At 51.3% G+C, this 56,136-nt stretch overlaps 1 protein-coding gene and 3 long non-coding RNA genes across 5 annotated transcripts in view; 2 read left to right on the top strand and 2 right to left on the bottom strand.

Annotated features, from left to right (window-relative positions):
• Positions 1-3,662: 3,662 nt before the first annotated feature.
• Positions 3,663-25,121, top strand: LOC132029072 (uncharacterized). The gene is made up of 3 exons (XR_009407686.1): positions 3,663-4,264; positions 22,845-22,921; positions 23,624-25,121. It is a non-coding gene; the product is annotated as an uncharacterized LOC132029072 (long non-coding RNA).
• On the bottom strand, positions 7,817-33,022 carry LOC132029071 (uncharacterized). The gene is made up of 6 exons (XR_009407685.1): positions 32,718-33,022; positions 22,947-23,058; positions 18,755-18,887; positions 17,695-17,904; positions 17,008-17,509; positions 7,817-8,612 (listed from the first exon to the last, which is right to left on the bottom strand). It is a non-coding gene; the product is annotated as an uncharacterized LOC132029071 (long non-coding RNA).
• On the top strand, positions 27,323-28,850 carry LOC132029070 (uncharacterized). The gene is made up of 3 exons (XR_009407684.1): positions 27,323-27,408; positions 27,771-27,863; positions 28,377-28,850. It is a non-coding gene; the product is annotated as an uncharacterized LOC132029070 (long non-coding RNA).
• Positions 33,023-36,639: 3,617 nt separating the features above from the next.
• Positions 36,640-56,136, bottom strand: part of BLM (BLM RecQ like helicase) — a 91,049-nt gene continuing 71,552 nt past the window's right edge. The window contains exons 17-22 of one of the 2 annotated variants that reach the window (XM_059371531.1): positions 54,717-54,864; positions 46,254-46,453; positions 45,536-45,728; positions 42,265-42,387; positions 40,001-40,202; positions 36,640-37,018 (exon numbers count right to left, since the gene is read on the bottom strand). In XM_059371531.1, the coding sequence (XP_059227514.1) occupies positions 36,841-37,018; positions 40,001-40,202; positions 42,265-42,387; positions 45,536-45,728; positions 46,254-46,453; positions 54,717-54,864 (1,044 nt within the window). In that variant the 3' untranslated portion in view covers positions 36,640-36,840. Of the gene's footprint in view, positions 37,019-40,000; positions 40,203-42,264; positions 42,388-45,535; positions 45,729-46,253; positions 46,454-54,716; positions 54,865-56,136 lie in introns of those variants that run through there. The other variant, XM_059371532.1, reaches the window with a different exon arrangement.

The raw sequence follows: 56,136 nt of genomic DNA, 5'->3' as shown, positions 1-56,136 counted from the left end.
CCGGCCCGCCGCGCACGCCGCCCATGCCGCCCGCGCCCCGGCCGGCGTTCGGAGCCCGAGCCGCGCGGACCCAGAGCGCCGGGCCCCGAGCCCAGGCCCTGCGGCCTTCTGGGGCGCCCGCTTCCTCCGGCGCCCGGTAGGGGCAGGTAAAAAGTGGGGCTGGAGATCCCAAAGCCTTGGCGGCCGCCGGGCACGTCCCCACACCCCCACCTCCCGGGCCCAGCTGCCCGCGCCCCCGCTCCCGGCTCTGCGCGCCCCTTGCTCCCGGGGCAGGCGGAGGCAGAGACCCGAACTCGGAACCCTTGGCTCGGGCTGCCAAGGGCTTGAGGAGGTACTCCGAGCTCAGTGTCGGTTGCATTGCAGGGGAGCCGGCCCTCTCTTTCCCGAACCCCCACGACTGTCCCATTCCTGAGCCAGAAATTTGGGCATGACCCAGTTAAGTGTCCCGGGGTGACCGACCTGGGGTAGCTCCCCCTGAGGTCGGACCTCAGCGAGCGGGGCACACCTTCCCAGGGCCTACAGTTAGAAGAGTCACGACTGTTTGCATCTATATAGACAGGTGGATAAGCTGAAAGAGCAGCCCACGCCTTTTCCTTTTTTTTTTTTTTTTTTTAAAAAGCACCAACCGCGGACCCGGCACGGGGACAGTCCCTTTAGGTTGCCTCCTTCTTAAATACATTATTTAATTCACATAATCCTTCCAAGCCGACATTATTAATCCCATTTTACAGATAAGGAAACTGAGGAGCACAAAGTTAAATAATTTGCCCAAGGCCCCCCACCTAGCAGGCCTCAGAGCTGGAGAGATCTGGGGTTTTGGCAGAACCTGATCCAAGCTACTTGCCATATACCAACGAGCTCCTCTCCCTCCCTGGGTCCCTGCCCTAGAAAACGTCTGTGCTACTTGGCTGAGGCCACCACTGCTTGAGCTGAGAAAGAAAAGAGGGGAAATGTGGCCAAGAGCTCCCGGGGCTCGGTTATTCCAAGGTCGTAGAGCAGTCTCTGCCCATCCTTTCCTGCGCGCTGTGAGACTACCTTGTGCACAGTCCTATCCTTGGCGTCCTTAAATGGAGGCGGCGGGGGGGGGGGGGGGGGGGGGGTTGATGACAAAACCCGAACACCGCCCAGCGCTCACCAGGAGCCAGGAGCTATTCTCGGCTCTTTTCCACGTGTTAACTTATTTCTCCCTCCCCACAAACCCCGCCAGGTGGGTACAAATACATTCTCCTTTGACACGTTTTATGTAGCACTGTTTACATTTTACAGAAGAGGAAACCGAGGCCCAGAGAGGTCAAGTATTCTCCCTAAGGTCACTAGGTGGCAAGTCAGCTGGTAAGCCCAGTTCAGAGCCCCGTGGCCCTATTTCACACCCCACCACCTTAGACAAGTTACTCCATTCTGAGAGCCTCCCCTGGCTCCTCAGTCAAGTGGAGATGGTCCTCATGGAATGCGACGAGGTACCACTGGGACACCCCTTCAGATGCTGCAGAAACTGGAAACTCTGGTTAGGATGCAGGGGTCCCGAAAGTCGGGCTGGGAGCTAAGTCTGGTTTGTTCCCGCTTGGGGTGGGAACTTCCCTCATGAGAAGCTGAGACTCCTAGGGGCCACCCTGGGGTAGCCCCATTTGGGAGAACAATGCCTGTGCAGTCAGACTGAGGCAGGAAGTGAGTCATGGTTCTTCCTCAGTCTATGAGCAAGAGAACCCCATTGAGAGGAAATTGGGACAGGGCTAGCCCCACCTTAGGCTTGGAGTCCCCCACATGTCCTCTGGCCTAGACGTAAGGCCCTCGCAGAAAGAGAGAGAGAGACTGGCGGCCTCCAGGTGCCCCACCCTTCCTGGAGGCTGGCCCCGGGGGTGCCACCGTGGGTCTCAGGAGGGGGAGGGCTGTCTCAGAGGGCTGCCACCCCGGAGGGGCCGGCCTCTCCCATCCCGTCTTTGGCAGGAAGTGCGATTCCTTCAGCTGTGTGGCTCAGAGGTGCCTCATTTGTGGGGAGGAGGGAGAGGACCGAGCGAGTGAGCAGCTGTCCTTGCTTTGGCCAGACCATCTTTACCTCTGTCCCTCTCCCACTGGGGAGTTTCACGTACAATCAATCATATTTTACAACAGGCCTCTTGGCAATACAACAGGCCTCTCAGCGGAAAATGAATATGGAAGCCAATCCCCTTGAGACGAGCCTCCCTCCGGAGAGAATCCCACCTGGCCACAGCTGGTGACAGTTCTCTCCCCCAAACAAGGCCTAGGGCCATGTATTGTTCTCTGGATCCCGCCCAAGCATTTCCCTGAGGCCTTAACTCCTGAAGGAGCGAAGCTGCCCCCTGAAGCCGGGTCCCCCCCTGACCGAGGGCCTTCAGAGCCCAGGGCTCTCCTGAGCGGGTTATCAGTTTTACACAGCAGCGGGCAAGATGGTAGCAGCACGTGACAGAAGCCCCGAGCAGGAAGGCCTGGGAGGGGCGGGTAAGAGCGGGGCCTGCCGGGTAAGGCCTGAGGGATGAAGGGGCTGTGAAAGGGGGTTCCCACCTTCCCAGCAAGGCTCAGGGAGGAAGGCTGCAGCCAGCCAGGCTTCTCTTGACCTTCAAATTGGGGGGCAAGGCTCCTGAGGGCAACCACCGTCCTGTGGCTCCGTCCACCCGGGTGCTCCCATGTCCCCTGAGTGCTCCGGGGGGGTCCATTTCTCCCCAAATCTCCTCCCTGCTTTCGGGCACCTCAGAGCCCTCCACAGCAGCGCCCACACCTGGTTTTAATCAAACCCGTCCGTGCATGCACAGAAGGGCCTCTGACAAAATCTAACGGGTACGCTCTCTGAGACGGTGGGATTTGGAGAGCTTTTTAAAGTTTTCTTCCTTTTTGCTTACCTGCGTTTTCTGGAATGTCCACAGTAACTTTTCTAATAAAATAATTAAACCTTGAAGTCATGCAAAATTGAATAAAGCACGCCCATACTTCACCAGCTAGCGCCTGAACACCCGGGGTCCATCCTGAGCGCCTCGCCGCCCGCTGGGGGCTACAGCCAGGCTCCTCCTATCTGGTCTCAGGGCAGGGCCTCGCCAGTTCTGGCTAAACCACTTTGGGAAAACCTCCTTTATATGACAGTCAAACAGGGTGTCTGTGGGTGTGGGGAGGAGCCAGAAATGATTGGGAGCTGACATCTGGTCACGCTGGGACAGGATCGCAGCATTGCCAGCTCTCCTCATTTTACCAGTTATTGGGGTGGGTCTGTGCTCACCTTTGCCTTACGGCTCTGCCACGTCCCCAAATCACTTACCGGTTTAATGGCTTCCCTCTGCCCACTTTGTGTCTTCTTCCTTGTCCTCAGTGCCCAGCCAGTGTTACCCATAGCTGGGCGCCTGACAGGTGCTTTGGGTGCAGTCTCGCCTGGCAGACATTCATTGAGCACCTGCTGTATGCGGGAGCCCTAAGCACGGAGTCCCTTAGAGCTTGTTCTCAGGAAGCCAGCGACTGCCTCTGCTGGGGTTGGAAGGACCTGCCTGTGAGGACACCAGTGTCCCTGGAAATCTGCACCCTCCCACGGCCTCGCGGCTCCAACAAACCCCCGCCCTTCCTTCTCCCTCTTGATTCAGAAAAGTAAGACAGTCCATTTTCATCTTTTTTTTTAAGTTTTTTTTTTTTGAAAGATTTTATTTATTTGATGGAGAGAGAGCACAAGCAGGAAGAGCCGGAGAGGGAGAAGCAGGCTCCCCGGTGAGCAAGGAGCGCCATGCAGGGCTCGATCCCAGGACCCTGGGATCATGACTCAAGCCGAATGCCCGGCACTTCACCAACTGAGCCACATAGGTGCTCCGAAAACAGTCCATGTTCATGACTCTTGTTGAGTTTTCCAATCAGTTTCTCAGGATCCAGAATAAGGTTTCTCAGCATCAGCACTATTGACCCCTCGGGCCACTGGATCATTCTTTTTTTTGTGGAGACTGTCCTGTGTATTGTAGGATATTTAGCACTATCGCTGGTCTCTAATCACTTCATCCCAGGGGCACCACCACCCGACTGTGACAACCATTAAAAAAAAATTCCCCAGACATTGCCTAATATCCCCTGGGGGTGGGGGCCAGAGTCGCACCCAGCAGAGAGCCACTGGTCCAGAGTTCGGTAAGGGAATGGCGCAGGAGGCAGCAGGAATTGTCTGCGGGAACCATGCACCCAGACACCTGGCAGTGAGGGAGAAAACTGCTAAGCCCCATGGCAAACAGCCCTCTGTGTCTCTACAGCATCTCCTCAGTAACACTCAGGATAACGCCGAACCCAGGTAAGGAACAATCCCAGGGATCGCACTGAGACAGCTTTGCCTTAAATGTGTATTTAGAAAGCAGATTGGTAGCTGCTTGGGGAAGAGGGGCCAGGAGGGGCGGGAGGACGCGTTTGGGAGTGACAGACAGCCTTCGTGATCTCAGTGGGGCGGAGGGTTTCACGGGTGTGCACGGATGTCAAAACGGATCAGGTGGAACCCTTTAAACCCGAGCGGTTCAGAGTGCGTCAATCATATCTCGATTGATCTGTTTTTAAAATGTGCTTGTTTAAACTCATAGTGCTTGGAAGGTATTATTTGGAAAATTTACGAACATGTGCTAGCCTATTTCTTGACTGACTGATGCATGGGGGTCCTTAAGATCAGTGTGGTACTTGAGAAGAAAACAGAAGAGAAGATGATCGTGGGCCTCACGGCTGGCCTCAGAAAGGAGGGAAAGCGGGCATGAAGCCAGGAGCGCCCGGCCCCCCTCCGGGGAAGCGCTGGAGTTCTGCCCTTGTACGATGCTATCAAAGCAATGTGTTTGGAACCCTATTATCAGGGGCTTGGGGAAACGAGATGACAAATGTGGTGCTGGCTGCCAGGAAGGAAATACATGATTCTGGACCTTACAGGCTCTTCCACTAACTTTAATCCCTAAAACAAACATCTCTGGGGAGAAAGTCAGTTAATACTGGAGGAGGGCGGGCGCTCTTGCTCCACGGCGCGGTACACCCTGGGAGCAGAGAACCTTCACGGGGGCCACCTGCCCATTAAAGGCCCCAGCACTAGTGCCTGGGGCAGGGGGTGCACTTGGCCGAGCAGGGTGCTGGAGAGACCCAGGAGGGAGAGCCATTGCCAACAATGAGGGGCTTCAAGAGCTTTTCCGCTGGTGGAGACCTCCAACCAAGGTTCTTGAGACTCGAGTGAGGCCGGGGAGCACAGAGAGAACTCGGGGTGAGGCTAAGGTATTGGGACCATGAAACCCTGTTTGGGGAGGGTTGCTTGTACACCTCATGCATCTGTTCCATGGACCTTGACTGAGCACCTTGTGGGCACAGGACCTCCTCCAGTGCTCCTGTGGTAAGGGAGGCAGATAGCAGATGGATAAGCCAGGTTACAAGAGAAGTTCAGATCACCATGAAGTACAGCATAAATAATAAAGAGGGTAATGTAGTGCTTGGGGGAGGGTGACAGCTGCTGTCCCTAGCGTAGTCAGGGAAGGCTTCTTGGAAGAGGTGATACTGGAACTGAAGCTAAGAAGGAGGCAGTGATGTGGAGATCTGGAGAGAGGACGTCCCAGGCCAAGGAAACCAGGAGGTCACAGGTCTGGGCATGAGCTCGTGTGCTTGGAAAGCAGACACTTCTTGGTGCGGTGGGAGCAGCCAGAGCGGAAGAGATGGGATGGGTCAGAGTTAGGCCATGGCAGGCCAGTCAGGCCATGGCAGGCCAGTCAGGCCATGGCAGGCCAGTCAGGGTGTTGAACCGAATTCTCAGAGCACGGGACAGTTTTTGGAAAATGTTACTAATTAGACTTTTTGCAAAGTTCACTGACTATGGTGGGGAGAAGATATGTAGGGAGGAAGGGGGGAGCCCTACAAAAGCCCTACGCCGGAGGCATCATTAGTGACCCTCCCATGTTCCCTGTAGGTAGGGAACTGCCTTGGGGAAGCTGAGTACGTTCATCACTTGGTCAGAGGGTCTGTAGGCTGGGAAAGATGGGGTGTCACTCATCACCTTGAGAAGCCACACCCCTGCAGGCTCAGCGTTGGCCAGGGTTGCCAGGCTGAGGGTTCCATGACCCCAATGCTCAGGTGCACTCAGGTACGTCTTCTAAAATTACACCTATGCGGGCATCCAAGCAAGTGACCAGGCAGCAAGGGTTGCCCTGACTGAATGCCTGGAAGTCCTAGGGCACTCGTTTGCTGATTCCGTGACGGGGCTAAGCGCCTTCTGCTGATTGCTTCATTTACGGCTCAGAACACGAGGCAGGCTCTGGGAGCAGCCCCGTTTTACAGATTCAGAAACTGAGGTCCAGACGGCTTGCTGGGAGTCACAGTCAGAAAGAGGGAGACCCTCACTATGAAGCTGGGGACCCATCATGGAAAGCCCATATGCTTAAACCACTCAGCTCTCTGCTCTAGAAGAGGCTGAACCACGACTGCATCACAAGCCAGTTCCCGCGGGTGACGTGGCACAGGCTGTTGGGCTGAGGTTCACGTTTGACTCTTCCCTGGACAAGGCCCGCTGGCCCGTATCCTCCCAGAAGTCTGTGTTGCCGTTTCTGAAATGTGTGTCCCGTGGTGCCGCCGCCTCGCCCCCACACACACCTCGTGAGAGGCCTTCCAGGTGTGCTGCTGGTTGTCCGTCCAGATCCCGCTCTGCAGGCCCCCGGGGCAGATCACATCACCTCCTGGGGCCCCAGTTCCCTCCTCTGTAAAACGGGATAAAGATCTATCCCGCGCATCAGGTGATGCCTGAGAAGTTCTCAGCCGGCACCTGGCTTGAATCGATCGCCTCTGCGATTAAGTGGCTTCCTCCTTCCTTCCGAAGCAGGAATGCTTTCCCAATGCTTCCACACCGGGCTAAAACCAGGCTTTCCGGCACGAAATTTCTGTACTCACTGCAGCTCTCTGGGGTGGTCAGACTTTTTTTTTTTTTTTTTCCTAGATAGGAGAGTTGCTAGCCTCCTTGCAATGCTGTCTGTGCTCAAAGCAGCCTTTGGTGTGGCCTGGTCCCTAGGTGGTCCCCGAGGTGACTTGTACCTATTTTGCGAGCTACCTGCTCCTTTGACCTCTAAGCTCTGAGGTCAGACTGGCAGGTCCTGACTTGTCCACATCATGACGCGCAGGAGACGTGGGCAGCCCGCCGTGGTGAATGGACTGGGCTGGTAGGTCTGGTGGGGCCTTGCTGGCAGCTGCTTCTCCGGATGCCTGCTTGGCGGCTGGGGGCTGCAGGGGCCTTTTTAGGCACACTAGAGGACAGAGCTCTCTACAGGGCACCTGGCGGGCTGGCCACATGGGGGACAGGTGGCTACACCCCATCTCCCAGCACCGGCCACAGCATTGTGCTTTCTGGGCTCGCTCATCTGAGAGTCCTGCCAGGGCTAATCTTCCTGACCTTCTCATTGTTTAGACAGAAGAAATACTTCCAGATAGTATTCTAGGAAGAGAGTTCTCCCAGGAAGCAATAGGGCTGTTTATCAGCAACAGTGAGCCTCCAGCGTTCCCTCTACGGGAGAGAGATCCCCCCGCAGTCTCCCCAGTGCTGCTCGAGGAACGCTACTGTTGTTCTGTTAGGCTCACGTTTCTTGTCACACTTCTTACCCAGCCATCCACCCAGAATGATTCAAAGGTCAACACTATACAGAAAAAGATGCATAAAGCCATCCTAGCTCTGCCCCTTCTGTATGGCCCCCGCTATACCTGAGCACCAATTTTTACTAGATCTGACTTATCCTTCCAGAAAGAAAGAAAAAAATACATCTATACATACACATAGACATTTATCTTTCTCTCCATGTATTTTCTTATGCTCCCCCTTCTTATCAAAAGGTAGCATATAACAATTTGTTTTTGGCACCTGGGTGGCTCAGTCCATTAGGCCTCTGCCCTCGGCTCAGGTTATGATCGCGGGGTCTTAGGATGGAGCCCCACATCGGGGTCTTTGCTCAGCGGGGAGTCTGCTTCTCCTCCTCCCTCTGCCTCCTGCTCCCCCTGCTCGCGCTTGCTCATTGTCAAATAAATAAATACAATCTTAAAAAAAAAAAAAAAGAATTTGTTTTTTTACTGAGCAATACATTCTGGAGAGAAACTCACGTAATAAATACAAACAAAACTACGAACCCCGTATAGTTCAAAATGAACATTCGTCTAAAGGGAAGGCTGATGCTGTTTGGCTGAAACCAATCGCCACTCGTGGGGACCGGGGAACCCACCAATGGGAGCAGCGCTCCTTCAGCGTCTGAGATCCCGACGGGTGCCTGAGATCCCGACGGGTGCGCGGCGTGCAGGATGACTCAGTGCTCCCACCACTTTTCTCTATTTGAATTACTGCAATACTTCTGTTTACACAGTGGGCTGTTACATCATTTGGCCTTCACTTGGCTTCAACGCATCATTTACGCATTAAATCCGCCTCTGTTCTTTTCTTGTTAGCCAGCAGCAATTAAAAAGGACTGCTTGATGCCAACACAATCATAAACACGAATGCAAACTCGGGCAGTGAAATCCCGTGTCAACAGGAGATTGTAAGGTGGTCAGGCCGACAGTAATGATGATGAAAATAACCGTAATGGCCAACCCTTGTCGAGTACTTGCAATGTGTTCCTGAAGCTGAATGCTTCACACACGGCGTCAGACGTAATCCTCTGGAAAGGAAGCATACCCGTTTCAGAGATGAGAACGTTTGGTCCTACAGGGGTGAGACAACTTGCTCAGGGTCACATACATGTACAGCAGACGGTGAACCCACATCACTGATCCCAGTGACCATTCTAAGGGCTGGTGGCTGCGGCAGGGACCTGACTGAGCTCTCTGACATCAGATCCTGGCCATCACTGGTCACCGTGGCCAGGACTTGCTGGGCTGGGCTAGGCAGGTTATACAGGGGCTGGGGCAGAAGGCAAAGGGGGAACATGGGGGTCACAGTCCCCGGTGGGACCTGGACTCCCAAGGGACCCTCTCCCCGAAGTCCTGGGTGAAAAAGTGTGCCGAGCCTGTGACCCTGCCTCCTGTCTCTTGGTATCAAAGCAAATAAACACAAGCCAAAAATACCATTTAGAAGAAAACGATCTACGCCCGTGACTGTAACAATGACATGTTGTCAGGTCCTGGCGGACGACTGAGAGTTCTAAATGTTCCTGCAGAGTCCCTGGCCAGCTCTGCCGGGCTGGGGCCGGGCTTGCGCCGAGCAGGGTCTGGGCAGTACTTAAGATAAAAGTGCAGACTCTTGGCCATCACCTCCCCGTGGCCTTCTATTTACCCTGACTCCTGCTCTGCCTCATTTCACCTCCTACCCCCTCTCCTGCCACACTGCGTGTTTGTTCTTTGCCTGTCCTGGGCCTGACCTTGCTCCCTGCAGCTCCGGGTCCAGGAGAGAGGGTGGTCAAGTAGGCCTGGAGCCAGAAGCCTCCGCCCAAGCCTAGGGACCAGACCACAGGGCATGTCTGAGCTGCACAGGCTTCCTGGCAATGGGCAGAGATAGTCCGATGCTGAAGAGGACGACCCAGGGCAGTCCCCTCCCCAGTGGCTACCCTGGTGTGGGTGGGGCTTTGGTCCTGAGGGATCAGGACAGTGTGGGACAAGCAGGCTGCTGGGGCTGACTCCCTGGAAGGTTCACATGACAAATGTTCGGGGCCTCTCCTTGTCTAGGTATTTCCGCTGTCTCCTAAAAACTCTTCTCTGGCGAGGGGCCTGGGGGGCACTCCCAGGCCCAAGGCAGCCAGGGAGGGTACCATTCCATGCCCACCTTTGCACCTTTCCTCAGATACAGGCCTGAGAACACGGACACCCTCCCCCAGCCCCAACTAGGCCCAAGGAAGCCCAGCCTTATTTGGTCTCTATTTTCCTACATCAATACAATTGCTTATAAAAACTAAATTATCTTGTCTTTTTGGCTCCACGTGATGTGCCAGGCACTGCTGGAGTTCCAGAAATGCCGGTCCCGTTCTCAGTTCCCAGCATGGTCTTCACTTGGTTCGCCGGATTGGATCTGGGTATTCTTTTTATCTCGGCTGGGGCTTCTACTAGAATCCAACCCATTCCTACTTATAAAAATTTGGCTTCCTGCATTACCAAAGCCATATGTCTGCAAGAATCATCTACTCTACCCCGGGGCCTTCCTGACCCCATCTCATCTCCCATAGTTCTCCATCTGGCTCATCTGACTCCAGCACCCTAGCCTCTCTATTTCTCGGTCCCTCCAATAGCACGCCTACCTCAGGGCCTTTGCACTGGCCATTCTACCTGGATTTCTCTGGCAAGACACCCATGTGACCTGGCCTGGTCATCTTGCTCAGGACTTGGCTGGAAGGTCGCCTTTACTACCTATAGTATGTTAAAATGCAAACGTAACACTCGCATCCCCCTTTCCTTGCTTCATTTTTGCTTCATAGTACTTTTCACATGGGACAGACTCTGTGTCCTTTTTACATAATTGTTTGTTGCCTTTTCCCCCCTCCGGCCTGTCAGATCTACGAGGGCGGGATTTTTGCCTGTTTTGTTCACTGCTTGTCCCCAGTGGCTACAACAGTACTGGCGTGTAGTAGGCATATTAATTTGTTGAAGGAATGGTTTCACTGTAGGAAACTTAAATCTACATAAAGACGCATGGAAGAAAAAAAAAAGTTGCCTAGAATTTCCAATCCTTCCAAAGGAGCTCCTCATCTTTGGAGGCATTTGAGTGGAAACGGGGCATCCATTTGGTGAGGAGTTGTAAAGGGATGTGGGCACTGGGTGGAGGTGGGACTCCTACTCTCAGGAATATTTTGGGGGATCCTGCAAAATGCTCTCCACCACTCGAAGGCATTCTCTCTGCAATTTAGAGCCACTGAGCAGCACAGGACTTTCCCTTCAGTCCTTCCTCAGCACTGGGTGGGGAGCTCTATGACCCAGAAGGCTTGGGGAACAAGGTGGAGTGGGATCACCTATCAGAGCCAAACAAGACTATCCCAGGAGGAAATGCAACAGAGACCTGTGAAACCGTGACAAAGGTGCAGCAAAGCCAACCTTTGTCGGGCCATATCCCCACATTGCCAGACACGTCCCAAACACCAGCCACAACATCTGGAGTTCCATTATTAGAGAGACCTAAGTCTCTGCTTTTAAAATGCACTCCTGGGGGGGGGGGCACCTGGCTGGCTCAGTTGGTTATTTATGTATCTGCTTTCAGCTCAGGTCATAATCCCAGGGTCCTGGAATCGAGCCCCACGTCAGGCTCTCTGCTCAGTGGGGAGTCTGTTTCTCCCTCTCGCTCTATTTGCCTCTCTCTATCAAATAAAAAAAATAAAATAAAAAAAGCACTTCCTGGAGGGTCAGGCATTCTTCCACATCGGCCACATAAACAAGGTCCGAGTTTGCATGTCAGCCCTGAATGGGTCCTAAGGCAGTGTGAGATTTGGCCATGTGGGTGTTTAGAAGCAGGGGCACTGCCAGGAAAGAGAGCAGCCTGCAAGCCCTGTGCTCCAGGACAGGAGTCCCCAGAATCAAAGAGGTCAAAGACAGCAGTGTGACCTCACAGGTCAACCCCAGGGCAGGTACTGGAGCAAGTTATCTGGGGCAGGAAGTGGCTATGAGAGGCAGGAACCAATGCAAAATCCCCTCTCAACAGCTGCGTAATTTCTCCAAGGAGCCTGTCTTCACAGAAATGGGGTTACTGGGGCACGTCACCTGTGGGGAGCACTTGGGGAACTCCTTGAAGGCTCACTTGGGACAAGACACTTGGGGGACCACAGGTATGGCAAACGCACGGCACATGTGCTACTACTTCTTTATCCTTTCCCATGGCAGACATTACTAATCCATCGCCACACAGCTGTGGAATCCTTCTCTCTGCCGTGTTCCAGACAGTCACTGCTAATCTATCAGCACTCACACGCGAGGTGAAACATGATGGCTATCGCTGGTGGAAGGGCCATCTGGAAGGGGGTTGATGGGGGGCAAAAGAAATGTCTTCACCATGCCTGCCCTTAAAGAATCATGGGGTTAGGGTTCCTCAGATGAGGAAATCAAGGCTCAGGGAGAAAGGGAGACCTGGCCAAGTTTATGCTGGACTTCAGTGGGGAGAGGTGCGTCTGGAGCTCCAGTCTCCTCGCTCCTCACCTGGAAGCTGTCACCTGTGACTGGACAGTTGGTTCAGGAGACAGAGCACATGCATATGTCCCCAGTGCCCATGTGCCCAGTGGAAAAAGCCGTTCTACCTCTACATGTCAATAAGGGCAGAGAATGTGAAATCCCAGGGTGCTTGGGTTGACCTCATAAAATTTGGACTTTCTGGGCTCCATGAGTCAGCGGGGCAGCAGTGGGTAGATGTTGGGGAGGCCCTGTGCCCAGAACATGGCTGCTGTCCAGATAGGTCCATTGAAGCCTTAGTCCCTGGTCTGTGTCCAGGGCAAACTCCCCAGTAGGCTCAGGCAGAAGGAGGGGGGCCCAGTCCGGGGGACAAGTCTGCTTTAGGACGACCCCGGTCCTGGGCAGGCCGTCTCTGCTCCCTTGGCCTCAGATGCCTGATCCATCCATGAGGAAGATGACCCATGACTTCACTTTGCTGAGGCTCAGTTTCCTCATCCATTAAATGGGGATAATGATACCTCCCTGCTGGGATGTCACAAGAAAGGGATGAACTAACACTGTAAAGTGCTTGGCTCAGTGCCCTGCACACAGCAGGTGCAGAGGGAGGGCCGCTGCAATCACCTGAGGACTTTTCTGGCTGCCAGAGTCCAGCCTGTGACCCACACCTGCCTGTGGGAAACAGGCCATCTCACTTCCGCTCTGCGCTCACCAGAACTCACGTTGGCCGAGCTTGGAGGGTGAGAAAATGGATTTCTCCTGCATCTGGGAAAGGGCAAGAGGGAAGACAGTGCCCTCTGCAGAGCAGCCCAGGAGTCCCCGAACAGCTGCCCCAGTTGCCCACATTCTGTGGCGGGAGCTGTAGACAGGGGGCCCCTTTCATTCCCAGAGGGAACTCCCCATGGTGCCCATTAGCTGGGGACTGGGCAGGCAGATCAGTGACTCTCCTGCTTGGAAGCTGGTTCTGGCAAAGAGAGGGTGTCACTCTGCCTACCTCTGGCTTCCCAAGAGCCCATTCTCAGTGACCTCAGCTCACCTGTTCCCACCCACATCACACAGGTGACGCTGGGGGACAGGGTCCTTAGTGCCAATGGGTGGGAGAAGGAAGAGCAGGCTTTGCCTTGTCTCTAATGTTTGAAAACACAAAAGTGGCCATATTATAATTTTAAAAGGAAAAAAAGGGCCTGGTTATAAAATAGCACGTGTCCATGGAGTTTACCGGTGCACACTGAGCCACAGCTAGAAGGAAAGACAAGGGGAGGCTGAGAGCCGTTGTCCAAGGTGGGGACTGGCGGGTTTTTAGTTTCTTCCCTGGGCCTTTCAAGCCTTGTGACTATGAACACGATTTGCTTTTATCGTCAGAACAGTAACAACCAACCCCATTCCTGTTAAATGATGACCACGAAGCCTTCGGTTTAGGGGTCCGTGGCGAGCAGAGGGCAGATTTCCTCGAGCCACCCCACCCCGCCCCCACGTAGCTGGTGACCCTGAGGCAGGAGCGGGGCTCCACCCCCCCCTCCCCCGCCCCTATGCGCCCCGAATGGTGAGATCTGGTCTGGCCCTCGGGGCCCCTGGGAGGACACCTCCCTCCTGCTCGGGAATCAGATCCAGCCCTCTCAGGTCCCCCAGTCCTGAAGGTGGCAAAGGTCCTGCCAGCCGCTGGGGTTGGGCGTGGGGGGGGCGTAGCTCTGGGCTTGGCCACACCCCCAGGGGGCCCTGATTCCCTGCCTGCCGGGAACTGGGCCAGGCGGAAGGACCCGATGTCAGGCATCAGTGACGTGTCCTCCACTTCCTTTAACCTGCCCCACTGCTTGTGCTGCTGAGTCAGGGTCCCTTTGGGGACTGACCAAAGGATGTGACATGACACAGCAGGATGTGGTGATGCTCCGGGCCGTCCCCGGGAGCTGGGCAAGAAGGCCTAAGGAAACTGAGAGCGAGAGCAAAGACAGGAGGCGCCTGGGTGGCTCTGTTGTTGGGTGACTGCCTTCGGCTCAGGTCATGATCATGGGGTTCCTGGATGGAGCCCCGCGCCGGGCTCCCTGTTTAGCAAGGCGCGTGCTTCTCCCTCAGCCGCTCCCCTCCCGGCCCACTGCTCTCTCCTTCTCTAATACTTAAAATATTAAAACAAAACAAAACAACAGCAGAGACATTGTGTGTCCCCACCCATAGGACCACCTCCTGGTTCTAGAACTGGGTCTCTGCAGTGTCTCCTCTTGGACCTTGGCCCCAGGCCTGCGTGCTTCCTATGCCCCTAGCAGCCCCCAGTGAGGTGCGGGTGGTGGTAAGCGGGTGGTGGTAAGCGCCAGCCCACGTCTCCGGTGCTCCCTGTTCCATCGCTTCTACTCTAGAGACCTCCAGAGCTTGGGAGGTTTTCAATGGGAGACAGATGCTCTTGGCATTGTGGGGGATAATTCTTCATGTACAATTATTCCCTGTGTCGCAATGGCCCCTTTCCACTAGATGCCCAATCACAGGGCCGTCCTGACATGTCCCCCCAACCCTACATTTCCAAACACCCCTAGACGCTTAACCCATGGAGCCACCCAAGTGTCCCATGAAGAGATTTTCTGAGAAGGGACAAAGATCATCTGTCCAAACTCCCAAACCAACACCAGCAAGCACACACATCTGGGCTTTTCCTGGACCATGGTTTTCTGCAAGAACTACTGAGTGTTGGGTCCTTGGTGACCTGAAGACTAACGCATTCCTAACGTCTACACGTGGGGAGGCAGCGACACAGAGACTGAGTCACTCACCTGAGGGCCCTCGCCTGGTAAGGAGCAGAGGCAAGATTCACACACAGACGGTCTGGGTCCAGAGGCCCCACACGTAACCACTGAGCTAGGTGGACTCTGAGTGCCCCGGGACTTTGGCCTGAATGCACTTTCCTTCCCTTGAGGAGAAGTTTCATTCCCTCCATCAGATTCTCAAAGGGTTCACAATTGAATAAGAGCCCTCCTCCCTTTATGTTTTCATCCCACTCATTTTACAGGTAATAAAAGGTAACCCCCAAGAAGGAGAGTGTCTTGCCACGTTGGTGACCAAGCCGAGATGATCAGTGGGCCTCGCCCGCTATTCTGTCCCCTCCCCCTGCTCCTTCCTTACAAAGGCTAGGACGGGTGCAGTAGCCTCCCCGTGGGCCTCCCTGCCTCTTGCCCCACAGCCTGACAGGCTCCTACTCAATGCATGGTGTTACTCTGCCTCAACTCATTCCAGCTCGAAATACTAGTATTTTCTTATTTCTACTGTCTAAAGATGGTCACAGAAGTCTTTTCAGTCCAATGTGGTGTGAAACCTTGCTGTGTTCCCACAGAAAGTGGAGGCCATTTCCCCTCTCCTTGAACCTCAACAGGCCTTTGTGGTGGCCTTCCTGAAGCCGCTGTGGGTGGCAAGGGCTGCTAAGGCTTCAGCCTCCCTCTCCCCTCCAGTCTCTCCTGACCTTTAAACCCACTGCCACGGTGCAAGGACATCCCTGTCTGGGCCCTGCGGAAGCTCAGGCCAATGCCAAGCCAAGATCTCTGCTGATCAATCAGCTCACGGTGGTGAATGGCCCTCTGGAGTCCAGCCTCTGCCCTAAATCTTCCAGCAGAGTCCCCAGGTATGCTAGGGCAGGCACGGCTGTCCCCTCCGGTGGGCCCTGTCCAAATTCCCGAGGCCAGTTACAGCTGTTACTTCCTTGAATGGGAGACCCCTACCAACTTGGGCTCAGGAGCCATGGGGGCTGCCGGATGCTCTGGAGTAGGGGAGCACAGTAACCACCACCAAGCTGGCTAAGAGCGAAGAGAGCGCTTCCCAATCTGCCCCCCTAGCTATGTCTGAGGCTGGGGTCCACATCTGGTAGGGGCAGGTTTTTTTTTTTTGAAGGAAAGAGAGATGCAGAGGCAGAGGGAGACTAGATCTAGTTCTAGGGGAACTAGATCCCAGAACCCTGAGATCATGACCTGAGCCAAAGGCAGACATTGAACTGACTGAGCCACCCAGGTACCCCTTTTGTTTGTTTCTTTTACCTTTTGCCAGTCTGATGGGGGAGACAGAATATTTTACTGTTGTTTTAATTTGCATTTCTCTGAAACCAGCAACGGAGAGACTCTTTTCTTAAATGGTCCTTGGCCTTAAAGGTTTCTTTTCCTGTGAGGTGTTCGTTCACAACTTACGCTGAATTTTCTGTTGGGTTGGTTTGTCCGTTGTTTTGATTTACAAAAGTCCTTTACATATTCCGGAAGCAAATCTGCTACTGGTTGTATGTACGGCAAATACCACCTTCCAGACTGTGGACATATCTTATTGTCTCAGTTATAGTATATTTTGTTGAAGATTTGAATGTAAATGTTATCAGGCTCATTTAGTATTTTCCTTTACAGCTATACCTGGGATATTCTTCCTTATCAAGAGGCACCATGGGACTTTCCAAGTTGCTGGCTGTATCCCACTTCTTGGCTTTAGCGCTGGGTGCAAAGCTGGGTTCGCTTTGGGAAATTTTATCGACCTTGGACATAGGACATGCACTTTCCCTTATTCATGTAGTAACTTACAAAAAGTTTATATAAAAAGAGAAATCATGGGCGCCTGGGTGGCTCAGTGGGTTGAGCCGCTGCCTTCGGCTCAGGTCATGATCTCGGAGTCCTGGGATCGAGTCCCGCATCGGGCTCTCTGCTCAGCAGAGAGCCTGCTTCCCTCTCTCTCTCTCTCTGCCTGCCTCTCCATCTACTTGTGATTTCTCTCTGTCAAATAAATTAATAAAATCTTAAAAAAAAAAAAAAAAGAGAAATCATGGGGCGCCTGGGTGGCTCAGATGGCGAAGTATCTGCTGTCAACTCCAGTTGTGATCCCAGGGTCTTGGGATCGAGCCCCACATCGGGCTTCCTGGTCAGGGGGGAGCCTGCTTCTGCCTCTCCCTCTCCAGCTCCCTCGATTGTGCTTTCTCGTGCTATCAAATAAATAAATAAAACCTTATAAAGAAAAGAACTCATTCCTTACCCTGAGGTGATAAAAACATTCTGCTAGATTTTCTTCCAAATGTATTGCACTTTCGTTATCCACAGGTAAACCTTGAATCTACCCGCAGCTGTGCGTGTGGTGTTGGGTAGGATCTAATTGCACTCTCTCCCTATGGGTGACCACTTGTCCCGACGCCATTTGTAAAACTCTCTTCCCCACGTGGGTGATGCCTCTCTGTCACATAGCGAGTTCTCCTTTACACACAGTTGTACTTCTGTGCCCTTCTTCGGTTCCCTTCATCTCTTCGTAGCCTGAAGCCAAAGCTGGTGGGCTTCGTTTCTTTAAAAAGCTTTGCTCTGCGGTAGGATCCAGGGGAGGATGCGCAGGCAGGAGAGGGTGTGGTCGGAAAGATGCCGTGACCATGTCCCCCTGAGGAGTGGAGCGTGGCTGCTGTGGGAGCCAAGCCAGTGGCTGGAGGGGGGCAGGGCTGGGAAGTGGGCTGAGGTCAGCTGCGCAGTGGAGATAAGGCCGGCAGGATTTGCTGTGAATCAGAAAAATTAGGACGGAAGGGGACTCCTTGGTTTTCAGGCAGAGGCTGGCAGTGCCATTTGCTGGGCTGGGAAGGCCTGGGGTGAAGCTGACAGGTCGGCCCTCGAGAGAGAGTCCTGATAAGTGACTGAGGGAAGGCGGGAGGGGTGGGGATAAGGGTGGTCCCATCTCACTGACCTTTGCATCCTCCAGGAGGCTGAAGGACTGCCCTCCTGGGCAACTGCAGTAGGCCCCCCAAGCAGAGCTGTCATTGCTGTGGGAGGAGAGGGACATCTTCCTTGCCCGGGTACTGGTCCCTCCCCTACAAATGCTGGCTCAGGGCCAGGCCTTGCAGGCTTTTGGTCCCAGGACACTGGTTCTTGGAAGTCTTCCAGTCCCACGGGAGGCCTGGGGAAGGACAGAAGCAGGCTCTGTGGGGTTGGCTTTGTCACCTGCCTCCCTGCTCGGTTACACATGGCCTGGGTGCATCTCCGTGGTATTTTGGGAGCCTGTGCTATTTGCCGGGATGGAGCGAGGATCCCTGGGCTTCACCTGGGCGTGATGGAAGCATCTCGGTGGAAAAGCTGATGGCCTCTGGCCTCCGAGCCTCTGCTCATGGGTGGGGGCTCAGACCTGGGCGTTTTCGACCAGATCCTTGCTCTGTTTACAGTCTGCTGCTGGCTCATCATGCCCAGCTGTTATGAAAACACCTTTAGTTCGTAAAACGTGGAAATTGCATCTGAGCGCTCCAGCTGAGTCATTTCTCTGAGCAAGCCTTTAGCTTGGGCAACATTTTTGGCCAAGCCTGGGGCGGGGCTCTGTGTGGGCCTGGGTTATGCCTGTGGACAGCCCCAGGTGGCCTGGAAGCTCCACTCAAACCCCAGAGCCCGAGCTTCCTTCAGCGAATTGAGGCCCATTTTAAGTCCCTTCTTTGTTTTGTCACCAGGGTGGCTGAGGAGAAGGAAGGGGCCCCTGGGGTCTCAAGTCTCCAGACAACTGGGGGGGGGGGGGAATGCAGAGCGAGGAGGCCTGGCATGGAGGGGAAGGGTAGGGAGAAGCTCAGCTGGTGGGGGAGAAGGCCAGGCTGGGCCTGGAGCCGGTCTTGTCCGAGGGCCTGCGAGCCCTTGGCCTGAGGCACTGTCCCTCCCACCACAAGCCTGGCCAGAGGTGACCTTCCAACTGGGGCCCAGCATGACTTCTGGACAGGAAGGAGGAAGGAGGGCGGTACAGAAGAAACCTGTCTTTACTAAGCACCTACTTCATGCCAAGCCCTTGGCTAGCTCGTTCTTCAGCCTCGTGCCTGGTCCAAGAACCTTGGCCGCTCGCCAGCTGCAGGCCCTTGGGCCTGAGTGTTCTGTCCTCTCTGCCTTATCTTCCTCATCCGGCCTCAGCTGTTGTGATGGTCAAGCGAGATGGTACAAAGACAAGTCAATAAATGGGTTTTTATAGTGACACGGCTCACATTTACTGTGTACTCGCTCTACTGGGCTCCAAGCTGCAGGTTTTTCTTGCAGAAGCTCATGGAACCCTCCCAGCAACCATGAGGTGAGTTCTTTTTTTAGTCCCATTTTACAGATGAGGAAATGGAGGTGCAGAGACATCGGGTCACCTATGGAAGGCCGCGGGCGCTCGGACACAGGCAATAGGAATTTATGTGACACTGCAGAAGCCCAGGCAGTTGGATTAAGCTGGTCTTTCTCAATGTGAATTCTCTAGAACCCTCATCTTTCCTTCATTTTAAAAGTTACTTCACCAGGGTACCTAGGCAGCTCAGCTGGTAAAGCGTCTGCCTTCAGTGAAGGTTGTGATTCCGGAGTCCTGGGATCAAGTCCCAGGTTCAACTCCCTGCTCAGCGAGGAGCCTGGGTCTCCCTCTGCCCCTACTCCCCTGCTCGTTCTCTCTCTTCCTCCCAAATAAATAAATAAAATCTTCTAAAAAACTAAAAAGTTGCTTCACTATCAGATAAGCATGAAAAACACTGGAACACTGCATGCTCCTTCTAAGACATTCCCTGGGAATGTGGATACACTAAAGGTTCTGGGAAGTGCTGCGGTTAAAAGGGAAAAAGCAGACAACTGGTTTGTGTTTAACCCAGCATTTCTGAGCTTGTTTGCTCTCGGAGCCTTATTTCTGAGGAGCCCTTATTAAGATCAAGCTTGAAGCCTGCACATTTCGCCAGCCTGCATGCAGGTTTTGGGCTGTCTTATGGGGGCAGCCCATGGACCACCCCGGTTCCAGAGCCCTGTGTTTCTCCTTTGTTCAATCATTTCGTTCACCTATGCCACATGCCTTCTTTTTATTTTTTTAAAAGAGTTTATTTATTTGAGAGAGAAAGAATGAGCAGGGAGCCGGGGAGAGGGAGAAGCAGACTCCCCACTGAGCAAGGAGCCCAAAGCAGGACTCGATCCCAGGACCTGGGGATCATGACCAGGCTTAACTGACTGAGCCCCCCAGGCACCCCCACCTTGACTACGCACTGGCATGATGGGACATAAAGACGCGACTTTGGCTTTAAGAATCTTGTTAGACTGACAGGGGAGACAGGACAGTGTGATCAGAAGTTCAAGGGCCTGGGGAGCCCCAGTGGACAGCACCTACCCGCTATGGGAGCCAGGGGTGGGGGCACCTCCTGGACAGGAAGTGGGCTCAGTTTTCAGGTGAAGGACATTGGGTGGTCAGGTCAGGGTTGCAGGAAAACGTGTGCATCCCTGGAAAAGCGAGGCGTTGGTTATCTAAGACTCTAGGGATACCTCTTGGATGATCTGATTCCATTCTAATCAGGCTATTTTACAACTCTGCAAGTTGTAGATAAGTAATGCAAAACCATTCTTATCTATAGACCTGCGGACTCCGAATTGTCCTGCAGAACGCCAGCGGGCCTCCCCCTCCCCGCTTTTGCCTTCATTTGCACATTCCTGATCAATAAATGCCTCTGTTCTTCAGATTCTCTTGTGGACTGGTGAGACTGTGTAGCCTGGTTCCCTCACTGATTTAGGGGTTTAATAAACTTTTTTTTTTTTTTTTTTTTTTTAGGATTTTATTTATTTGACACAGGGAGAGAGGGACAGAGAGAGAGAGAGCACACAAGCAGGGGGAGCTGCAGAGACAGAAGGAAAAGCAGGCTCCCCGCTGAGCAGGCAGCCCAATATGGGGCTCCCTCCGAGGACTCTGGGACCCTTAGATCATAACTGGAGCCGAAGGTGGACACTTATTAAACAACTGAGCCCCCCAGGCGCCCCGGAGTTTCATCAACTTTACCACATGTTCATTCTTAAATGACAGTCATGATTCTACCTCGTAAGAGGATAACAATAAGGGGCGCCTGGGTGGCTCAGTTGTTAAGCGGCTGCCTTCAGCTCAGGTCATCATCTTAGGGTCCTGGGATGGAGCCCCGCATAGGGAAGCCTGCTTCTCCCTCTCATTGGGAAGCCTGCTTCTCCCTCTGCTTGTGTTCCCTCTCTCGCTGTCTCTGTCAAATAAATAAATAAAATCTTAAAAAAAAAAAAAGAGGAAGACAGTAAGAGGCTCCTGGGCAGAGAGACGCATAGGCCAAGACCTGGCTTTGCTCTCGGCAGCAGGCCATGCGGAACAGGTGCCCTGTGTCCTTGTCACAGCGGACCACCAGGAGCTGCCGAGATGGGCTAAGTGTTCAGGCCCCACGCGCAAGGGGTGGAGGCGGGGGGGTGAGTTGAAAGGCGCGGGGCTTTGGCTGTCAGGTGATGTGGGCATCCACCGGGGGCTGCTGCACTTGGTGTTACCTTGACCTTGTGTCTGCAAAGGAGCTAGCACATCTCTGATGCTGCTGCTGAGGCCGGTGAGAAGCCCTGAGGGAGCCCCTCTGCTCCCCACGATCTGCTTCCTTGTTGGGATTTGCAGGACCACCTACCCGCCCAGCCCCGCTTTGTACCTTCTGCAGCTGGAGCTGGAGCCCAGCATGGGCCTCTGGTTCAAAACAAACAAACAAACAAACAAACAAACAAAAAACAAAACCCCAAACAACCAACCCACCAGCCAAGCCCTGCAAAAGATTGCCTGGTGGGGTTCCTGGGCAGTCTCTGCGGGATCCACTCTGGGGAGCCTGCTGGCTCTGGAGGGAGTGTTTGCGTCCATCCCCGGTGAGGGGCCCTCCTTGAACCCACACCCTCCTCATGTAAGGCCCAGCATCCCACCCGTGGGGCCTTGAAGAGCCCTTGGAGGGTTTCTCCTACACGAGGGCAGAGGGACATAGGACAAAGGCAGAACTTGGCGCCCTGTTTGGCTTAGCAAACGGCTGGAAGTAACCTGCGTGTCCAGCAGTGGGGGATCAGCGAGCCCGCGCACCCATTCAGTGGAGTCCCCGGAGCTCTTAAAAAGACGAGGTTCCCCGGAGTGTTCTCACACAGGAGGGGCAGCTCCTGTGCCCCACTGTGCAGGCACTGGCCCATCCCCCACCCCAGCCAGGCACCCCACGTCCTTCAGAGCGCCCCTGCTTGGTGTCGCTCTGGCCCTGGCTGGAGGAGTGAGGAGGAAGATCGTCCACGGTGAGCCTGCTGGGCCTGCCAGTCCCGGCAGTGTGGCCTGGAGCGACCCCCACACCACTGTTGGCCTCCGTATCTGCCTCTGTGCAGTGGAGACGACTTAATAACCTCCCCAGTGAGACGAGCACCTCGCCTGCAAAGCAGGTGTTCAGTAAAGGGGATATGACTTGAGTCTTGCCTAGTGGGAACTATGGGGCTGCAGAGCAGGGGCAGGGCCCAGAGTCGTCTGCCGCGGAGCCATGCCCTGCCTGTCACATGCTCCGTGTGAAGGTTATGGGCGTTGAGCTGTGGCTCCCCAGCCGCCCCCACAGCAGACGACGTGCCCCCGAGAGGAAGAGTTCATGCTGGTGTTTCTGAGGGAGGAGGCGCATCAGGGGACACGGCGGTTGACAGCCACAGCCCTCACCCTCGCCTGCCCTGAGATTCACGGGGCCCTGCCAGCGGCGCGGGTGACCTCAGCTCCCCCACCGGCGCCGCAGTCACTCACTCCGTGAAGAGACTGGGTGATCTGGGGCAGCTCTGCGGGAGCTGGCGGACACTGTGGGGGCGGCGTCTCCAGAGGCTCTGGGGAACGCGGGGATCTGGACTGGAAGTGGTGGGGGGCTCAGAAGGGAGCTCCCCCGGCTGTCCTGAATGCATGACCCCACGGCCCCCACAGACTTGTAGCTGGCTCCACAAAAACTAGACTTCCTTTCCAGCTAACTTTTTAGTCCTCTCCTTCCCTTACTGACTTGGGTGATTCTTCTTTTCACTTCCCCCTCCTTCTTTACGCTCTTTGTCATTCTTTTAAAAACCTTAAAAATGCAAACTATGTTCTTTATTTCTTTCAAGGACCCTATGAGGAAAACTCTACTGTGTCCCTATTTTTCAGATGAGGAAACAGCCAAGTGAGGACAAGGGCCCTGTGGGTAAGAGGTGAAGGGCCAGACTCACCCGTGTACCTTCCCGCCTCCAGTTGCCGGGCCCTCGCAGGTCACTGGGCCGCAGGAATGAGCAGAGCCACGTTGGCCCTTGGGGAGCTCACAGCTGGTGGCAGGGGCCTGACCTGTGGGGTTGGGAGTATGTCAGGGAAGACTTCCAGAGGAGGAGACCTGGGATCTGGGGTGAGGGAAGGAGGCTGGGAAAGGGCTTCCGGTGGTGGAGAAAGCATGTGCAAAGGCCCAGTGGTGTGGGAAAGGGAGCTTAGGCCAGTGGGGCTACGGTGAGGGTGCAAGTGGAAAAGGGCAAGAGTCAGGGCTCCGCTCAGAGGAGGTGAGAGTAGATGAGGGTGATGGATTCAGATGGGGCTCAGGGGCCTCCAAGGCTGAATGGAGGCGAGCCTTGACCGGCAGGTATGTCCCAAACACTTGTCAAGGCTGGGCTGAGCCCCCAGCTGCCTGGGTCCGGTGCCAGCTAGAATGAGCATCTGTTAGGACATCTGGGTGACTCAGTCAGTTAAGAGTCTGCCTTCGGCTCAGGTCATGATCCCAGGGTCCTGGATGGAGTGCCACATCGGGCTCTTTGCTCAGCGGGGAACCTGTTTTTCCCATTGCCCCTCCCCCACTTGGTGTGTGTGTGTCTGACAGATAAATAAAATCTAAAAAAAAAAGGAATGTTTATCTGTCTTACAGGCTTAGGATCCCACACCAGGGACAGGAAGACAAGCTCAAGGATTCTTCCAGGCAAGAGAGGCTGAATTCCTTGGGGAGTGGCTCCCCTTTTCAGCTCTTCGCAGGATTCAGCTGCCTCGGTTGGGACCTGCAGAGACCCTGGGTCCTCACATTGCTTCCTGAAAACCTTATTCATACTAAAGTGTCAATGGCTCCAATGGAAGGTAGCAGTGCTCAACTCTGGCTGTCTAGAATCATCTGATGTGCGTGCGCTTTTACAAAAATAACATTTGCTTATTCTCAAAAAACCAAAATGAGTGATACAGGAAAGCACGAAGAAAGCAGCAACCTGCACATCCCCATTAGAAAGCCAGCTTCCTGAGGGCAGGGTCGTGTGTGTTCTCTGCTGTCCTCCCAGCACCTAGAACTTCCTGGCACAGAGCGGCTGCTTAATATAGCCCACTGCCCAGGCTTCACACTGGGGGGATGTCATCTATACACAGAGAACTTTGGAGGGGTAAAGAGGGGCCGGTGGATGGTCAGGTGAATAGGTCCAAATACTTTTAAAAGATGGGATTGTACCACACCTGCTGGATTTAAAACTAAAAGCAATTTTACTTGAGTTTAACAGGAAAAAACCCACTGCTGTAAAAACTGCTGAATCTTAGATAAGTTTTTACTTTTCTCAGAGGTATTCGTTCATGATGAACTTGTTTCATGTTAAGAAAAAAAAAATGACGAGGGCGCCTGGGTGGCTCAGTGGTTTAAAGCCTCTGCCTTCAGTTCAGGTCATGATCTCGGGGTCCTGGGATTGAGCCCCCACATCTGGCTCTCTGCTCAGCGGGAAGCCTGCTTCCTCCTCTCTCCCTGCCTGTCTCTCTGCCTACTTGTGATCTCTGTCTGTCAAATAAATAAAATAAAATCCTTAAAAAAAAAAAAAAAGAAAAAAGATGATGAAGTTCATCAAGAGACTGGAGTCTTGGGGGAAAACAAGAAATGCTTCACTTGGGCAGGTGCCCTCCTTCCTCGGGATGAAAAGGTGATCACCTGCCTTACCGGTCTTCACTCTGTTCCTGACTACAAATCTACTATTTTCTCTTTGGCACAGTTTCTAACACTTCGATTCTGCTCTGCAGCCACAGTTCTCCTAGTATCTCAGCTTAGTCCTGTATTTCAATGGATTCCATCCCCTTTTTTAAAAAAGCACATTTTGTCCCCGGGGTTTTGCATCAGGAGGTCATCTCCTGGTTATACCAGGAAAAGAGGAGAAAGACTTTGAAATGGCATCTCTGCCCCTGAAAACAGCCTACAGCAGGGAGGAGGTCCTGTAGTTAGGAACCTGTGCCTTTTGTCATTTTGGAGCAAGTCGAAGTTGTAGAAAACTTAGGGCAATGCAAATGGTTCTTGTTCAGAGACATGAGGACAGATTCCGTGCAGGGGAATGCTGCGGACGGCTGCCCCATGGCTCGTCAGTTTCGTTCACGGACGCACATTCATTTCCGGACCCCTTAGCTGCCTGTTTGCGTGTACTTGTTCTAATTATTTAACGAGTTAAATAAAGTTTTTGACATGTTTCACTTTATATTGTAGGAGAGTCATGATTTTACCCTTAAAAAAAAAAAATGGTTCCTTTTAACTTTCAGCTAGGTTTTCACTGCTGAATAGTTGTGTGTTTTCAAAAGAAGGCTCAAGGGTGCTGTTTTCCCTGATCCTTTCCATGTTGTCTATAAATCTGAACCACCTCAGTGGGTGCAATATTCTTGGTTTCCCCCTTTCCGCACAACTTTGAAGACTAAGCTCCCTTGTCTTCTGGGATTGAATGTTGCTGGGGAAAAATGAAAGGCCAGATTGATTTTTTTCTCCCCTTGTTCATGACTTGGGTTTTCCTCCCGGGTGCCTGAACGCTTGTTTTCTCTGTCCTTAAAGTTCAGTAACTCCGGACGCCTGGGTGGCTCAGTTGGTTAAGCAGCTGCCTTCGGCTCAGGTCATGATCCTAGAGTCTGGGGATCGAGTCCCACATCGGGCTCCTTGCTCGGCAGGGAGCCTGCTTCTCCCTCTGCCTCTGCCTGCCATTCTGTCTGCCTGTGCTCTCGCTCTCTCTCTCTCTCTCTCTCCGACAAATAAAAAAAAACTTAAAAAAAAAAAAAAAAAAAAAGTTCAGTAACTCAGCGCAAGTCGGTATGTTCCTAAGGGCAGTTACCCTGAATCCGTCTTGTGCCCTCTCCGTCTCTAAATATTCTTGGGCTTTAGCGGTTGGATCATCTACTTCAGGGAGCCAACCCCTCTCAGGCTGGAGGCTCTGGGTTCCATCATGACCATCTTCTCTGAGTTCACAGTGATTCCTTCACCTTTCTCTCTATGCTGTGGGTTTGCTTTTTAGATGTGCGTGCTATGCTGTGACTCAGTTTCTCAGATGTGCCGTGGTGCTACTTGGGTCCTCCTGTCTGCAAGCTCCCGCGGGGTGTCCTGATGTGGTTTCTTGACTCTCTTCTTGGTGCTCTTCTAATATTGGGTTCGGATTCTCAAGAACTTTCCTCTGTCCTGGGGCTGGCTGGTCTCAGGGAAGCTGCCTTTGATCCTGGGTGCCTGCTCCCTTTCAGCTTTCATGCCCTCATGTGATCTCCTTCCCCTTCCCGGCAGTTGGCAGGGTGGTCTGGCAAGTTCGCTTCACCTGTGGCTCGCTGAGCACGTCCTGCGGTCATCCTCCTGGCAGCTGTAACACGGGAAGCAGCCTGCGTCCCTCCAGGACAGCCGTGAGGGCTGAGTGGTTTTCAGCTCCCTTTTTAGGAGCCCGAGGGTGTGGGGACAGAGTCCTCTCTGGAGGCCGCCTGGCTGGAGGCTACGTGCCTTGTCTCTGCTGCCGTCCCCTACGCTCTCTGCACCCAGACCCCTGCTCTGCCCAGCTAGGATGGTGTCCCTGACCCACCACGGGGCAGCCTGGGGTCCATGGAGGATCCTAGAGGCCACGGCTGTGGAGACTCTTCTTGGTTTGTTGGCCATTCTTTTCATAAACTATTTGTCCCGTTACTCATGTGTACGGCATAGGGGAGCCCGATCTGTCCCCTCGCTCTGCCCCCCAAGGTCTGAGTACCTCTCCTACACAGTGTCCAAAAAAATGCCAGTGTCCAGGTCCTGCTGTGCAGAGGCCCCGAAAGAGGCTGCTCCTGTGGGTCTGGTGGGACCTCTGCCTCCACCAGTTGTGGTGGGGGTGTCTAGACCTGGGGGAGAGAACTGCTGAGTCACCTACCGGGGTCATTTGCATTTTGGTCACATTAAAGGAAGACAGCTCAGATTATGTGAAATCACGTGGCTCTGAACGGTTCAGTTTTGGAATGTCTAAGTGGGCGGGCAAATTGGATCATTCGCTCCATTGGTGAGGCCTCGGAGGCCCAGAAAGCAGAAGTGACTGTCCCAAGGTCATACAGCAAGCCGGCGACAGGCAGGTCTGAAGAACTGGAAATGCCAACCCCCGATGTGGGGCCTGGGGATCAGGGTAGCCCACCTCTGAGGGCAGGAAGGTCTTCGTCAGTGGGACGAGGAGGCCCCCCTTCCCATCTCCTGGCCTTGCAGAGAGGAAGTGGTTATGGCCCTGGTCCTGGGGAACTGTGGTCATGACCTTCCTTGGGGGAGGGTGGCTGCCCCAGGAGGCCTGCTAGCAAATCCCAGCCCTCCTGGAAGGAGTGGCCTCGATTCCTCTCATGCCTGCCCCCACCACATCCCCCTCACTGTCCTGACAGCTGTGCTTTCAGCGCAAGCCAAGGGCCCTGGTGAGGACCTGGGGCCAGACGGCAGGTAGAGCCGGCCTGGTAAGGAAGCAGCGATGGAAAAGGCAGGGAATCTGGGATTAGTGCTGGAGAGGGCTCGGGTCAGGCCCTTCTGAGAGAGTCCCCTATCTGCAAGGGGAAGGGGGTGTCAGAGCAGTCAGGGCCCTAATTGGGCCGTGCAGCTTAGTGTTCTGACCAGGGGCTGGGCCAGGACCCTCAGGGTGGTCGGACGGAGCCCCTCGGTGTATCTTGGCTATCTGACAGCCCCTGGCTCTGTGCCTGCCGCACCCACCAGCCTGCTGGCGTCGGGCAGCCCAAGGAGAAGCCCGGGACCACCCCCTTACTCCTTCCGTGGCCCTCCACGGCTCAGCTGGCTCAGGAAAACAACAGGACCCTCTCCACAGGGTTGGGGCGAGGATTAATTCCTGCAAAGGCACACAGGAAGCAAGGCGCTCCATAACGGAGCCACCGAGCCCAAAATAGATCCATTCCACAAGGTAACAAGAAATATTTCACTGGAGTTTTTGTGAGGTGATGGGGAAAAGGAATCTCACTGTTCGCCACAGAGCTGCAATTTAATTTCTCTCTGGGGACATTTCTGACTTTCTCTGCTAAATCCTGCCCCTCCCCCTCCTCTCCTGCCCCCCACCTATTCCCAGCGGCCCTTCTACCATGCAGTCCCAGCGCTTTCACCGGGAGAGGGGGGCTGACGGCGGCCCCCCAACTGTGTCCCGGGGAGGGTGTGAATCACAATGGCTGCAGCTGGCGCCAGGCTCTGGCAAGTACACGGTGGGGACTCTTTGGGCCCCACCAGACACAGGAGGACCCGGGGAGGGAGTGCCAACTCTGGCCTCAAACTCAGGCGCCCAGGCCCCAGCTGCTTCCACAGCGGACTCCGAACATGTTCCACCCCTCACTCGTGGGCTTCTGGGCTCTTCTCGGCAACCCTGGGAGGAAGACGGGCCAGGCAGCCACTGCCAATTCCTGCCCCAAGAAATTCCATTTTTCAGATGAGGAAGCAAGACCAGGAGAAGCCGACGAACACAGGCGCCGAACACCCCTCCGCGTCTGAGGATGCGGCTGCCCAGCCATCCCGCTGAGCATGGCAGCTGCTGGGTCTGTGAGGGGAGCAGGCCCGCCCGCCTTCCGCAGGGCCCATCCCCCAGAGACGGCCACAGCCCACCTTGTTATCAGAGCCAACTGTCTTCACACATTTTTGCCTGGGATCAAACTCCTCCTTTGCTCTCACCATTTTGCTGTGTTGCTGTCACCATTTTCCTCCCACTTTGGAGGAAGCATGGATCTCAGGGAAGGTCAGGCGGGGCTGAGGGGTTGGCTTGGGGGAGGCCCTGTGTGTTCCCCGAGTGGCGTAGTGTCCAGGCAGCCTGGCGAGGATGTCACCCTCTCTGAATCAGGTCTCTTAAACTGTCAGGCGTGCTGGCCCCTTGGACAACCTAATGAGAGTCGGGACCTCTTTCCCAGGAATCCGCGCAGACTCCCAAATAAAAACTTACAAGTTGGGAGTTGATACGTCCTCTGCCATCTCTCCTCAGGTTTCCCCGGGGCTCCTGGTCTAGATGAAGGCCCCCTACGTTACAGGGTGCTCTCTGCCAATCTTTAGAACCCCAGAATCTGGATGCTTATGATGCTTGGATGGCTGGGGGTGGCCATGCCTGAAGCAGGCATCTCTGGGAGAGAACAATTTTATGAGAGGATTAGGCTGAGAATGGCTAACCCCACTGATTGGGAATGAGGTCCACATAAGTCACCAGTAGATAGAGGAGGTCTTTGGTGGAATGAGAACCCCCCACACCCAGCGAGGGCCAGGCACCGGGGTACACGCGCTCACGTGTTGTTGCATCTCCCTAACCACCAATACCACTAGGTCACGCTCTTCTGATCTCTCGGAGGCAAAGGAAAGTTCAGTTAAGTTACTCGAGGTTGTGCAATATATTGACCCAACCGGCGGCCTTTGACCTCAACTCCTCTGACCCAGGAAGCTGTGACAAGTCGTCCTTCCTGTGAGCTGGGGATGTACACAGCCAGGGGAGGCCGGCCGTGCTCTGTTCTGAGACAACTCTGTCCCCAGCTCTGTTGGATCCTCTTGGGTCTGGGCAAAGAGAGCCGGCGCCAAGTAAACACTGAAATGGCGTTTCTGGAAAACCTCTGTAACACACTGGCGCCCCGGCCCTCTTGTCTGAGAGTCCCCGATGGACTGTATCACGAAGTAGCGTGGCAGGGAGACAGAACTCCACTCTCAGGCAAACTTGGCCGGTAATGTGATCCCAGTTGACCCCAAAGGCTGGCAAGGCCTGGGAAATGTCAGCTTACACTCGTTCCCACCGTTTCCGAGGGGGTTTCCTTTGCCCCTGGTGCGCTCTGCATAGCACCTACTGGGAATGGCAGGTCTGCGGCGGCTTCCCGGCTGTGGAGCCACAGGTGAAGGGGCACTTCAGTGCTGGAAGGGGCTGCAGAGCCTGGCTCTCTCGTGACCCCTGCAAAGGGCTCCCCCAAGCAAGGCTGACCCGCTGTCACCTTCTTAAATCCCCTCCGGACGGTTCTGCCCCACCTGACAGCCTTGCTCAGCATCGTAGATGGAGGGAGCTTTGTCATCGCCAGAAAGCAAGGGTGAAAGAGGAGAAGGCCCTGGCCAAGGCCCAGAACTCAAATTCGCAGCAGCCAGGTTTATATCCACCCTGGGGATTGACCCTCTCCTCTACCTGAGGCCAGGGGATCTCAAAAAGTGGGTTTGGGGGGAGGCTGGCGGCATCAGTGTCACAGTGTCACGGGGGCGCTCGTCAGGACTGCAGACCTTCGGGCCCCGCCCCGATCTTCTGAAGCGGAAGCGCTTTGCACCAGCCCGAAGCGATGCCGGAGCCGGGAGCCACCACCCTAGGCCTCTGCCTTCTCTGCTGCCCCGTGGAGCCCTACACAGGCGGGAAGGACTCAAGTTTGAATTCCCACCCCTCCCCAGAACCTTCCCCACACGTCACGACTCCAGACACGTCGCAGAGACTAGGGAGCTGGAAACAGAGGTCGGTGATGGTCTGAATCTTCCCACACGGCAGAGGAAGCATCTCCAGATCAGTAAACGGGGAAATCCGCTCGCTCTCGGATACCCAGAAACATCCACGAATACACACGACAGTGGACCTCAGTGAACAAGGCCAACTGAAGGGCAACTTGCACTCGTCTTCGTGAAGCTGGCAGGAGCGCTGAGGGAAGAAGCCTGGAGGGACGGGCCTGCCACCTGGGCTGTGGGATTCTACGGTTCGGCAGACCCGAAGCCCCTGTCCCCAGCGTCCTACCTCATCCTCCCATGAAGAGGGCGGTCTGGGCAGATGCCTGTACAGTGGCCCTCTTCATCCACCCATCCGACTGTCTACCTGTCACCCACCCATCCCCCACCCAACAAACGTTATTAGGCACCTGCTGTGTGCCAAGTTCTCCTGCCATAACCCCAGTCTGGGGGCAAAGCACAAAGCTAAGGCAAGGACTGTGGAGGGAATGGTGGGACTTATGGGATGGGGGTCCTTGCAGGCTGGCTGGGGTTCCCCCTCCAACTCCCCCTGTGCAACACCTGCTCCTCACGTGGGAGTTCCTGCTGGGCTCCCTAAGGTCCCCTAAGCAGGTGACCCAGCCCAGGGTGCTTGTCCACTTGAAGTGAGGAGGGCAATCGCGGGGAGAAGGGTCACTTTCTTCTCAGAAGCGGGTTCCCGGGATGGCCCTGTGATCCTCTCACCCTTCCCAGAAGGTGAGGAAAAGAGAGCCAGTGGGGCTGGAGGAGCCCTGGGACCCCTGGCCTGAGGGCTAGGCAGCTATTCAGCCTCCCCCCGGTCCAAGTCCAACCCCACTGGTGCCAGCTGGCCCGGTGGTGCCCTGGGAGGGGGTGGCAGCCCGTGGCCCCACTGCTCGTTCCTACCCCACAGCCCTTCCGGAGCAAAGCTAAACCCAAGGTGGCTGAGTGGCTGTGTCCTTGCTTTGTTTGATGATAAAAATGATACAGAGCTTGTTGTAAGTCAATCAGTTCAGCAAAGTAAAAGTGACCACAGTCCTGCCACTTTTACTGTTTTGGTCAGCAACCTTCACACACACAGACACACACACACACTCTCTCCCTCTCTCTCTCTCTCTCTAGTAGCCGTGCTGTTCTTGTAGCCTGCTTTTAAGAAAAGGAAAGCTGACGTTTACAAGCTGTATGGCCACCGAGCCCTCCCCCTGGGGCCTGGTGTTCCGGGGCGGGCGGCGGGACAGCAGGGACTCACAGGGAGGTGCGGACACCTCATGCTCCCCAGCAAGCGCTGTGGCTGACTCCCCGGGCCCATGAGCAGTGCGTTCACCACATGCTCTTCCATAAAACATATCTTAGCACAGAGCTACATTTTTTTTTTGTGCAGGGGTGTGTGTGGCCTTTGAGGGAACACTCGCCAAGTTTGTGGGAGGCGGCGTGGGCAACAGAGAGGACACAGGCGCACGCACGTCCCTCACACCCCGCACAGCAGGGGAGATCCCAAGCCCAGGGGCCCCAAGTGCACCCTGCAGGCAACAGTGACCTCCTGCTGGGGAGCGGTAGGGACTGCTAGAATCACGCACACATGCGGCCATCTCTCTGGCGTGTCATCAGAGCATGTCAATAGCCCCTGCCCATTTCCCCGCCTTGGCTGGTGGGATCGGTCTGCTCCTGTCACCTGTGACCCTGAAAGTTGCCACGGTCTCCCCCTGTACGAGCAAAGGCCTACTGCCTGTCTGTGGGCGTCCAGCTCACCTGCTCTGGTCTTTCCTGACCTTGTGGTCAGAGTCATTTTTCTAACACTCACATCAGATCATTGCTCTCTCCTGCTTCAGCACCTTGCCTGGGCTCAAGACCACGCATGCTCCTTGGCTGGGATTGTGTGGACTGGTGTCTCTACCTCCCCTGGCCTGTCCTGAACCCTGGGGAGGCCCCCAACCCGCCATGCTCTGTCACACCTCCAGCCCTCACCCACAGTTCCCTTTGGCCTGGGGTCTCCTCCTCTTGTTCTAAACTCTTCCTCATTTTTCAGGGCTTCAAATTCCCTTCTCGTGCCCCCCAAACTGGACTAGGCCTCCCTGGGGGCTCCCCCGGCACCCCACGTACTGCTCTGTTCTCCTCCTCCTGGGGCATGAGGGACTTTGTCTCCTTCGGTGACTTAAGTTTGCCGATGGCTGGGGCCATGCCAGAGTCTCGGGATCCGGGCAGCACGGGTTTGCGGAGTAGGGGACCACAGCAGAGCCCATTGCCACCGTGGCACACAGGGACCCGGGGTTTCCTTTATTGTGCGGATGAGAAACAGAGGCTCAGAGAAGCCAAGGAGCACGTAAAGGTCACTCACCTAGCGTGGCAGGCGCTGGGTGGCTTTGGCTGGATGCCGAGGAGCTGGCGGTGGCAGAGGGACTGCGGTCCCCATGCTCGTGGTGCACGTGCAGACAGTGAGTCGCAGCAGGGCTCGCGTGGGCGACTTCTCTCTGGCACTAACTGTTAAACCACAGCCGCCGCAGGCGTTCACGCTTCTGTCTTGAGGTTAGAAGGGTTACAGCCTCCCGAGGGTCACGAGAGGCGCGAGGCCCCTCACCGGGGAGGCCCAAGGGTGCTGGGTATGGGCAGCACTCCAGCCGGAGGGCTCGGTTTCCGAGACGCACTTCCTTCCTGGCTGGGATTCAGTCTCATGGCTGCTCTTCAGACCCTTTCTAAATCCGCGAAGGTCAGCTGGGTCAGGGTTCCCAGCTCACCGCCCTGCCTTCCACTCCAGGGTTCGCTGCTCTGGCTTCTGCCCCATGGAGGGAGTTCTCTCTGCAGGAGACAGGGACCTGCATGCTCCGCTCTGACCCAGAGCTGGGCAAAGGGCCAGGGTCTGACCTTCGTGGGGCCTCAAGGCTCCTGGCAGGAACTGGGGACATGGGCCAGGACAAGCTGACGCCTGTGGCCTGTGTGTATGCCAGGCCCTGTGTGGGACCCAAAGGGATGGAGGCCCAGTGGGGTGAACTCCAGCATCCTGCGTAGCCCTAGGGGTCATCCAAGTCACCAATGGTCGCCAGAGGTCACCGAACCTTCGGTGGGATGGTGGAAGCTGGGAGGACACCAAGAAACCCAGCCTCAGGCCCCCATCCTGCTTGAGGGATGCCTCCCCTCTCCAGGGTTCTGTGGCCTCAAGTCTGGACTTCTGTCTACTTCTTAACCTGTCCTCCCCCAACAACTAGGAGAATAAGGACCCAGCAGCCACCCCAACCATGGTGGGGTCTTGTTCCCTCTCCCCTCTCCTCCCACTGCAGAGAACACAGGTCTGGTGAGGAAAGCCAGTCTGGGGGTGAGAAGAACAGAATGAGTGCTTTCTGGAAAGCAGGAGCTTTCTCAAAGCCAGGGACGCAGCAGCTCTAGCGGTGCTGCCCAGCTGCAGATGCTGAGGCCATGCCTCCCAGCGAGAGAGGGTCTGGTCAGGGCTGGATTCCCCTGAGCACGTCCCACCAGCTGGCTTGTCCAAACCATCTATGAGGCCACGTCGGGGCTGTAGCAGCTGCACTGAGGAAGCAGTGGCCGCTGGAGGCTCCTGGGGACTCCACCCTGCCTTCACAATGGACCCACAAGGCCATGGTCTCTCTGCCCAGATGTCTCTGCCAGGGTGGGAGCCCAAAGCTGGAGACCTACGAGACCCACCCAAGGGTCAGTGGGCCTTAGGGGCTGGGAGCAGCTCCAAGTCACAGGAAAACAGTTTCTTAAGAAGAGCAAGGGGGCCTGGACCACAGCCTCTACTTCCTCTTCTCCTGTTCTGGAGAAAAACCGCAGCTTAGCTGTGCTGGCTGGTAATTCTGCAGCCCTATCCCTGGGGCCTGCCCCCAGGGGTCTGATGTTTCAGCAGGTAGTGGCAGGTGGCTCCTCGGGCTTTGGATGGAAAAATGGGGTTGGGAGAGGAGACTGGATTGTCCAGGGAAAAAGCAGGACCTGGATTCCTTACAGCCTATTGCCTAAACGGGAGCACTTGCAGGAATGCAAGGGAGCGCTCGGGATTACTACACCAGGATGGCAAATACAGACAGGGACTTGTCAGGGCAAACCAGGATGGACCTTACCCTACTTATCACCACTTCCTAGCTGTGTGGATTTGGGCAATTACATAACCTCTCTGAATTGTGGTTTCTGCATAAAAAAGGCTAATATGTGCCTGCCTCTCAGGGCTGTTGGGAGGGATTAAAGGAATGAATTAAATTATGTGAAAATTCCTGGAACAGTCCTTGGCAGAGAGTGGGTTTTGCAGGTCTGTTCTCTTTCTGTGAAGAAGTAGGGTCCCTGTCCTTAAAAGTAAGCAAGGACCTGTCAGCTTGTTGAAGTTCTCAGGGTGGGAGAGGAGTCAGATTCCAATCCTTCCTGTGTCCTCCACAGGGCTGGTGGGGAAGGCGGTAGAGCCCCAGACCCCTCCCACGCTCCCCATCCCCAGGCCTTCCTGTACCTCGGGAGGGTGGGCCAGCGAAAGGTCCTAGGCTGGAACTCTGGTACACTCGTCTCCCACCTTCCTTCTGTGCCATGGTGATTTCTGTGCATGGAAGCCCCAGGAGGGCCCGGTGGCTTTGCTGTCACTGGCTCTCTGGCTGCCAGGGGCACACAAAAAAAAGTCCTTGTGCTTCTGTTGTCCTGAGATTACCCCACGTGGATGCCGGGGCATTCTACCCCTAACCCCCGCCCCCCAACCCTCCAGCAGGGCCGTCTGAGAAGGCTGGAGGCTGAAATGGAGGCCACTTTTATTTTCTGTACCTGTTCCTGGGGCCCGATGAACTGACCGGAGCCTGTTCCAACCCAGAATTTCTAAAAAGAGGTGGCTGTGGGGCCCTGCTCTGCCACTGGACCCTGTGCTGACCTCAGGTTCCCGCTGTGAGGTGGGGTTGGGCTTTGGGTTAGAGTTAGGGTCAGAGTCAGCTCTGTCCCCCTCAGCACCCCACTCCTGTGGCTCCCTCTGCACCACCCTTCTCTGCCCCCTGGCCCTGAGGGCCCCTGGAGATAGTGGTCTCCAGGATCTGGGCAGAAGAGGCCTCTCAGTAAAGGAACTACTGAGGTTGGAACCAGGAAATGATCCAATGTCTCTGGGCAGAGCCCCCCCCACCCCGTGCCCCCAAGTCGAAGCTGCCACATGTGGAAGGATGTGACCTCCTGCCAGATGCCCTCATGCATCGCTAACACTCCCAGGTGACCCTGTGCCGGGGACATTGTCCCAGCAGCCTCAGCCACAGGCTACTTTGTCCTGTGTCCTTTCCTCACCCAGACAAGCTTCTTCTGGCTACTTGAGTCAGAGCTTTCTGGGAAGATGGGTTCTGTGAAAATGTCAGCTCTGGAAGGTATCTTGAGAGAATAGGGCACAGCGCTCAGCGGACTCCCGTCCGGGCAGCCTCCTTCACTCAGTGTGGATCCCAAAGCCCCAGGTGACAGACACGGAAGCCAGAAGGTGGTGTGCCGCTAAGGCCTGCCCCTCACGGTGGGTGCAGGCTCCACGCAGCACTGAGCCGGTGGGCAGAGGCCACAGGGCTTCCAGCCACATCCCACTGCGGGAACTTCCACCTGGGCAGAGCTTCCTGTGTTCCACTCTCCTGACTGAGGTCCAGAAGTGGGATGCCAAACAGGTCACCAAGGTTACTTACAGCTAAGATGCGAAAGGTCTCAAAAAACAAGGTACTAGAGCTCCAAAAAGAGGTGCTAAAATCCCACATTAAGACTCTCTGGTCCATCAGCCTATATGCGGAAGGTCTTCAAAAGTGAGGCCTCCCTAGTATTCACCGTAAACAGCTCCTATAGTCTCACCAGTCAAACGTTTGGCCGTTCTCCTGTTGGCCCCAGATTTTGAGATATTACCCAGTGTTGACAACTTAAGAGGCAGAAGAATGGCATCTCATTGTTCTAATTTATATTTGTAACTGGGGAGACTGGGCGTTTTTCACATATTTGTGGGCCATTTGTACTTCTTCTGGGAAGAGCCTGTCACAGTCTCTGTTCATTTTTCTACCCAGTTTGTTTTCTTTTCTTTTCTTTTTCTTAAATGATTCATACAGGTACTCTGTATTATGGATATTAATTCCTTGTCAGATATTTTTGTTTTCTCTGTCATTTGTCTTTTAATTTTGTTTATGTCACCTTCTGCAGAGTTTTACAGTTTCACCATGTCCCATGCGTGTCTCTTCCTGCGGCTTCTGTGTTTCATGTCGTGCTTAGAATTTCTCTCACTGAGATGATTCAGCTGCTGCTTCAGACGTTCTGAGAAACGACAGCCACAAGGCTTGCAGCAGCAGCAAATCATGCTTATTCAAAAGAAAACGTTTATTTTAAAAATAAGAACTGTCACCCTAAGCATTTATTTAAATATTAATAGTTATGGGTAAAAATTATAAATGGTCTAACAAAACTAACAGCTTTATGGTCACAGATGGTGAGATGCTGACAAACAAGAAATAAGATCTATGTACATTGAGATCTGGTTGTTATGAGAATGCATACGAAGGCTTAAGAAAAGGTCTATTTATAGGCTTTGGTGGAGCCATAATCCCCAATCTTCTAGGGGCTCCTGATGCTGCTTGAGAACCAGGCACAGATGACTGGGGTCCAAATACGTTGGAGGATCTACTTTTAGAAGATGTCCTTCTGCATGCGGTGGACCCCCTAAAAGGTGACAAAGAAAATCAAAAGGTTAAATAAAACCAGAAGTGAAGAGTCTTGCTCTCAACCTGCGCAGAGTTCTATCATTAGTCTGTGATTTTCCTCACTCTTCCGCGTCTCCGTGCACTTCCTGCCTACAAATGCCCCGTAAGTTTCCTTTACGGTTCAAGGAATAAAGGACTGCTGCCCTTCGCACAATTTTGTTCTCAATTTGTCTCCTTAAAATGGCAAGGGTTGTTTCTTAATTTGGGGACTTGAGACGGACCCCTTGTGCCTGCTCTCCACCCCCACTGCTCACAGCTAATGATGAGACACCTCCCTCTGGACAGCAGAGCCCAGATCCACAGTCCTTGATCTATTATGACCAGGTGAGGAGGTGAAAATACTTTGATTCAAAGTCCCAGATGCTCGGACAACAGACACTGTGGAATTACAGTGCTGGCGCAGCTAAGAGAAAGGTAGCTTTGTGGGTGAGTGGGGAGCAGCGGCAGAGCACGGGGGAACCTCATAGCCGGCCCCCTAGCGCAGGGAAGGTGGCCCACGTAGCTCACCGCGGAGGCACTCGGATCTGGCGCGTGTTGTCGGGCCACGCCGCCAGCAGCTCGCTCTCCGGCCCACTCTCCTCTCCCACTTGCTGCCTTTAAAACCAGCTAAGAAGCCCGGCCACAGCCTGTGACAAAGTCCTGCCAGCACCTCACTTCCCTTACTGACCTGAAGATACCAGCTCTTTTCTCCCTGCTAAGGAAATGCAAGAGAAGAGCCACAAGGCCAGCATCTTACAAGGATAAGAGAAGAAGCCTTTCCAGACTGTGCAGGTTACTCCCCGTGGTTTATAACCAGCCAAGTCGGTGCCCAGAGGTAATCCCTGCAAGTGATCTTCCGCATCTCTGAATGGGGAGGCCAGGGTCTCAGGGCCACCGTCTGGTTAAAGGCATTCTGCTGGCCCATGGGGAAGAGCGCTTTTTCAACATTTTTAAACTCCTGCTTGAGGGCAATACCGGGCAGAGAAGCAGTCTTCAATTTCCCTGTACTGATTTCCTGCTGAGAAATTAAGCCCTGAGCGAAAACCTGCTGTTTACGTTGATTTACAGAATGAGCCAGCAGCGGTCCCTGCCACAGCCGGGCCATCCGAGAGCCCAGAACACAACAGGTTCATTGTGTGTTACTGGGAAGATGTAAAGCTCAGAGGGCGCGTCGCGGAGTTAAGGTTTCTGGCACGCGGCCACGGAATTCTGGGGCTGAGCAGACTCAGCCAGGTGAGCAGCCTGGAAGCTGTGGGAAACCGAGCCCGTGGTTCAGCGGCAACGACACGGATGAAGCAGGGGTAGAAGAGGCTGCTACAAGGGGTCAAAAAAAAAAAAAAAAAAAAAGTTACAAAACTCCCTGGTTTTGGTCAGAAGAGATTAGGAAAGAATCTCATTGTAAACACGCAGGCTAATTAACAACCAGCATTCAAATTGGTACTGGCTTTTGGAGAAGTGTGAGTTTTACTACTTCTTCCTAGATTAGGTTCTAACCCACAGGGCGAAGTGCTTCACTCTTAAAAACAGAAGTTGGAAAAACTGCAAAGGGAGCCAAGGGCAATGAACACTGAAATGTGGTGGGTTCTGCTCCAACGAGTAAGAATGTGAGGATAAGACCTGTGTGTGAGGGGCTCTGCGGACAAGTGCAGAGATGAAAGGCCTCTGGGCAGGTGTGGGTGAGCCAGAGGCCGGTCCTACCTGGGAAACTTGAGACCCGGCCGGGAAAAGCCTCCCACAAGCCTTCCCCAGGCCAGGCCTCAGCTACCTCATCATAAACCCCAGGAGGCTGGACCAGACGCCTTTTAAATCCTCCTCTTACTCTGTGAGCTCCTGAGCAAGTGAGTATTTCCCAAAAGAGAGGAATAAATGAGGAAAATGAGAAAATGTCCCCACTGAAGAACATCTGCTGGTCACTTGCGCACTAAAAACCACAAAATGAAACTAACATTTACTAATGCCTTTAATTTCTGTACCCTGGCAGAAGGATTAGCACATACAAGATGTTTGTTTATGGACTTAACAAGAAAATGACAATTTGGTAACATTTGCCTTCCTTTCTCTTCCCCCACTCGATTTTTGTTTTTTTATTACCCAGAAGGAAAAGAGGTAGAAAAACTGCGAAAGAAAAACACAATAGCTTGCAAAAGTTTGCTGAGGACTTGCTTCCTTTCTCCTGTAAGCATTTCCGTTATATTATGTGGTTACTTGGGGGCCACATTCTCTAGGCTGACGGGGTGGTCCTGATCCTGCCAGACCTTGCTCACCTACAGGGCACAGGCAGTGCAATTATGAAGACAAAAGAAGTACTGCACAGATCATCAGCCAGGACCTGACAGGTCCTTGTGCGCCGCCAGCCCACCAGTGTGCAGGGAGCACGCCAAAGCCACCGCATCCCAGCCCTGGGGCCAGGCAAAGGTGGGAGATGGGAGGTGGGAGCCATTCATGCAGCCCCTGGAGGCCTGGCTTAACTGACCCCAGGTTGGGAGGTCGGTTCTCCCAGGTCTCACCACAGGGCAGGGAGCTTTGGCAGGGAGCGTGCGGGGCCGCAGATGCCGCAGCAGAGAAAGCAGAGTGTAGCAGTACAATGGGATCATAAAAGCAACGGGGAAACAAAAGCCTTTGTTTACTCAGCTAGTACAGGATTCATAACATACTAGGTGGAAAAGAACCTGAAGGAGAGTGATTACAAAGAAAAAAACTTTTTTTCAAAGGTAATGTCAAAACTGGAGACATTTTTGCAAAGTAGAAAACTTGAGTGATCATCAACTTAGGAGTAGAGATTTTAAAAATCTAAAACAAATGTTTCTGTTTTGGATTCAGTCTTAGTCATCATTCCATTAACTAGAGGCAACATTTAACAATGGCTTATTTTAATAATGCTTCAGAGCAAATCCGAGCCATGGGGCTTTTGTCCTCTCTCCCGGACGAACCCACCGCCCGTGGTCCATGGGGCAGGACCTACCCTTTGGTCTTGGAGCCACCAAAGCCAGTTTTCCTCCTCTTAGGCCTTTGGGAGGCTGACATCCTCTTCCTCTTTCTTTCATTTTTGGTTTTATTCATAAAGTAGTGAGAAGATATGGGCGTTTCCTCATCAAACTCTTCGGGGCCGTTTTTTCTGGTGCCCCTGCTGCTGCCCGGGCTTCTCAGCGGGGAACCGTCATCAGCTACAAGTGGACAGTGCAGATGTTTGTCCCTGATGGTGCGCTGGCCCAGGAGCCATGACGGTCCATGGGGAGGACCACCACCAGGGGGGCAGTTGGGCTGACACCCAGCTCCTTTCCTGGGGGCCTCCTGTCACCTGGGTTCAGTAATTCCACAAGAATGGAAGATTTCTTGATGTCAGGGGACTCTGCCAGAGTCCTCAATGGAAATTTACTTTTAAAGTAATGAGATCAGAATTTATTAAAGAAACCTATGATAATCTCTCTTTTTAAAAGTAAGCTCTATGCCCAATGTGGGGCCTGAACTCACAGCCCTAAGACCAAGAGTCACATGTTCCACCACCTGAATCAGCCAGGCACCCCAGAAATTTGTAAAAGTTTAACTTAACTAAGGACATCAGGTGTGGCTCATACTCTGTCATACACGGCCTGTGTCCGTATTATCGTTTGGGAGTTAATCCTGTGAAGCTCTTTGAAAAGTATAAAGGTATATAAAAGACAATTTTATTTATAATTTAACACATCCTAAAAAAAAAAAAAAAAGAGCCCAATATAAGGGAAACAACCGACTATGCTCTGTACCTCATCTTGAACAACAGTTATGCAGTAAACATGTGCCAGAAAACCCTAGGCCCTATTATACTCTTCAAAGACAAAAAAATGCTTCTTTATGTTATGGTTCGGAACATATCACATACTCTGCAGGAAATGGGTTGCTACAAAAGCACTAGTTTGCAAAGAAGGTGGTAATTTCCACGAGGTACTGGCACCCTAAGGCACCTAAAAAGCAGGAAATCTTCCCCTGGGTCATGGGGACCCCAGCTCCATTCTCCCAAGGAAGGTATTTCCCGGCTGGTTGGGCTCCCCCTCGGGCTACCCGCCTGCCTGGCAGGAAGGGGTCTAAGCTGTGGGACTGCAGAGTCCGTCCAACACTGGTTCACACGGGGAGCTGTCATCCCGTCATCCTAGCTGTGGGACTTGGCACTAAAAAGGCTGTGAAATGGGGTGTTGTGAGGACGGAATGATACAAAACAGGCAAAGCTCTTGGCACGGTGTCTGTCCCTCAGTAAGTGGGAGCGATCATCACCACACTGTGGGCTGTTTCCACAGAGCATCCCGTCTTATGTGGGCAAAAATCCCCTTCCAAACAAGTTACTACACTAAACAAATGTTAAGTCCCTACCAATATTCAAAGCAAGGCTCTTAATGGAATAATTACCACACAGAGGAATTTATAAAAACCTCGCTTTTCAGCATTTTGTTAATGGGTAAAAAATGGAGGAGGAGGGACACAACTTGAAAGAAATGCGCACTCATTCCTCATTCTGCTTATCTTTCCCATCAGCCTTGGGAAGAAACCCCTGCCGTCTATTACACAAACAGAAGAATCATTGAACTTGGCCCGTCCGTTGTCTTACTGCAGGGCAATATGTGGGAGGAGGGCATGGGACCTCGCATCTCCTACAAGAGCTCCGTCTTGAGCTTCTCATGGTTCATGCTGTCTGTAGCTCAGTGAGGGGCTCACAGTGAGGGGCTCCATGGCCGGCCCACTGTAACCCGCGGGACTGTCTACTAGCGACGCCCTCAGTTGGGCAGATTCTCTCGGATAACGATGATTATCTAGCATTCCAATTGCGTTCATTTTCCCAAAACATTTAAACTCCACTCTTAAATTTTATCTTTAGACATGCTTGTCAGATAACATGTCCCTCCCACAGATAAGGAAACCAAGCACAAAGAAGTTACTTGTGGCCTGCCACAGCTAGCAGAGTCGAGACAGGATTCCCTGGGCACTTGCCTTAACAGAACTGGAGCTCCTGGGCCCAAAGTCCTCCTCTGGGTCCTACTAGCAGGTTGAGTCACTGGCCTTCCTGGGGGGCGGGGCTAAGTGCCAGTGTCCTCCAAGAGTTGCCTGGAACAGCACAGGGGCTGCTCTGTACTTGAACGTCAGTGTGACAAGGTGGAGGAAGCGTTAACACAATCCAGAAACCACAAAAGTCTAATCCAGTGGGATGCACTGCTTAACATTCAAACAGGCTTCAAGAAAGTTAGCTGTATACCGTACCTGGCAATGTCCACCCAGAGTACTTCTGTAATACTGAAATCACTTCGGCACCGTATTTTTCCAGTTTATCTTCAGTAACACCATCAATCTGAAGCAAAACCTCAGGATCAGAAGATAAAGATTCTGTGTATGGGCATAAAATTAGGAATTTAAATTACCACCCATAGAAAACCCACTGAATTCACGCTCATTCACTCATTCAGCACATGCCTGTGAAGCGCCAACTAACTGCAGGGCACCAGGCACAAGGGCCAATTTTCTAACAGGCAGTTGGTGCCAACAGAGGCAGGCGACAGGCCCTGAGGACGGGAGCCCATCATGCAATTGCAGCAGCAGAGGCGCTAAGTCAGGGCAGAGGGGGGCAGACAGAGAAGGGTGTGTGTAGGGGGGACTGGAGGCGGGTACCTGTGCTACGGGTCTCAGAGTTTAACCAGACTTTGCTCCCGCCCGCTGATGTTCCCTGTTTTCGGAGAACGCCCACATTTGTCTTTCCAGCTCCGAGTGCTCCCCAGCACTCCAGACATGGATCTCCTCTTCCAGAAGCCCATAACTGAATTTGTACTCCACCCCCAACCCAAACCCGTGCTTCCTCCAGTCTCTCTGCCATGTGGGGTGAAGCAAGTCCTTGGACGGGAACAAGTGGGCCATTAAGAGTCCTCAGTGTACAGATGGCCCATCAGTCTTGCAGCTAGACAAGCCTGTCGTTTTAAAGACTGCTCTGGCTGCCGCATGGAAAATGACCTGTCAGGGAGAGAGGAAACTGTGACCGGGCAGGAGCCCCTTCGGGAGCAGGCCAGGATGCGGGAACTACAGTCGGGCAGGGCACGTGGACGGAAGAGAGAGACCCATATTTCAGAGGCTGGGTCTGCGGGATCTGTCGAGGCACTGGCTCTGGGGAGTGAGGAAGTGACAATTCCTACTCTTTGAGCAAATAAAGGGCAGATCTCAAATTTGTAATTTTCACATAATTTCTGTGTTTAGAGGAGAAGGAAGAGACCTGTGGGACAGACCAGTAGGTTTATGGAGGGTTAATGAAAGATGACGTTGGGCAGGCAAGCAGAAATCTGTCCCTCTTCGAGAAACTGGTGGCGTTTCAGCGAACTTTGTGGAAGATTAAATTTGTCTCCCATTCCTATCTGGAGTTACAGACCAGGCAGGGAACTCACTAATAGCCTAGGCACAAAATGCTGTATTTTCTTGACATGCACTGCTCCACACTGTGCCATTCCCAAGGTCCAGATGCATCCGACAGGGGCCGCTGGCCGAACAGCTGCCACCACCCGTGTGTGTGAGGCCTCGTCCTGGCTGGCCGTGCTGTGGGCGCCTCAGCAGTGTCCTGAGTGCCCCACGCAATGTTGGTCAGAAGATTAGACTGTGAAGACACTGGAGAAGTGACCGTGATGCAGAAAAGCTCAGGGTCATGGGGAAGGGATTTGGCATGAATAAAGCAGGTATCTGCCTTTGAGGAAAAGGCCACGATTCCATGAGCCACAACCAAGTGCTTAACAGGACCTGAAAAGGATGCCCATAGCCAATGGGGCAGCAGGACATCTGCGTCCCCGAGAGCTGTGCGGCCTCCTGCAGATGCTTTCTGGCACCCTTGGAGAAACGCCACCATCACATCAGAGTAGCTGACTGGCGGATTTGGTTAAATTGCTGGGGAGAAGAGTGGAGTGCTAAAAAGGCTGTGCCACTAACACTCTCAACGACACAAGGGAGGGGCGCCTGGATGGCTCAGTGGGTTAAAGCCTCTGCCTTCAGCTCAGGTCATGATCTCAGGGTCCTGGGATTGAGCCCCACATCGGGCTCTTTGCTCGGCAGGGGAGCCTGCTTCCCCCTCCCTCTTTCTCTGCCTGCCTCTCTGCCTCCTTGTGATCTCTGTCAAATAGATAGATGAAATCTTAAAAAAAAAAAAAAAAAAAAGACACAAGGGAAAGACACATATAGCCAAGGCCACAAATGGTTCCCGAGAGCCAGGTTTTGGATATGAATTTCTCTAAGTACCTAAATCAACTTGCTATGATTTTATGCGATTTTTATATATGCACAGAGTTATATACAATAAGAAATCTGTATTTAAGTAAATCAGAAACAATTTTTTTCCATAAAAGCACTGTGTCACTGTTTAATTAGCACAATGTTTTCTCTCTTAATAGTCCAGAAAATAGCAGTCTCTGAAAACAGACAGCATCTCAGAGCTGATGAGACGCTGTGATGACCCAGGGTGGTAGGAATGGGAACAGAAGAGAGAGGAGGTGTGGATCATGAGATTTTATGAAGGAAGAATGCAGAAGGCAATGTGTACATTAACCAGTCAACTATGTGAGGGACTTACTTTACTTCTCAGGGGCTTTCTTATTAGGATTCTGGGTGGAGCTGTCAGAAGCTATGGAAATGACTATGGTCGTAATAAATAGCTATGGAAATAACTTAGGTCAGCTGAACTCAAGATAAGCAGTGTGCCAGATCTGGGTTCAAAGAAGCATGAAACATAAGGAATGTAGCTCCTCATTGCATAGACATCCGTACTTAACATAGCCAAACATCATAAAGCAGGCAGATAATGAAGACAAAATCAATGAGTGACACAGCAGGTATTACAGATTACAATTATCCACATCCTAACATCCAGCATTAGAGGGAGAAGTATAAAATTAAAATTATACTGTGTCCAAATAACATAGTACTGTATATGTCTTATTATTATTATCGTTTAAAAAGATTTTATTTACTTATCAAAGAGAGACAGCACAAGCTAGGGGAGCAGCAGGCAGAGGCAGAGGGAGAAGCAGGCTCCCTACTGACCAGGGAGCCTCATGCAGGACTTGATCCCAGGATCCTGGGATCGTGACATGAGCTGAAGGCAGCAGCTTAACTCACTAAGCCACCCAGGTACCCCATATTTCATCTCAAGTTTAAGTTGCTTCTTTGAGGGACACCTGGGTGGCTTAGTGGGTTAAAGCCTTGGCCTTCAGCTCAGGTCATGATTCCAGGGTCCTGGAATCGAGCCCCGAATCGGGCTCTCTGCTCAGCAGGGAGCCTGCTTCCTCCTCTCTCTCTCTGCCTGCCTCTCTGCCTACTTGTGATCTCTGTCTGTCAAATAAATAAATAAAATCTTTTAAAAAAAAGTTGCTTCTTTGAGCTTTCAATTTAGAGATTAAATTAAAATAACGAAAATAAACCAAGCAAGATCTATGCTCTTAAAATGTTCCTTAGCCAGATTAACTTTTGGCTTATTAATTCATGCCACGTAACAGAAGACCATATGTACCTGCAAGCTTCTTGAGAGTGACAGTATTAAAGATATTAAAGTAGTGGACACCAAAAACTTTTCCCAGAGATTTGCAGACTTCTGTCAGTTCTCCAAGACACTTCTTCACCACCTCTTCCCTTTGAGATATCTTTGCTTCTAAAGCTTTCTGTTTTTTCACACTGCTGGAATTTTCTGTTTCCATAAAGTCTACCTTTGTGAGAGAGAAAGTGATCACAGGAGTGGGTACACGCACACTTGTATCCAAATATAAGCTTCATTTAATTCTTACTTGCATTTGCATGGGTTTTTTTTCTTTCTTTCTTTCTTTCTTTTTTTTTTTTTTTTGGTATTTCTGTTATGCCAAGCAGCTATAGCAAACGCCTCACGAACAAGGGCTGTGGATTCCTCATCTTTCCATCTCCAGTGCCTGGCACAGAACAGCTTCTTGATAAATGTTTACCTAATGAATGTATGATGATTCAGAGACCAGACGACCCAACGGAATTTGCTCTGACAGCTACTACATTACTTGGGTTCGATTTTAAGCTCTTTCCAAATTAAGGGGAACAGAGTACATTCATGTAGGACAGTATATATAAATTCAATATCCATAAGCTTTGGAGAAGCCCCTCTAATTTGCAGTAGTTTGGAGAAGCCCCTCTAATTTGCAGTAATATATTTTTTTGCCCACTCACTGTAAGATAATTAAATAAAATAAACATTTAAAATATCCTACCTTTAAATGCCCATTTAGGACAGTTTGGGCTTTATTTCCTGGCATCACATAGGCAATTGGTTGGTCATTGGCATTGATATATAAGTCTTCATCCAAAATCTTGTCAAGTATCAATTTTTTAAAAAGTCTTTCAGCATTGTGTCGTGAATAAGTAGATCCCTTTCCAAATATCCCCGACTGAATTTTTGCACTCTTACTCCCTGGTAAGGAGGCCCAAGGAGTTAGATTAGTAAATGTAGGTATGTCAGAAGCCTCCAGTAGGAGAGGCTGAAAAAGTCATTTATGGACAGGTCTGGATAAATGGAGTGGATAATCTGTGCCACAGGAAAGCCCATGGCACAAACATACCCATTTCCATAAAGTGAGAATATCTGAGTAGAACTCTAAAATTTCTATGGTTATATATACTTTTCCTCATCTTTTTATAACACAGATTGAACAAAAACAGCAGCAAAATAAAGCTTATCACTTTAGGATGTTGCACTTACAACTTCTAAAATTACATTAGAGCAAAGAAATCAAAGAGAGGGTTACATAACTCAAAGCACTTCGTATCTCTGTGCTACATTAAGATAACAGTGCATTACTGATCTCCTTACAGAAAAATTTGGACATTTTCACAAATGCTATCTCTGGTCCTGTACTGAAACTCGTGTGTGGTCCAATTATTTAAGCCCATTCTTTCTGTGACCCTCACGGAGGAAGCCTTGATAGAGTATAAGACAAAAACACATCACTCCAGGAGACTGCCTCCTTCCTTCCTCTTCCTATTGGTTGAAAGCACTGCACTGGCCTGGATATCTGGTCTCCTATCCAATCTGCTTTAATTATTAATGTCTTCATTGTAAACATAATTTCATTACAGCAATCTACTTAAGAAGCCTCGTGACGCTGATTATAATCGGAATTAACAGTTACTCTGTAAAGCTTTAGTTCTATTTTAAGAGTTCCAAATAATTACATTATTGTAAATGTCAGATGGCTTCTGGTCATCTATGCCCCATGATTCAAGGTTTCCTTCCTTCAAGTGGTTTGAATCCCTGAAATGTCACATCACAGGACCAGCCCTAGAGCTGGCAGTAACTAAGAAAGCTGGAAAAACAAATAAACAACAAAAAGGTGTGTGTGTGTGTGGGAGCTGCTTGTGAGTCTGAGCCCCAAACTGGTTGTAGAGGTCACTAAAATAAATAAATAAATAAATAAATAAATAAATGAATAAATGATTAAAAAAAAAAAAAAAGCTAAACACAATCTTCTTAACATGAAAGAGATAGTGAGGAACTAGGTATGCCAGAACACTGTTTGATTCAGTAATCTTCCTGGGAATCTACATGAAACGAGCAATCACAGGTGCAGCTGAAGGTGTATTTAAAAGGCTATTTATCACATCATCATGTATAACAGAAAAACATGTCCTTAAATAAGACTAGTTAAGGGGCGCCTGGGTGGCTCAGTGGGTTAAGCCGCTGCCTTCGGCTCAGGTCATGATCTCAGGTCCTGGGATCAAGTCCCACATCAGGCTCTCTGCTCGGCAGGGAGCCTGCTTCCTCCTCTCTCTCTGCCTGCCTCTCTGCCTACTTGTGATCTCTGTCTGTCAAATAAATAAATAAAATCTTAAAAAAAAAATAAGACTAGTTAAAATACAGCTCATCAATATGATAAAATATAAATTACTAAAAGCTATAATAAAAAAGTTAAATAATGCTTGTATCTTGTTATGTAGAAATGATATAAATTATATGTACAGTATGATAAATATGTGATTGTGAATAAATACACATTAAAATAATAGCGCTTTTTTCCCGAGTTAGTTTTATTTTCTACATATTGCAATGTGGAGTGATCACGCATCACTCCTGTAATACATTATTTTATCTGCAACCTCTTGTTCCTCCTGACCCTGAATGAGGTCCAAACTCAAAGGCAAGAATCCAGACCGGGGGTGTGTGTGGGGGGACGGGCGCCTGGGTGGCTCAGTCAATTAAGTGTCTGCCTTCGTCTCAGGTCATGATCTCAGGGTCCTGGGGAGTCCTGGGATCCAACCTCACATGGGCTCTGTGCTCAGCAGGGAGTTTGCTTCTCCTTCTTTGTCCCTCATGCTGTCTCTCTCAAATAAATACAATCCCCCAAACAAAACAAAACAAAATGCCCTGGTGGCTCAGTTGGTTAAGTGTCTGCCTTCGGCTCAGGTTATGATCCCGGGTCCTGGGATGGAGCCCAGAGGTGGGCTCCTTGCTGGGAGCCTACTTCTCCCTCTCCCTCTGCCCTTCCCCAGCTCATGCTCTCTCTCTCTGCTTAAAAAAAAAAAAAAAATTCAGAAAGGGAAGACCAACACTAACAGTTGCTTTTGTCTGGAGGAAAGAGCAGGTCCAGAAGGAAGAGCTGAGGAACTGAGTAAACCACATTCCTACACCAGTCTAGGCTATTAATGTTTTAAAAAATAAATGCACCTATTAATTGCTTTATCTATTTTTTAAATTAAAGTGAGGCATGTACATGGGAAAAATAAAATGTAGTACAGAAAGGTTTAGGATGAAAACCAACATTCCTCTGTCCCATCCTTCTTCCCTCCCCCACCTTCCACTCTTTTGGAATGCAATCATTTTTTTTTTTTTTTAAAGATTTTATTTATTTATTTGACAGAGATCACAAGCAGGCAGAGAGGCAGGCAGAGAGAGAGGGAAGGAAGCAGGCTCCCGGCTGAGCCAGAGAGCCCGATGCGGGGCTCGATCCCAGGACCCTGTGATCATGACCTGAGCCGAAGGCAGCGGCCCAACCCCCCAAGCCACTCAGGCGCCCCTTTTCTTAAATTTTAATTTTCAGTAATCTCAACCCCCAGTGTGGGGCTTGAACTCAGGACCCTGAGATCCAGAGTTGTGCTCTTCCTGGGGTGCCTGGGTGGCTCAGTGGGTTAAGTGTCCGATTTCGGCTTAGGTCATGATCCCAGGGTCCTGGGACCGAGCGCCGCACTGGGATCCCTCCTCTGTGGGGAGCCTGCTTCTCACTCTGCCTGCGGCTCCCCTGCTTGTACTCTCTCTTCTTTGTCAAATAAAATAAAACCTTAAGGACAAATCTCTATCTATCTATGTATGAACATGAGTTGTGCTCTTCCCTATTGCGCCAGTTGGGTGCCCAAAGCAGTAATTTTTTTTTTTTAAGATTTTATTTATTTGAGAGAGAGAGAGACAGCGAGCACGTGAGCATGGTGTGCAGGCAAGGCCAAAAGCGTGGGGAGGAGCAGAGAGGTATGGAAAGCAAGAAGGAAAGACTCCCTAGCAGACTCAGGAGCCCATCTTAGGGCCCGGAGATCAGGACCTGAATGGAAACAAAGAGTCAGGTGCCTAACCAGCTGAGCCAGCCAGGCACCCTGGCAGAGTCCTGTTTTTTGTTTTTTAAAAAAGATTTTATTTATTTGTGAAAGAGAGAGAGAAAGAAAGAGAGCACAAGCAGGGAAGTGGTAGGCAGAGGGAGAAGCAGGCTCCCCCCTGAGCAAGAAGCCACACACGGGACTTGATCCCAGGACTCTGGGATCAAGACCTGAGCCAAAAGCAGACGCTTAGCAACTGGGCCACCCAGGCATTCCCAGAGTCCTGTTTTATTTTTTTTTTTATTTTTTTTTTTTTTAAAGATTTTATTTATTTATTTATTTGACAGAGAGAGAGATCACAAGTAGGCGGAGAGTCAGGCAGAGAGAGAGAGAGAGAAGCAGGCTCCCGCCGAGCAAAGAGCCCGATGCGGGGCTTGATCCCAGGACCCTGAGATCATGACCTGAGCCGAAGGCAGCGGCTTAATCCACTGAGCCACCCAGGCGCCCCCCCAGAGTCCTGTTTTAAATAGCTTTTGTTTTCAGCTCTTCCCGTGGCCACCTCCGCAAGGAACTCAAAACTCTTGCTGTCACTCCCCCAGCCAGCTCTACCACCTGCCATTTACCCATGACCCCCCACCCTGCTATGAAAGATGAGGCTTCATCTCATAGACACTACTCCCTACACTTCACCTCGACCCAAACTTGGCTAGTTATATAATATGGGTTAATCTACTGATAATTTTGTAACTTTAGTTTTATTTATTTTTAAAAGATTTTATTTATCTGACAGAGAGAGAGAGAAAGAGAGAGAGCACAAACAGGGGAATTGGCGAGCAGAGGGAGAGGGGGAAGTAGGCTCCCCTCCAAGCAAGGAGCTTGATACAGGGCTCGATCCCAGGACCCTGGGATCATGACCCAAGCCAGACGCTCCACCCAGATGACCCTATTTTGTAACTTTAGACAGAACTTCTGGTTCCTCTCTACCTTTTACATAAGAGGTTATTAGCACCCCAAGCCTTCCGAGTGCTCCCCCTTTTGTTTATTGTACCTTTATTTTTACATCATTAAGATGAACACATCTTGTCTTGTTCCCTAAATGTATTTCAGTCCATACGTTGCCTCTAACTGTTGCAGTTTGTCAGCAGTGTTTATGATAGGTTTCCTTCCCCACACAGAAGGTCCTGACTCCTGTGTAACCCTCAAGAGAATGTCTACCGCACCCAGAAGACTGGATTGCTTTCGGGGGCTTATCAATTACTCAAAATTGTATAACAACTTCCCTTGTTTTACATTTGACCTTGGCTCTCTTTGTATAATCTTTCCCATGGGATTTCTAAACGTCTTTCTCCTTCTGTTGAGAATTAACATTTGCATTCTTTACTGTCATAAAAAAAATTTCATTTCTTATTCCTTCTCACATTGCTTGGGACCTGTTTTTCTTGACTTTGTTAAAACCTGTACGGACAGCTTACTGGACCTGCTACATACCCGTGGATCCGGGCCTCCTTCTCCCTGGACCCATGGGTCAGCTCCTCTGTTTATGGTATCACTCTCTTTGCCTTCTGGGCTCTAGTCACTGATATTAATCACAGGTTTGGCTTTGGTTTCTTTCTTCCAAAGTTTTCAGGATTATCTTGGAATGGGTCCAGAATATGCCACTGTGGCATAAAAATTATTTTGAGCAGAAGGCATCAGAGTTCCTGGAACCTCTTATCTGCAATAAAAAAGCAGACCCCCCCCCCCCCCAATTGTCATAAATTCTCTCCCTGGAAGCAACTGAAGAAGACTGATTCTTACTTATCATCAGGGATGAGAAGTCTCCATACCATTCCTAAACACTGTAACAAAACTATCCTATCTCCCTCTCATCTATTCTCCTAAGGGCCCTTATCTTTCCAAAACACCATTTGTTTTCCCATAAGTGTTCTTCTCCCCCTCCCTTTCCATTATTTTTTTTTCCCTCCCTTTCCATTATTAAGATGGTATATAAGCCTCAATTTTAATTGGTCCTTTTAGTCACATTTTTATGAAATCTGTCGTTTGTCAGTTTAATTCACAGGCCCCCAACCACTAAATCTAACAGGATGGAGGAAAAGTTTTTCCTCCCCAACATCATTTTATTCTTGTTATTCTCAAATCTCATAAAGCATCTCCTTTGGCATTCAGTGGACGTTTTAATCTGAAGGTCTTTTTCTCTTTCACTCAGGGATATTTTCTCTTATCATTGATTTGATAACTCCATCTCTTTATTTTCTAATTCAAAAATTTTTTGTCAGATTTCACATCTCCTAAGAACTAACCTATATTTTTCCTTATATTTTCCATATATCTTTTTGCTTAGGTCTTAGAAAACGCTGACATTACCTTTCAACATTTTCACTAAACTTACTTTGTCAATCATTAAAAAAAAATTTTTTTTAAAAGATTCTATTTATTTATTTGAGAGAGAGAGAGAGAGCACAAACCAGGAAGTGAGGCAGAGGGAGAGGGAGAAGCAGGCTCTCGCCTGAGCAAGAAGCCCGATGTGGGGATCAAACCCAGGACCTGGGATTGTGACCTAAACTGAAGGCAGGATAGTTAACCCACTGAGCCACCGAGGTGCTCCAGTCATTTAAATTTTTTTTTTTTTTAATTTTGTTTATTTATTTATTTGACAGACAGAGATCACAAGTAGGCAGAGAGGCAGGCAGAGAGAGAGGAGGAAGAAGGCTCTCTGCTCAGAGAGCCTGATGTGGGGCTTGATCCCAGGACTCTGGGATCTTGACCTGAGCCGAAGGCAGAGGCTTTAACCCACTGAGCCACCCAGGCGCCCCTCATTTAAAAATTTTAACAGCTCTTGGAACGCCTGACTGGCTTAGTCGGAGGAGCCTGTGACTTCTGATCTCAGGGTTGTGAGTTTGAGCCCCATGTTGGATGCAGAAATTACTTAAAAATAAAAAACTAAAGAGATGAATAAATAAAAATTTTAACAGTTCTTTCTCATTCTTTGTTTCTTTTCTGTAACATTCTATTGTTACTTAAGTCTTGGTGAAGATTCTAAATTAGGAGTTTCTCCTCTATACCTCCTAAAGCTACTGCTTACTTTCTAAATTTTCTTTATCCCCAGGGTCAAATAGTTACTTGGTTTCTCTTGGTTGTCAAGTTGTACTTAACCTTCAGGGATCAGGTTAAACTTTTAAGGTGGATTTCCTCTGTTACTTAAAAAAATTTTTTTTAAAAGCTTTTTTTTTTTTTTTTAAAGATTTTATTTATTTATTTGACAGAGAGAAATCACAAGTAGGCAGAGAGCCAGGCAGAGAGAGAGAGAGAGGAGGAAGCAGGCTCCCTGCCGAGCAGAGAGCCCGATGCGGGACTCGATCCCAGGACCCTGAGATCATGACCTGAGCCGAAGGCAGCGGCTTAACCCACTGAGCCACCCAGGCGCCCCTTTTTAAAAGCTTTTATTTACTTATTTTGGTGAGAGGGAAGTATGAGTGCACGGTGGGGAGGAACAAAGGGAGAGAGAATTTTACGCAGACTCCCCACTGAGCTCACAGCCTGACACGGGGCTCGATCTCATGACCCTGAATTCACGATCTGAGCCGAAACCAAGAGTCAGATACTTAACTGACTGAGCCACCCAGGTGCCCTTCCTCTGTTATTTTCTATCTATTTCCCCTCAAATTCCTCCCCTGAATGGGAATATTCAGGTTTGCTTTAGGGTGAGTGGGTGGCCTAGGTGGTCCCCAAATGCTACTCAGGGGTTCTGGCCCCTAACTCAGCTTCCCTTCTATTCCTCACAGTGTTCATTTTTGTTCTAGAATCAATTTCAGGCTGGCATTTGATGCAGTTCTTTCCTCCTATTTGGCTCCCCTGCTTTCTTCACTCCCATCCCGTGGACCTGTAGACTCACTCTGAGGCCTGATAATGGAATTCTGCCTGGTCAAGCACCACCCCCCGCCACGATTCTCACTTTACATTCATTCTGCAGGTGGCTTACTGTATTTCATTCCACTTGTCACCATGTTTCTATTTCCTAAAAGATTTGAAATATCTTGAATCTGGTGATGTCTCTTCTCTGGTTCTCTTTGCCTCAATGAAGTGAATCCTCATTTTCTTTCCTATTATTTAAATAGGGCCTCTAACAAACAAAGAAGAAGGTATCCTTTTGCTCAAGCTGCCATCTGGAACTGGAAATCACTCAATAGGTAATTTTCTTTCTTTCTTTTTTTTTTTTTTAATTTTATTTATCTATTTGACAGACAGAGACCACAAGCCGACAGAGAGGCAGGCAGAGAGAGAGGGAGAGGGAGCCTGCTGGCTCCCCACTGAGCAAAGAACCCGATGCGGGGCTCGATCCCAGGACCCCGGGATTATGACCCGAGCCGAAGGCAGAGGCTTTAACCTACTGAGCCACCCAGGCGCCTCTCAACAGGTAATTTTCCAAGCAAGTTATATTTCACTCATTCAGATGAAATTGTATATGCTTTAATATTTTCTTTGTATTTATTATTACTATTATCTTTATAGTCGTATAGTTGACATATAATATTTCATCAGTTTCAGCTGTACAACACAGTGATTCAACAATTCTGTACGTTATGTATGCTCGGCAGTCATGTTATCACAATGTCACCGACGACATTTCCTATCCTGTCCTTCTCATTCCCATGACATACTCACTTCATAACTGGAATTTTGTACCTCTTAATCCCCTTCATCCATTGTGCCCTATTATTTGCTTTTCTGAATGTGAAAACCTCACATTAGGAACATATAAATTCTATACAACGATTGTTACAATTCATTAAAGCTAACTTTCTTTCATTACTCGAAAAAGTTTTATTCTGAAATCTTTAATTTCTATAAGAAAACAGGCAAGAGATTTTTTTCTATGTACTTGTGATAAATTCTTTAGATGTTCAATTTTATTTTTAAAAATATTTATTTATTTGAGAGAGAAAGAGCGCATGCCTACACGAGCAAGCACACAGAGGCAGAGGGAGAGGTAGAAGCAGGCTCCCCACTGAGCAGGGAGCCTGATGCGGGGCTCAATCCCAGGACTCTGGGACTGTGACCTGAGCCAAAGGCAGATGCTTAACAGACTGAGCCACCCAGGTGCCCCTAGATGTTCAACTTTAATTGTTATAACTCAAACAATAAAAAAGATAACTTACCCAAGAAAATGTCGACGAGCATATTCATAGTAAATCTCCCAGAAGGACCCATGTGGTTTTTATTTCTTGTTCCTTGTGATGAACTATGTTCTTGAACAAATCTTACAATATTTTTTACATCATCGGTCACATCTCTTGTCTTATAATCCTGTGAGTAAGAAGAGATTACCTTCTGCTGTAATTAAGATGATACTGAGATCACTAAGGTTTCATACTGTGATAGTCTCATAACAAACAATTTCCAGTCCAAAACCAAGATCCAAACCCAAACTTCAAATGTTCTTTCTTTTCTAAGCTCTTACATTAACCTTAACCTTGTGTCTAGGACATTAGCACGACCACATCTATGTCATTACTGGGTTATAGACATACATCTCAGTCTTTCAATTGCCCAACAGCATGCTGTGGGGAGGAACATCCTTTCTTCCTTTTCAAGCCCTTCACACCCTCTAGATCAGTGCTCTGACACTTAGATGGTGATTCCTGGGATAAAAACACTGTCCAACCATGCAAATCTGGGAGTTCTGATCGCTTATGGGGTTTGATCGCTTATGGGGTGTCACAGTCAACCCTTTTAATGATCTCCTGTTAGTTTCCTTTTTCCTTCTCCTCACTGGTCTGAAAACTCAGCTTACTTTTTAAAGCCCCCATTACTATATGATCTGTCTGCTTTCTTTTATTTATTATTTTTTTTTTTAAAGATTTTATTTATTTATCAGAGAGAGAGGGGGGGAGAGAGCGAGCACAGGCAGACAGAATGGCAGGCAGAGGCAGAGGGAGAAGCAGGCTCCCCGCTGAGCAAGGAGCCCAATGTGGGACCCGATCCCAGGACGCTGGGATCATGACCTGAGCCGAAGGCAGCTGCTCAACCAACTGAGCCACCGAGGCGTCCCTGTCTGCTTTCTTTTAGCCTAGATCTCCAAACTAGCAATACTAACCAGCCACTGTTCTAAAAAGCAGCATCATACTTCTGGCCTCAGTCTACGGAGCCTCCTCACGGTCTAACCCTTGTTCTTCTGCCACAATCTCACGACCTCAAGACTAACAGGTTTCTGGTCTTATTCTAACAGCTGGTATTGATTCTGAGACTCTATCCAGAACCATCACAAAACAGTGCTCTGTCATTCTCTCCAACACCATCCCTGCCCTAATTCTTGGTGACTCAGGGGACAGATGATCCTCCCATCTTGGCCTCTGGCATCTTGATCTCCTCTGCCCCAGTAACCCCATCTTCCACGTATGCCAGCCACTCCCTTGATCACACCTACCACCTTGGACTCACTAAAATCAGCAACCCCTTCATTCTCTGAATGCCCCTTCATGCCATCTCGTATATTCTGATCCCCACAGCCCACTGGGCCTGCCTATCCGCTCGTTCCCGTCCTTGCACGCTCCCCGGAGTCAGCGTGGATTCCACAGC

Source organism: Mustela nigripes, chromosome 13, assembly GCF_022355385.1.
Source record: "Mustela nigripes isolate SB6536 chromosome 13, MUSNIG.SB6536, whole genome shotgun sequence".
Classification (NCBI taxonomy): domain Eukaryota; kingdom Metazoa; phylum Chordata; class Mammalia; order Carnivora; family Mustelidae; genus Mustela; species Mustela nigripes.
The sequence above is the reverse complement of the archived record's forward strand: the minus strand, read 5'-3'. Positions and strand labels throughout refer to the sequence as shown.